Below are 72,089 nucleotides of genomic sequence, written 5' to 3' on the forward strand. Positions count from 1 at the left end.
ATGATAGACACTCTATGTCAGAATCCAACTGAAATTGTGTGGAGTCATATTCTGAAGATGGTTCAAATTTTTCTAATGTGTTCAGAATTTGACTATCTTCACTAATCTCAGAAATGGTAAAGACAGGTTGTATAGTATCTTCATCATCAACCCACTCATTATCTCCTATTTCTGTAATTGCTTTTGCTGGAGGATACAGATTGAACTTCTTTGTCGAATTACCATCAGAAATATACATATCCCCAGACCTACAACTTATGAAAGCATCAGTTGTGGCTAGCCAAGGTCTTCCTAAAATAAGAGGATGTCCTCCTAAATTACTCTTGGGAGTTAAAATCATGAAATCCACTGGATATTCCCAAGAATCTAAGGAGACTGGAATGTCTTCTAATACACCATCAGGCTTAATAATTGATCGATCTGCAAGTTGCAATAAAGTAGGTGTAAAAAGAAGATTAGGAAGTTTTAGCTGTTCCATAGTCTGCCTACTCATAATGTTAATAGCAGCCCCTAAATCAATCAAATTATTTGGTATTTCTACCCCATTGATATGTGTTTTGACAATTGGACTACCGGGATCTACATATTTCTGCATAGTAATTTTTCCCATCATGATGTTTGCAATTTTTCCTACCAGGTGGATCCTTCTGGTATCGCTTGGTTTCCTTCCTGGTCTTTTAAGGCTCAACTCCTTTATTGTTTTTGCTAGAATAGGAATTTCCTTAATGGCTTGTAACAAGGGAATCTTGATACAAACATTCTTCAATTCATCTAGGAAATTATAGTCAGGCAACCAAATTTGTTTTTCCACTCCTTTGTCAATTTGTAATCTTTCAGGAAAAGGAGGTGTGGATAGAGATGCAGGTTGCTCAACTATGGGAGTTGTGGGGGTTAATTTTTTTTCTTTTCCTGTTTGAGTGTTTGGGTTTTAAAGAGATGCTTCAGAACCCTTATTGGCTTCAAGAGACTCTTCCTCAAAAATGCTTTGCTTTTGAGCATTTATAGAAGGCTTATCTAGAACTCTACCTGATCTGAGTTGTACTTCATTGAGAGGAACAATCATATAGGTAGGAAATGGTTGACCTTCCAACATGTAAGCATTTTGAGGGTTTTTATTATTGGGGTTTGGCAATGGCTGAGAAGGAAGTTGATTTGACTTCTGTTGGAATGGAAGCAAGAGTTGAGAATTTGGATTTTGTTGAGAAGGTTGTTGTTGTTGTGGAAATGGCAATGATAGTTGTGGATTTTGGTTTGGAAGTTGTGGAGCTTGTTGGTTTTGAAAAGATGGAGGATATTGGTAAAATTGAGCAAATCTCCCATAAGGATTTTGCATACCTTGTACCCATGCTTGAAATGATTTTGAGGTTGGGACCAAGGTTGTTGCCAAGGATTCCAATTTGGTGGGGGTTGAAAATTCATAGAGTTGTTAAACCCTTGATTCTGTTGCCCCTGCCAAGGTCTCCTTGCAACAAAACAAAGAGATTCGAGTGTATTTGGATCTTCTTGAAAGACAACTTTGAGCCCAGGGATTGAAGGACAATCCTTGGTCTCATGATTCTCTGAGAAAATTACACATGTCTCTACAACATTTGCTTCCAAGGGACATTCCCTTAGAGCATGTTTCTTCCTACTCTTTGGGCAAAAGATGGCCAAAGCCTCAGCTTCTGCTTTCTGCTTGTTGTGAATCTTAAGAGTGTCTAGTTGTTCACTAAGATTCCCTAAGATGTCAGTTTTGAATTCATCAAGCATGTTGCCAATCTCAGCCCTACTTACTGATCCAGTTGCAGATTTGTTTGCTCTGAGGAGAGAAGGATCTCTAGGCCCTTTTTGAGTTTTATATTTCCCCCTTGAGAGATGGACACATAGTTCTGCTATATCATTGAGTGAAAATTGAGATATATCTCCCTTCCCCATCATGTTCAAAATGTCTATCCATTCATCTCTAATGGCTTTTAACAGAAGGGCTTTCAAGGTTTCCTCATCTAAGTTGTTCATTTTTGCTCTTTTCAGATTGTATTGAAATCTTTCAAGCAAATCCTCCAAATTTTCATCTTCTTTTTGCACCATTTTGAATACCTCATCCTTGTGGTTGGTGGGCATACAATAGTCCAGGTACCTATCCAAAAATGTTTGTTTCATATCATTCCAAGACCTAATGGATTGAGTGAGTAATCCCATGAACCACTTCAAGGCTGCTCCTTTCAATGTTGAAGGAAACAGTTTGAGTTTTTGAGAGTCTTCCAGATAATCATAAGTTCGACAAACGACTTCAAACTCAAATAGAAATGTTTCAGGGTCCTCATTCCTCATCCCATGGAAATTTGGGAGGACAGATGGTGAGATGTTTTTCATAGTGGCTCGGGAATCCTCATCGACTATAGGAAATCTGAATGAGTTATCTCCATCCCTATTTCCCCCAATGTTACCTCGACCTCCTCCATTGTTTCCTCCTCCTCCTCTACCTCTACCTCTACCAAATCCAGTTGATCCTTCCTCTGTCATGATAGTTCCCCTGGAGACTTCAGAGTTTTCTGGTTCCTCTACTAAGGGTGAACGAGAAGGAATTTCTCCCTCTTCTTCAGATGTTTCTACTTCAATTACAATTTGTCCTCCTATGGAAGGAAGAAAAGGGTCTCTTTCTTGTTCAGATTCGATGGATGGTGTGGGAGAGTCAACTATTGCCTCTTGAATTCCAGGAATCCTAGGGCTAGGAGTGTGAGTTGGAGATGATGGAGGTGTCTCTTGTCTATTCCTTGGAGTAGATGGACTTGTAAAAATCGAACTCTTGGCTCTAGCTAAAAACCTTCCCCTAGAATCTCTTGCTCTATGCATGTCATTTTTTAATTTTCCTTCAAGTCAAGGTAATAATTCTCTTTATGATCTTCCAGGTCACTCTAGGTGCAAGAAGAGAGCATACTCAATAAACTATTAAACCAATAACTTTCTCTTTTCTGATCCTCCAGATCACTCTAGGTGCAAGAGGAGAGCATACTTTGAGAGGTTATTAATTTTCCTTCCTTGAAATTTTCTTGTTTTTTTTTTAAGAATTGGCTACCTAATTTTCACTTCCCCGGCAACGGCGCCAAAATGTTTGGTCAATTTAGTGATGTCTAAATTGCAACTTTTAAATGTCAACCCGGGGCTCGTAAGCTGATGAAGTGAGGTGTACTATATGTACTTAGGTAACTGTTTCTTAATCTTTTGTCGTTTTTAACTTTTTAAGTTTGTTTTCAAATGTATCTTTCCTACTGTGATGTGATGGAAATGAAATAAAGCAAGTGAAATGTGTGTGATTGTGATGAGCTCTAAATGATTTCTCAAAACTTAAAAGTATTCTACAAGAAAGCTTGAACAACAACTGAAATAAAATCAACTCTTAAAGGAAAATGAAGGCATCAAATAAAAGACTAATGGCATCGGCCCAGTATCTCTGCTGCTGCAAGAAAATGAAAATGAAATCTATGTTAAATCTAACTAAAAGTAAAAATAACTATTTCACACTATTTCAACCCTTCAATTCAATCTTTTCTACGAAGAGATATCATGAAATGTTCAAGCAATGTGAAACTGAAGTAAAACTACATAAAAGAAAGACTAGTCACAAATACTTTAACTTCTTCTTAACCTATTGTCTTTTAACTGAATATATCATGTGAGAAACAGTTAAAAATAAGTCAAGCAATTGTGAGTTCTTGAGCAACTAAACCAAGCTGTGCTAAGTGATATTTTGGTCCTCAATAAAGATATTAGATTATGGAGAAAGAACCATCAATAGATGAACAACTTGATATCTAAAAACAAAAAGTAAATATGCAAATCAAAGAGATGACAGTAAGGAAATTAAAGCTGCAAAACAATGAAGGTCAGCAACATAGACAAGATGATCACAAATGTCACTAGTTGTGAAAAAGAAAAGAAAGAAACTGTCCCGGGCATGCCTAAGAAACCTGCATAACACACTGATCAGTCATGTAAAAGTGCAGAAATGTAAATCAGCAGAATTCAAAGTTTATATACAGCTATTATACATGATCAAAACACAGCAATCAAAGGCATCTGTACAACTATTATACATAAAATGAGAAAAAGAAATGCAAGAAATTAAAGAGTACTATACAGGCCTTCAGCAAGCAGGGGCCCTCTGCCTACTTCAGCCGGCTCAATGATCAGTTACACGCTCAAATGTAAAACAGTCTTCTCATATATTATGCATCAAAATATAAAGTACAGTGGGGAGTTCAAAATTACATATCAACGACTAACTACACAACGTTCAAAGACGCTTTAATTATAACAGAGGAAAGCAAACTAACTTAACGAAAACTAAGCTATTCAAGCAGCTGTGTAAAAACACGTAATCTTGCTGCGTCCTCGGATTTAGGCAACGGTCGTTGTGGGCATTCAATCTGCTGTTGGATTCATGTCTCCCACTGTCTTCGTGGCTGAGGAAGATGCCACCTGTTCTTCACGTGCTCTAAAACAGAACACGCAGAGCCGTGCCACCGCCAATGACTTCTGTTGACCGTATTTGCCTCCTCGTTGACTTCTGTTGACCCTTTAGGCAGGCCATCCTCCTTTTGGCCCTAGTTTGTCTTCCAAAACCCCAACGTCAAGCCTTTCTAGGCTTTCTTCCTTCAACATTGACCTTTTGTCGCCTTTTCCAACCTTCTTGATCCCCGATCTATCATCTTGACCCCTTTATCCCCAAGATTTGGCCTTACTTGGCCTAGTTTTAGCTTTCCTTAACCATTTTCTGCCCTAGTTTGACCGAAAACTCTAATATGGATTTTAAAGGATAAATACTTGGTGGTTTTGCAGGTTTAAGGTCTCAAAATTCGTATTTTTCAAGCAGAAATTTGATCCCAAATTTTCAACGAATTTCAACCACGGGATCTCCAAGGCCTTGGGCATAGGGTTTGACCTCTAAACCCTTGTTTTTATTTAGTTTTAAAACATTAGTCAAATCAATAATCTTCAAACCCTAAAATCACATTCTAAATGGTCAAACTTACTTAGAATTGTAAAATCAAAAATTTCACAAGTTTTGGCCACTTGGGCATCTTGAATTTGGCCTAGATCTAAATTTTTGCTTGCTAGAATTTTTTGTGTAAAATTTTCAATCAAGTCTGCAAAATTTTCTTAATCAAACACTTAAAGAGGGCAAAAAATTTCAATTTTTCAATTTTCAGCGAAATTTTACTATTTTTGGATTACAGATTGTCTTAAATATTGTTGGGTTGTTGATTTGTCACTATTGTACTGCTGTAATAAACATATCAGTTCTGAAATTTTTGAATCACATCCTCTAAATAGCTCCAAAATTTGTTTTTTTTTTCAAGTTTGATGAAATTTCACTATTTTTGGACATCTTGGGCATTGACTTGGGCTTCATTATCTTGGTGATTTTCAATTTATTTACTGTTGTTATAAATATTTCAGATCTGAAAAATTCGTTGAAAACATACCTTAAAGGCCCTAATACATCTGATTTCTCAGTTTACTTGGCAATTGGGCACATTTTGCAGCATTGAGTAAGCATAGGCATCATTGAAGTAACATTTATTTACTGCTGTCATAAATTGTTTACTATTGTCATATTAGTCACTTACTACTCATAAAAATGATCATTGGAACATAAAGTGCCTAAGTGTTTTCATATCTTATTACTTGTTCCTAGTATTTACATTGTTAAAGTGACTAACACTGCTTCACATCTCTTTGGCATTAAGTGCTAAGATCACGTATAATATTGTTTTACATATTTGGTAACTGTGATTGACATCTTGATTGATAAGTGGATAAGTTAATTCATTGGTTATTTGGCATATTGTGGAATATTGTTGAATATTGTATCTCTAAGCCACTGTCTTGTTTAAGGATTGTCATTTTAATATTTTTAAGTACTCTTGCAATAAGAAGATTCCCACTAAGTACTTAAATAACTCAAACAATCTTAAATCAAGACAAATCTCACTCATGATCTCTTGCATAAGCATACTAGATCTAGAGTGCACTAATAACTTACCTTGTAGCATAAGCTAGGTTGATAAAAACATAGGACAACCCTTATCACTTGGCTTGAGGGGCCTTGACAACTCTTCGGTGGTTAACACGGTGACCTTGCAGTCATAAGAGCCATAGTCTCTACAGCGCCAGAGGCATTGGGAGATAGGAGCACTACATAATGTATCGTTAATTAGGCCCTAGTTCGCTCCCTATTGGCCTCTTTTCCAAAACCTATTTTGGAGCCCAAGTTCAAAATAGTTAAGGGACGGTTACATCTAGATTAGGAATTTAACTAAAAATAACCAAGATATCTGCATCACACATAGGTCGTAGGTTTTCATATCATTCAAGTTAGTCAATCATATTAAGCAACAAATTTCCATCTGGTCATTTGGTTCCAATTTACTATAAGCAAGAATTTGTGACTCCATTAAGGCATTGGTATCCTACTTTAAAATCTATTCTAATTAATAGTGTTGCTCAAATTTAACATATTGGCTAGGCCACTCATTCGTGCCTCCCAAACAAGTTGGTTTCCAACTTGTTTTCCTTCATCTCATTCCATAAGGACTACCCCCCATAGCCCGATGTTGGGAGACAACTAGAATGAATTGGGTGGGGATCAGGTGACAACCCCTGTCCTGAGTGTTGTTACAATGCCTGTACAATCCAAACGACAACACGCCTCATGGTTCCTTATTACTTGATTCGCTTGATCAACCCACCCCATCACCATTTGCTTCAAATACTCTTGATCCCAATTTTCTGGTCCAAATGGTAATAAGGTATAAGGTGGTTACATCTTACAAGTAAAGGAGAAAAAGTATGAAGACACATTCTATATTTATTTTATTTTTCAAATTCCCCTATGTCCAGATGATGGTCCAACATTCTTAGTTGATCAAGAATGTTGTGATCCTAGTGATCATTCAAGTGAAATTCAAGTCCTTGATCACAATGAAGGCTTAGGCAACCATCATCGTGATGACAATGACTCCACTGACATACATGGTGATGAGTGCCCAAACACATCCATTGATTCCTTGATTTCTCAAACAAACTTGGATATGCAGGGTTTTGATTTGGAATTCTATATGATCATAGATAATTTCCTTGCCGAAATTTCTTCTTCTCACCCTCCTTTGTCCCTTGGTGCATGTAATGAAATAACTAATGGAGAAAATTTTCTATGCTCTTTGGATCCACCATTTGATGAGCCAAATTTCAAAGCGACACAAGGTGATGAGGTTGTGTGTGATGAAGAAGAAAGTAATTCAGTTATTGAGAATTTATTGTGTAATCTATTTGATGATGATGAAATGACCAATGAAAGTATTGATTCTAGAAGTTTCCATCTGAGTAATAATGACGTTGACCTGACCACACCTTCTAAATTTAATCATCCCATATATGGAAGTTCAAGGACTTGTTAGGAATCCAAGACACTTCAACTTCGATTGATGGTTATGCCAGGATCTCACGACCATGATGAGATCCCTGAACTAGGTCATATTAGAATTCTCGCATGATTATTTTCTCAACATTGTTTCATTGGATCTAAGCTCAATCCTAAAGGATTTTCAATGTTTCCAAGTTAATCTTCTTACTCGTCATGATAGATCTAATGATTCCTACAAATCCCTTGGTAATGAAATCATGTTTGGAATGCATATCCTTCACGGATGTACTTAGAATTGGTAAAACCTCTTGAATCAACACATATTTATCTCTAAATGATAAAGGATCTCATGTGCTAAGTGATATATTTTACTAGAATACTAACAACTGTCATCTCATTAATTATTTTCTCATTGGTCTGTCTGATTATAGTTGTTGGATTAAATCTATTGATTGCATCAAACCAAATTTTTTTATGATTCACGATCTCACCGTTTGGACAATTGTCAAGAAGTTAAGGCACTTTAATTTTTGTTGATGGTTATGTCAGGCCCTCACGATCTTGACAAAGTTCTTGAACAAGATCAATTTATCTCTTTCTCACAATATTCTTTTTGTAGGGCTAATGCACTGATTAATTCCTTATCTATACAATAGTTTCAATCTTTTCAAGATGGTTGTTTTTAGTATCAGGATCCAATCGTCGACTGATTGGAAGAGTCGTACCTCAAGAACTCTGTTGTTAATCATAAGTTCCAATATTATCTTGAACCTATGAACATATGGATGACCATGCATTTTGAAGCCCCTTTCATCGAAGAAGATTTATAGGTTGGGTAAAGCAATTCTTTATAGCACATTGTTTTTCTCGTAGATGAGACCTTCAGTTTCTTGTGCAAGTTGCTCAGGTAAACATCTTTCTTTGTGCACATTGTTTTGTAATGGTTCTAATATTTGGTATATTTCTGTTTACATGTTGGCAACAAATTTTGTGGTTTCATTGGAAATTTGATTTCACATAATCTCGACCTTCTAGATTAAATAGATTAGGATTTATATTTACTCGTGATTCTTTGCACGTCATTGCATTATTTGCATAACCTTTCCATACCTAAGTTGCATTTTTACTTTGTATTGCACCCTACATTCATCTCTATGCATTTTTCATTTTCCTTCTTGTTTGAGTTTTGTTCTCTTCATCCCCTTTACTGGTCTTTACATGTCATTTTGTTTTCTTTTGTATCTTTTCTCGTGTTTTGTTTTAATAAGACCATGTATGAAAGTTTCCTCATATGACTCTGAGATAATGTGGTAGAAATTTGAAAGGGAACTATGATGACTGACAATGCTTAGCTTACTTTCGATCTCCTTCTTTGTTTGGGTCTATAAAGCTTAAGAGTCCATGATGCTCTGACGGAAAATGCTACTAGTTCTAAATGGAGATCCCTTAGCAAATATAGGATGCCTGTATCCATTATAGGGCCTCCATCCCTTGAATTCGACATTTATATTGTTTGGTTTTAATGTGTCAACTCATGCAAGTAGATAAGGGAAAGGAAGAAAAATAAAGCAAGCAAATTAATTTCAGAGGTAATATATAAGAGTCTCTGAAAAACAATGAACAACCTCTCCTACTCGTAAAATAAGTCTAGATCCCTCTTTTACCTTTGGAAATATAAATGCCAATAAAATGAAAATATGCATAAATTAATAAAATAAATAAAGAGTGAAAGAAGAGAAAGGCTTCCTACGTAGAGAGGTGAAGCAAGCAACATCATTGGGGTATCGAACATTTTTGGCTTGAGGGGGTCTGACCTGGGTTCAACGTTGGTTAGCCAAACAAATCCCTACACTGTTGGCCCTTTCGGCATCAGCCCGTGGAGCGCGGACTGAAGTCTCACCCGAAGCAGTATGGGGGGATGCTGGAACCCAGTTTCTACATGCTTGAGATGGTTGTGATGTTGGTTTATCCCAAATATACCTGCTTGTGCGTAGGTTGCTTCACCCTCTATTTCCACCCTTCAGTACTTTCACGAAAGGATACAATTGGCTTCCGCGCAGCCCTAACCTGGGGCTGATATACTTTCGCACTGCTAGGGCAGCGAACTGTGATATTTCCCAAACCACGCTAAGTGTCTTACTTATCTTATTAGCCAATTTTACTTAGCTTCGAATAAACTGATGTTCTTACTTGCGTTCACTTAATCAACACAATTATATATATTCACGCATTACATAAGATTTATGAGTGAAATTCATACCCAACATAACAAATGTATAAATAGAAAATAAAGATGCAGAAATTATGGAATACTTCTCTTTATTGATAATTCTGGATGATTATAGACTCGACCCGCCCTACGCACTCAACTGCAGGGGTCCACGAACCTAGCTGCAGACTTCTAGGTCTCTGCGCACTCAGCTGCAGAGCCTCTACCTATGATATGACCCAAGACTTAGACATCTACTTCAAAGCTATCTCTCATACATCATATCTTCATTGCCTGATTTCTCTTTTTTAAACTACTTAGGCTTAGCTCTATTTATACAATCCCATGGTCCGCGGACCATGGGTAGATATTTTATAGCTAACAATACATTTCCAAAATAAGAGCGGACAACCCTATGACTCTTTAACATCTATGCACTCTGCGACCACAAAATGCGTAGTCTTTACACTTGGATTACAAAATTTGACCAAAATATGGGCTTTTAGCCCCAAAACTGCCCTTGGGGGATTCCGTGCCCAATAGGCCCCTAACACAAACATCGTGACTCGCCCTCGAGTCACTCTATAGGTGTAGAGATCTTATCACGAAGACCTCCTAGCTCTATTTGGATCACCGCAACTTCGGTAGCGCACTGAGCGGCTGCCTGCTGGACTTCTTCCACTCGCTGCACGGTGACTGTCACTGAACTGCTGCCCTAAATCTTCTGCTGAGTTTCCTGCAGTTGTGTGAGCTTTCCTTTAATGGAGGTTGTGATCGTATAAGCCTCATCTATCCATGGCTATAGGTGTTCTTTTAAGATGATTCTTTGTGCCGAGCGACATCCACCTGTTCCTTGCGCGCATTTACCTCCTGCATCCGTGCAAGCCTCTGCGTAAGGGAAACCGTCTGCGCGGTCCCTTTTACCTCGTCATACCTTTTTTGTAGCTCGTGTGCTTCTGTCTCCAGGCACTTTACATTCTAGTCCTCCTATAGGGTGGTTAGGACCTTGAATGACTGTTAAAAAAGATGCATGCAGTCTTCCACTGCACTCTCAACTACCACTATTTCCGTTGTAACAATAGTGGTACACTATTCCCTGAATTTTGACGGAGTTGAAGGATGAGCCTGCAACTGCAATTCTACGATCTGTAGGTTCAGCTCCAACTTAACCCAGGCCATCTTTGCTCAAGTGTCATGCACCCTTGTGGTCAACTTGTGGATGCGCACCTCTATCGATTCTTCTGCCTGGATGTCTAACTCCGGGACCATACGGCAGGCTTCCTCCACTACTTGCATTATTTGCTTATTATGCTCCACTGCCTCATTGCATTGCAAGCCTAACTGCTCGATGTTGATGCACTGCTCGCTCGTCGCCTGTAGAGCGTGACTCTCCCGGGCCCGAAGTTTCGTGGTGACTCCATCCTGCAAGAGGTAGAACCTCTCTCGAGGGAGCGCGGCCATATTCAATCCTACCCCTTTCAAACTGCTCACCATGGGCCGGTCGACCTCATTCTCTGTAGTAAGTGCTCCATCTGGTAGAACTATTGTGTTGGTTACCCTTGTGTGCAACATCGCCTCGACAGTTGAAGTGCCGATTGTGAGGCTGGTGGACACTATGCCAGCCTGTGGAGTGTGAACCTGCAACTCTTGTAGCTCTATCTAGAGAGCCCCCAATACCAACTGCTGCTGCTCTTCGAACTGTTGGAGGTTCTCGGCGGTGACATCCCTCACCGTTTCTTCGATATCGTGCAAATCCCCCTCAGTTAGGGTGATTAGGTCAAAGGATGTCTTTGATGCCTTGGTTTTCTTTCATGGAACTTCCTTCTCTCGCGGTCATAGATGCTTGAGTTGGGTGGATATTGCCTGTGGGTCCGCGCCACCTTGTTCTATTAGATCCTCTGTTTCTGCTTTAGTCCCAGGCAAAGGTCACTTCTGTCCTTCACACTCTTCTCCTCCTATCTTCTGTTGTTTGGGCAATTTTGCGGTGTCGCGTGCTGCTTGGGCCTTAGCCTCCGCTTCCTCTTTTCTGTGGTTCTCTGTCAGTTGTGCCATTCGGAGCTTTGTTTCTTCCTTCTTACGCCGCATGATGGACTTGTCCATTTCCATCATGGAGCTTGCTGGAGTGTGCAACTCTAGCGGCCAAAACTCGAGGAATGTGAAAATAACATCATTAGTCACCAAATATGGTAGGTTATGCCATGTCTTCGTGGGGTCCTTTTCCTCCTTAATAAAGACATAGTGGAAATCTGCCTTGAACTTTGCAAAGCTCTGCAAACTAGCGTATACTGTGGGCGACAATCATGGCTTGCGATTGATCCCCATCCAGATACTCATCTCCATTAAGATCCAAAAGATCTTGCTTTCTTTTATACACTGTGTGTCCTTGGTCACCCACAACGAAGTGTACTTCACTACCTCTGGAAGGTCTGGCGTGACCGAAGGGAATTGGCTATCTTTGGGCAGCTCCCATGCCACTAGTACGATCGACAATAGGAGCCACATGTAGTGAAATGTCTTGCCCTGCTCCTATGCCTCGCGATAGTTTGCAAGGAACTCGCCGCATAGATAATTCATCCAGTTGAACTAGACTCCTTCAGTGCATTGGGCCGCTAGTGCAATCATAGGTGCGGGCACCTGATCCGCGCAACACTTTCGCATCACCTTCTCTGTAAATATTTGTGTTGCAACCTTGACTGCAGGGTTGTTAATGCTAGATATGGCATATCCTCGCTTCTTCTAGTCCAACTTGAACTTCTTCTTCATCAATTCTGCGAGGGCCAACTCGCCACCTTTTCCTTCTGATATATTGGCTGGATCCTCCCCTGAGTAAGGCAACCGTGTGATTCGATGGATCAAGTGGTTTGTAACAATGTAAACTTTGAAATGGGAACTGATACTATTACCCGTTTCGGAGAGATAGCAAAAAAGTGACTTGATTTTGAAAAGGGGTGATGCAGAACGAACATGTTTTTTTTAGAGCATAGTTTTTAGAAGGAATGTCATGGGAAGGATAGTTTTATGTACATTATGTTTTACAATGGTAGTGATTTTCATGCTGATTTAAAAAAGTGAGTATTCTACATCACCCCCTTTTTCTAAAAGCCCTGCTTTTTGGCTTTAAATTTTCTAATGTATAAAATGTAAATAATTATTTTGTAAATTTGATAATTTTTGAAGTGGTCGTTTTCTTCACATTTTCTTGTTTTTTATTTTAATTTTAACTTTTTTTTTTTAGTAAGGTTTTTATTGTTTTGCATTTTTAAATTAGGAGGTAGATATTTAGAATTTTTGATATTCTACATATTTATACATCCTTAATTAATTTTTCAATCCACATGAAATAATTGTTTCTAAAAAACAATATTTTTTAACAATGGACATAAAAATAACCATTTTTAACATAAATATAACTATTTCAATCCACATGAAATAATTGTTTCTAAAAAACAATATTTTTTAACAATGGACATAAAAATAACCATTTTTAACATAAATATAACTAAAAACCTACATGTTTTGATAATTTTTTGCTAGAATTGAAATGTCAAAATCACAAGTTTTATACAATAATTTTAACTAAAAATGGTTAAATAATAGCTTTTTTTTTATGAATTTCATGTCAAAAAAATAATAATAATCACTTTTTTTTTTCAAAAAATAATGATTAACTTAAAAATCAATGCGAAAATCACATATTACAAATATTGAACGTATAACAACCCTAATTGAGTGTTTATTCTTCTCATAAAATGTCAAAGTCAAAACATTGCAAAGCTTGATTTACAAGCATAACTTAAATTTAATCAACAATGTCACATAATCCAAACTCTTCGTCCTCTAGAGTTTCATCATTGTTTTCTTCCACAATATTTACTGTTTCCTTTTGCTCATTTTCCTCTTCTAATGGGTCTTTGATGTCTGCGAATTTCCCAATGTATGTCTTTCCAAACATTCCATGTAATGGTGGTTGGGGTTCCTTTGCCTTTTTTTCCACACATGATTCACTAAAGTCCCCTTTCTTCAACCCAATTTCTTGCATTGCATCTGGAAGAAATTGAAGAGTATTAATTCTTTGCTGAATGAAGTTTCACTATATTGGATATTTTTCAATTGCAATGCAATTTCTTCATTTCTGAAGGCAACATGCTAGTGTTGTACCTAATTATCAAGAACAAAAGAAATAATGAACTAAATTAGTACAATGACATATTAATTAAAAAATAACATATTGAAATTCAATTCCATATAATAAAACTTACCTGTGCCAGAAAATAAATCCAGAACCTAATCTACTTCATTTGACTGCCGCAAAGACATGGCTAAATCGAGCTCCTAAATAACATTGAGTTACATTGTTTATGTGCTCAAATGACTCGATCGAGTGCTTAAAAAGGGCTCAATTGAGCAATCATTTTTTCCACCCAAAAGTGTCATCTCTTGGAGTGAAATCATATCATATGTAGCTAAAGGCTAGACAAAATATGTTTGAGACAAAGACATAAACAGTCATAATACCTACACATATCCCTTATACAGGGATTTAGAGCACCAGTCATTCAAATAATACAAATTAATATGTAATTCCATTTATTGATATTATCTTTTGGGATGTTTTTATAAAAAAAAAATTGAAAGATTGTTAATATCCTCTCCTCTTATTGTTGCATTTATCCATACTTTAGTGATTAATAACTTCATAAATGAAACTAGAAATTGGTGAAGATAAATTGTGAAAACCAAGACTTACCCATTATGATCACTAGTTAAAAACGGTAGCAAGATCTTTGCATCAAAGACGACACCACTGGGTAAGATTTTGACAAACCTTATTTAATGTAGTTGTTAGTCTATATAGAATATGATGCTTTTAGTTTTGATTTGTTAATATATTTGTTTTAAAAGAAAAAAATAAAAATAAATTTAGTACCAAAGATAACATTTTTAATACAATTAAACTCAATTTTTAATTTTTATTCAAAAACATTTTATTTAATTTTAATTCAAATCTTTATTTTTATGTAAAAATCTCATCTAATTTAATCTTGTTTTTCATTTTTATTTAGATTAACTAAATATTTCATTATCACAATATTATATATATATATATATAATTCCATTTATTGATATTATATTTTGGGATGTTTTTATAAATTTTTTTGAAAGGTTGTTAATATCCTCTCCTCTTATTGTTGCATTTATCCATACTTTAGTGATTAATAACTTCATAAATGAAACTAGAAATTGGTGAAGATAAATTGTGAAAACCAAGACTTACCCATTATAATCACTAGTTAAAAATGGTAGCAAGATCTTTGCATCAAAGAGGACACCACCGGGTAAGATTTTGACAAACCTTATTTAATGTAGTTGTTTGTCTACATAGAATATGATGCTTTCTGTTTTGATTTGTTAATATATTTGTTTGAAAAGAAAAAAATAAAGATAAATTTAGTACCAAAGATAACAATTTTTAATATAATTAAACTCAATTTTTAATTCTTATTTAAAAATATCTTATTTAATTTTAATTCAAATCTTAATTTTTATTTTAAAATCTCATCTAATTTAATCTTGTTTTTCATTTTTATTTAAATTAACTAAATATTTGACTAGATATTTTGAATGTTGGTGATTTTTCTTTTAGCCTTTCAAAATGATGAGTTCAATATATTATTCAATAGATATCACTTTCGACCCAGTCGACCTACAACAATAATTTCAACTATTAATTATTTCACAAACCCCTTGCCAACTATATGTCCAATGATTGACAATCTACCATAATAAAACATTACTCCCAATTAACATAAATATCCTTTCCTAATTATGCAGAGTTGTTGTAATACTATACTCTCACTGAATACATTCCTCTTTAGAAATAAATACATCAACTTGTTTAAAATCATCTACACTACGATTCCATGAAAAATCACATGCAATTGAGGGCTTACCCTTTAATCTCTTCCCCAAAATATATTCAGCCTTCGTACGATGTAGGTAGCTCTCGGCCGAAATGACTTTAACCATATAAAAAATCACATGCAATTGAGGGCTTACCCTTTAATCTCTTCCCCAAAACATATTCAGCCTTCGTACGATGTAGGTAGCTCTCGGCCGGAATGACTTTAACCATATAAATTGTGAAAGGTACTAATAAAATCAAGAACGGAGATAAATACCTCAGAAGAAATAACATTGCAAGATGTGAAATATTCGCATTACTATAATCAAACTTTGGATTCTAATCCGGCGAAAAGGGGAGTTGTAAGGAAAATTACTCTGACTACCAAGGACCACAGTGTAGGCCATCAACAAACACTGGACGAATAGAATAGAAAATTGAGTTATGCAAGTGTGAAATTCTGAATTCACATTACTTTTATTAATATTCAAGGATTGTTAAATGCATTAGAAAAATAACCAAATGCAATACAGCTTTATGACAGAGGCTGTAACAGAATAAAATAAATAAATAACCCAAAAAAAGGTCTATCAATTTGTCAGGCTCTGCAAAACAGATACTTCAATGGTATGTGTCTCTCTAAAAGAAAATCTGAAGAAATCAAGACTAAATTCATCTAAGGCTAACGATGCAATTTTTAAATTAATAAGGAGATGTAAGTTAACTTTTCCAAGCAGCAGTCAAAAAAGGTCCAGCCAAACCACACCCACAAAAATATCGCACAAAATAAGAACTGCTCAATAAGCATAAGGCATTTAACCAAGTTTCCAGTTTTCTTCTCGATGCATACACAAACAAAAGTTATGTACAGAAACATTGCAGAGAAATAATGATAACTGTGTAGAGTGCATGTATGACAGTAAGGCGTTGGCTTTCCGAAAAAAAGTTTGTTGTTGGCATAGGAAATATACATAATGTGTATGAAAACTTTCTTTACTTAATGATAATAACATATACACTGCCGAGGTGTATGTAAACCGATCACTGGAAAAGCATTCTAGTATATCATCCATGAGCAACAAACCCAATGCCAGGCAGAGACGTATTTATTCAACAAAAATAACAAAGGAATTGTCATCACACACTCGCTGTATGTGGTGGATCTAAAGCTGGGATTTAGAGTCACTCTCGAGAACCTTTCCCGGAGGCAATCAATACCACACATTCAGATCACGAAGAATAAATCCAGCACAAAATTATTGAAGATCTGCCAATAGATAACCAAAACATTCAACATCCAACTCATTGAAGGGATTAAGGATTTCCCCTCCTTATAAGATTCGTAGCAGATGGGGCGATTCTCAGAATCGCCGGGTGGTGGGGCAATTCTTAGAATCGCCGGGTGGTGGGCGATTCTCAGAATTGCCCGCCACCACCCAGGTGGTGGCGGAGCAATTGTGAGAATTTCCCCCACCACTTGGCGATTCTGAGAATCGCCCCATCTTCTACGAATGGTGATAGCTCGCATATCGAATGAAACTTCACATATCTAATGATAATTTCCGTTATAATTCACATAGTCGGTGTGATAACTCGGGAGATAACAGCTTCTTCTGTGGAAACTACAAGCCTCCCATTTGGGCGTAGTGCAGTACCATGGAAACTCCAATGCGTACTTGACCTGAACAACAATGATCATGTCAAATGACTGGAAATCAAAGATTAATATACCATTGGTTGAAAGGAGTACAAGTACAATCTTAAAATTTTGAATACATGAGAATTGTGGAGTAAATATGCACATTGAGCGTCAAAAATTGTCATTTTGAAAGAGAAGGAAGGAGGGCTTATGTGTTTGCCACTCTAAGTTGGGTCTTTCCCCAACTGCCCGTGCCGTTTCGAGGGCATACAATCGGCATCGGAGCAGGATGTCTTCCAAGTCTCATGCTTTGAATGTTCTGTTGGTTGTAGGTGGTTGCATTCTGATCGGTCTTCAGCCAATTCTGGTTTACATGTCTAAAGTTGATGGCAAGTTCAATTTTAGTCCTGTGAGTGTTAATTTCGGAGCAGGATGTCTTCCAAGTCTCGTGCTTTGAATGTTCTGTTGGTTGTAGGTGGTTGCATTCTGATCGGTCTTCAGCCAATTCTGGTTTACATGTCTAAAGTTGATGGCAAGTTTAATTTTAGTCCTGTGAGTGTTAATTTCCTCACAGAGGCAACAAAAGTTCTGTTTGCCATTATCATGCTCCTGTTCCAGGCCCGAAGACAAAAAGTAGGAGAGAAATCTTTTCTCTCTCCATCCACAATATTGCAGGCAGCTCGTTCAAATTACCTTCTTGCTGTGCCAACATTTTTGTATGCTATTAATAATTATCTGAATTTCATCATGCAACTTTATTTCAATCCAGCGACAGTGAAGATGTTAAGCAATTCCAAGGTTCTGGTTATTGCATTGCTGTTAAAATTCATCATGCGCCGGAAGTTCTCAGTAATGCAGTGGGAAGCACTGGCTCTTTTGCTAGTTGGGATCACTGTGAATTGACTTCGTTCATTACCAGAGGGTCCCACTAGGTTAGGTCTTCCAGTTGCAACTGGTGCATATCTGTGTACATTACTTTTTGGTACTGTCCCATCTTTGGCCTTGGTTTATAATGAATATGCCTTAAAGAGCCAGTTTGAGACAAGCATCTACCATCAGAACTTGTTTTTATATGGGTATGGGGCGTTCTTCAATTTTGTTGCAATCCTTGTAATGACCATCTTTAAAGGGGTAGATGGTTTGAATATTCTCCAGGGTCACTCGAGGGCAACAATTCTGTTAGTGTTTAATAATGCAGCATAGGGCATTCTTTCCTCCTTTTTTTTCAAATATGCTGATACAATCTTGAAGAAATATTCTTCAACTGTAGCAACAATCTTTACAGGCCTAGCTTCTGCTGCATTATTTGGCCATACATTAATCATTAACTTTATTTTGGGCATTTCCATAGTTTTCATTTCCATGCACCAGTTCTTTTCATCCCTTTCAAAGCCTAAAGAGCAGACAAACAATGGAACTGTTGAAATGATGGATGTTCAACCTAATCACAGGCCAAAGGAGTCATCTTTGATAAACGTGACAGCTGGAGCTACAGAGGATGAAAGTCATACTGTCATAGTATTGGAATGGCACATGAAAGAGAGCCACTTCTTCCCACTTAATCCTCAGGGTCAGGCAAACAATAGAATAGAAAGGATTTTTGACTCGTTATTTGGTACAGCATAGGTCAACCATTTCAATCAATCTGTAACAATAAGCAACTGTAATTTCTTATCCAGCTCCTCTGGTGTCTTCTTTATTTTCATATCTTTTGATATGCAACTCTAAAGCGGCAAGCAAAAAATTTCAAACGAGAAGCTTTAGATTGAGTTCTCTTGACGTGATGTACTGAAGCTTACATGATGCATGAGAAATGGTCATCATTGTCTCAAGTCTTCTATCAAACAGTGTAAGTAGTGGTGGCGGGGCGATTCTCAGAATCACCCCACCTCCCGGCGATTTTGAGAATCGCCCCATCTGCTACGATTTTCAGAATCGCCCCACCACCCGGCAATCCTGAGAATCGCCCCATCTGCTACGAATGGTGATAACTCGCATATCGAATGAAACTCTGCATATCTAATGATAATTGCCGTTATAATTCACTTGCTAGAATCGCCCCACCACCCGGCAATCCTGAGAATCGCCCCATCTGCTACGAATGGTGATAACTCGCATATCGAATGAAACTCTGCATATCTAATGATAATTGCCGTTATAATTCACATAGCAAGTGTGATAACTCGGGAGATAACGACTTCTTCTGTGGAAACTACAAGCCTCCCATCTGGGCGTACTGCAGTACCATGGAAACTTCAACGCGTACTTGACCTAAACAACAGTGATCATGTCAAATGACTGGAAATCAAAGATTAATATACCATTGGTTGAAAGGAGTACAAGTACAATCTTAAAATTTGGAATACATGAGAATTGTAAAGTAAATATGCACATTGAGCGTCAAAAATTGTCATTTTGAAAGAGAAGGAAGGAGGGCTTATGTGTTTGCCACTCCAAGTTGGGTCTTTCCCCAACTGCCCGTGCCGTTTCGAGGGCATATGATCGGCATCGGAGCAAGATGTCTTCCAAGTCTCGTGCTTTGAATGTTTTGTTGGTTGTAGGTGATTGCATTCTGATCGGTCTTCAGCCAATTCTGGTTTACATGTCTAAAGTTGATGGCAAGTTCAATTTTAGTCCTGTGAGTGTTAATTTCCTCACAGAGGCAGCAAAAGTTCTGTTTGCCATTATCATGCTCCTGTTCCAGGTCCGAAGTCAAAAAGTAGGAGAGAAATCTCTTCTCTCACCATCCACAATATTGCAGGCAGCTCGTTCAAATTACCTTCTTGCTGTGCCAATATTTTTGTATGCTATGAACCACACTTGTTGGTTCGAAACGCGTTGACAAATGGTATTCCATGTGATTTTTGCCGAAAAATCTCTCTAAATTATCTGAATTTCATCATGCAACTTTATTTCAATCCAGCGACAGTGAAGATGTTAAGCAATTCCAAGGTTTTGGTTATTGCATCGCTGTTAAAATTCATCATGTGACGGAATCTCAATAATGCAGTGGGAAGCATTGGCTCTTTAGCTGGTTGGGATCAATGTGAATCGACTTCGTTCATTACCAGAGGATCCCACTGGGTTAGGTCTTCTAGTTAAAACTGGTGCATATTTGTGTACATTAACTTTTGTTACAGTGCCATCTTTGGCCTCGGTTTATAATGAATATGCCTTAAAGAGCCAGTTTGAGACAAGCATCTACCCTCAGAACTTGTTTTTATACGGGTATGGGGCGTTCTTCAATTTTGTTGCAATCCTTGTAATGACCATCTTTAAAGGGGCAAATGGTTTGAATATTCTCCAGGGTCACTGGAGGGCAACAATGCTGTTAGTGTTTAATAATGCAGCACAGGGCATTCTTTCCTCCTTTTTTTTCAAATATGCTGATACAATCTTGAAGAAATATTCTTCAACTGTAGCAAAGATCTTTACAGGCCTAGCTTCTGCTGCATTATTTGGCCATACATTAACCATTAACTTTATTTTGGGTATTTCCATAGTTTGAATTTCCATGCACCAGTTCTTTTCATCCCTTTCAAAGCCTAAAGAGTAGACAAACAATGGAACTGTTGAAATGCTGGATGTTCAACCTAATCACAGGCCAAAGGAGTCATCTTTCATAAACATGACAGCTGGAGCTACAGAGGATGCAAGTCAGAGTATTGGAATGGCACATGAAAGAGAGCCACTTCTTCCCACTTAATCCTCAGGGTCAGGCAACCAATAGAATAGACATGATTTTTTGACTCGTTATTTGGTACATCATAGGTCAACCATTTCATTCAATCTGTAACAATAAGCAGCTGTAATTTCTTATCTAGCTCCTCTGGTGTCTTCTTTATTTTCATATCTTTTGATATGAAACTCTAAAGCGGCAAGCAAAAAATTTCAAACGAGAAGCTACCTACATTGAGTTCTCTTGACGTGGTGTACTGAAGCTTACAGGATGCATGAGAAATGGTCATCATTGTCTCAAGTCTTGTATCAAACAGTGTAAGTAGTGGTGGCGGGGCGGTTCTGAGAATTGCCCCATCTGCTACGATTTTCAGAATCGCCGGGTGGTGGGACCATTCTTAGAATCGCCCTGCCACGACCAGCCACCACCCGGCGATTCTGAGAATCGCCCCATTTGCTATGAATGGTGATAACTCGCATATCGAATGAAACTTCGCATATCTAATGATAATTGCCGTTATAATTCACATAGTCGGTGTGATAACTCGGGAGATAACGACTTCTTCTGTGGAAACTACGAGCCTCCCATCTGGGCGTACTGCAGTACCATGGAAACTCCAATGCGTACTTGACCTGAACAATATTGATCATGTCAAATGACTGGAAATCAAAGATTAATATACCATTGGTTGAAAGGAGTACAAGTACAATCTTAAAATTTTGAATACATGAGAATTGTGGAGTAAATATGCACATTGAGCGTCAAAAATTGTCATTTTGAAAGAGAAGGAAGGAGGGCTTATGTGTTTGCCACTCCAAGTTGGGTCTTTCCCCAACTACCCGTGCCGTTTTGAGGGCATATGATCGGCATCGGAGCAATATCTCTTCCAAGTCTCGTGCTTTGAATGTTCTGTTGGTTGTAGGTGATTGCATTTTGATCGGTCTTCAGCCAATTCTGGTTTACATGTCTAGAGTTGATGGAAAGTTCAATTTTAGTCCTATGAGTGTTAATTTCCTCACAGAGGCAGCAAAAGTTCTGTTTGCCATTATCATGTTCCTGTTTCAGGCCTGAAGACAAAAAGTAGGAGAGAAATCTCTTCTCTCTCCATCCACAATGTTGCAGGCAGCTCGTTCAAATTACCTTCTTGCTGTGCCAGCATTTTTGTATGCTATTAATAATTATCTGAATTTCATCATGCAACTTTATTTCAATCCAACGACAGTGAAGATGTTAAGAAATTCCAAGGTTCTGGTTATTGCATTGCTGTTAAAATTCATCATGCGCCGGAAGTTCTCAATAATGTAGTGGGAAGCACTGGCTCTTTTGTTGGTTGGGATCACTGTGAATCGACTTCGTTCATTACCAGAGGGTCCCACTGGGTTAGGTCTTCCAGTTGCAACTGGTGCATATCTGTGTACATTACTTTTTGTTACTGTGCCATCTTTGGCCTCAGTTTATAATGAATATGCCTTAAAGAGGCAGTTTGAGACAAGCATCTAGCTTCAAAACTTGTTTTTATATGGGTATGGGGCGTTCTTCAATTTTGTTGCAATCCTTGTAATGACCATCTTTAAAGGGGCAGATGGTTTGAATATTCTCCAGGGTCACTCGAGGGCAACAATGCTGTTAGTGTTTAATAATGCAGCAGAGGCATTCTTTCCTCCTTTTTTTTCAAATATGCTGATACAATCTTGAAGAAATATTCTTCAACTGTAGCAGCAATCTTTACAGGCCTAGCTTCTGCTGCATTATTTGGGCATACATTAACCATTAACTTTATTTTGGGCATTTCCATAGTTTTCATTTCCATGCACCAGTTCTTTTCATCCCTTTCAAAGCCTAAAGAGCAGACAAACAATGGAGCTATTGAAATGCTGGATGTTCAACCTAATCACAGGCCAAAGGAGTCATCTTTCATAAACATGACCGCTGGAGCTACAGAGTAATCAAGTCATAGTATTGGAATGGCACGTGAAAGAGAGCCACTTCTTCCCACTTAATCCTCAGGGTCAGGCAACCAATAGAATAGACAGGATTTTTTGACTCATTATTTGGTATAGCATAGGTCAACCATTTCATTCAATCTGTAACAATAAGCAGCTGTAATTTCTTATCCAGCTCCCCTGGTGTCTTCTTTATTTTCATATATTTTGATATGCAACTCTAAAGCGGCAAGCAAAAAATTTCAAACTAGAAGTTACCTACATTGAGTTCTCTTGACGTGGTGTAGTGAAGCTTACATGATGCATGAGAAATGGTCATAATTGTCTCAAGTCTTGTATCAAACAGTGTAAGTAGTTGTGGTGGGGCAGTGGCGGGGCGATGCTGAGAATTTCCCCACCACCGGCGATTCTGAAAATCGCGCCATCTGCTAAGATTTTTAGAATCGTTGGGTGGGACGATTCTCAGAATCAACCCGCCATCGGCCCTCCACCACCCAGCCACCACCTGGGTGGTGGCGGGGCGATTCTGAGAATCGCCACACCACCCGGCGATTCTGAGAATCACCCCATCTGCTACGAATGGTGATAACTCGCATATCGAATGAAACTTCGCATATCTAATGATAATTGCTGTTATAATTCACATATACGGTGTGATAACTCGGGAGATAACGACTTCTTCTGTGGAAACTACGAGCCTCCCATCTGGGCGTATTGCAGTACCATGGAAACTCCAATGCGTACTTGACCTGAACAACAGTGATCATGTCAAATGACTGGAAATCAAAGATTAATATACCATTGGTTGAAAGGAGTACAAGTACAATCTTAAATTTTTGAATACATGAGAATTGTGGAGTAAATATGCACATTGAGCGTAAAAATTATCATTTTGAAAGAGAAAGAAAGCGGGCTTATGTGTTTGCCACTCCAAGTTGGGTCTTTCCCCAACTGCCCATGCTGTTTCAAGGGCATACGATCGGCATCGGAGCAAGATGTCTTCCAAGTCTCGTGCTTTGAATGTTCTGTTGGTTGTAGGTGATTTCACTCTGATCGGTCTTCAGCCAATTCTGGTTTACATGTCTAAAGTTGATGGCAAGTTCAATTTTAGTCCTGTGAGTGTTAATTTCCTCACAGAGGCAGCAAAAGTTATGTTTTCCATTATCATGCTCCTGTTCCAGGCCCGAAGACAAAAAGTTGGAGAGAAATCTCTTCTCTCTCCATCCACAATATTGCAAGCAGCTCGTTCAATATACCTTCTTGCTGTGCCAACATTTTTGTGTGTATTAATAATTATCTGAATTTCATCATGCAACTTTATTTCAATCCAGCGACAGTGAAGATGTTAAGCAATTCCAAGGTTCTGGCTATTGCATTGCTGTTAAAATTCGTCATGCGCCGGAAGTTCTCAATAATGCAGTGGGAAGCACTGGTTCTTTTGCTGGTTGGGATCACTGTGAATCGACTTCGTTCATTACCAGAGGGTCCCACTGGGTTAGGTCTTCCAGTTGCAACTGGTGCATATCTGTGTACATTACTTTTTGTTACTGTGCCATCTTTGGCCTCGGTTTATAATGAATATGCCTTAAAGAGCCAGTTTGAGACAAGCATCTACCTTCAGAACTTGTTTTTATATGGGTATGGGGTGTTCTTCAATTTTGTTGCAATCCTTGTAATGACCATCTTTAAAGGGGCAGATGGTTTGAATATTCTCCAGGGTCACTCGAGGGCAACAATGCTATTAGTGTTTAATAATGTAGCACAGGGCATTCTTTCCTCCTTTTTTTTCAAATATGCTGATACAATCTTGAAGAAATATTCTTCAACTGTAGCAACAATCTTTACATGCCTAGCTTCTGCTGCATTATTTGGCCATACATTAACCATTAACTTTATTTTGGGCATTTCCATAGTTTTCATTTCCATGCACCAGTTCTTTTCATCCCTTTCAAAGCCTAAAGAGCAGATAAACAATGGAACTGTTGAAATGTTGGATGTTCAACCTAATCACAGGCCAAAGGAGTCATCTTTCATAAACATGACCGTTGGAGCTACAGAGGATACAAGTCATAGTATTGGAATGGCACATGAAAGAGAGCCACTTCTTCCCACTTAATCCTCAGGGTCAGGCAACCAATAGAATAGACAGGAATTTTTTGACTCGTTATTTTGTACATCATAGGTCAACCATTTCATTCAATCTGTAACAATAAGCAGCTGTAATTTCTTATCCAGCTCCTCTGGCGTCTTCTTTATTTTCATATCTTTTGATATGCAACTCTAAAGCGGCAAGCAAAAAATTTCAAACGAGAAGCTACCTACATTGAGTTCTCTTGACGTGGTGTAGTGAAGCTTACATGATGCATGAGAAATGGTCATCATTGTCTCAAGTCTTGTATCAAACAGTGTAAGTAGTGGTGGTGGGGGGGCGATAGTGGTGGTGGTGGGGCGGTGGGGTAGTGGTGGTGGGGCGGTGGGGAGAATCATCCCATATGCTACGAATGGTGATAACTGGCATATCAAATGAAACTTCGCATATCTAATGATAATTGCCGTTATAATTCACATAGCCGGTGTGATAACTTGGGAGATAACGGCTTCTTCTGTGGAAACTACGAGCCTCCCATCTGGGGGTACTGCAGTACCACGGATACTGCAACGCGTACTTGACCTGAACAATAGTGATCATGTCAAATGACTGGAAATCAAAGATTAATATACCATTGGTTGAAAGGAGTACAAGTATAATCTTAAAATTTTGAATACATGAGAATTGTGGAGTAAATATGCACATTGAGCGTCAAAAATTGTCATTTTGAAAGAAAAGGAAGGAGGGCTTATGTGTTTGCCACTCCAAGTTGGGTCTTTCCCCAACTGCCCCTGCCGTTTCGAGGGCATACGATCGGCATCAGAGCAAGATGTCTTCCAAGTCTCGTGCTTTGAATGTTTTGTTGGTTGTAGGTGATTGTATTCTGATAGGTCTTCAGCCAATTCTGGTTTACATGTCTAAAGTTGATGACAAGTTCAATTTTAGTCCTGTGAGTGTTAATTTCCTCACAGAGGCAGCAAAATTTATGTTTGCCATTATCATGCTATTGTTCCAGGCCCGAAGACAAAAAGTAGGAGAGAAATCTCCTCTCTCCATCCACAATATTGCAGACAACTCGTTCAAATTACCTTCTTGCTAATTATCTGAATTTCATCATGCAACTTTATTTCAATCCAGCGACAGTGAAGATGATAAGAAATTCCAAGGTTCTGGTTATTTCATTGTTGTTAATATTCATCATGCGACGGAAGTTCTCAATAATGCAGTGGGAAGCACTGGCTCTTTTGCTGGTTGGGATCACTGTGAATCGACTTCGTTCATTACCAGAGCGACCCACTGGAACTGGTGCATATCTGTGTACGTTACTTTTTGTTATTGTGCCATCTTTGGTCTCGGTTTATAATGAATATGCCTTAAAGAGCCAGTTTGAGACAAGCATCTACCTTCAGAACTTGTTTTTATATGGGTATGGGGCGTTCTTCAATTTTGTTGCAATCCTTGTAATGACCATCTTTAAAGGGGCAGATGGTTTGAATACTCTCCAGGGTCACTCGAGGGCAACAATGCTGTAAGTGTTTAATAATGCAGCACAGAGCATTCTTTCCTCCTTTCTTTCAAATATGCTGATACAATCTTGAAGAAATATTCTTCAACTGTAGCAACAATCTTTACAGGCCTAGCTTCTGCTGCATTATTTGGCCATACATTAACCATTAACTTTATTTTGGGCATTTCCATAGTTTTCATTTCCATGCACCAGTTCTTTTCATCCCTTTCAAAGCCGAAAGAGCAGACAAATAATGAAACTGTTGAAATGTTGGATGTTCAACCTAATCACAGGCCAAAGGAGTCATATTTCATAAACATGACAGTTGGAGCTACAGAGGATGCAAGTCATAGTATTGGAATGGCACATGAAAGAGAGCCACTTCTTCCCACTTAATCCTCAGGGTCAGGCAACCAATAGAATAGACAAGATTTTTTGACTTGTTATTTGGTACAGCATAGGTCAACCGTTTCATTCAATCTGTAACAATAAGCAGCTGTAATTTCTTATCCAGCTCCTCTAGTGTCTTCTTTATTTTCATATCTTTTGATATGCAACTCTAAAGCGGCAAGCAAAAAATTTCAAACGAGAAGCTACCTACATTGAGTTCTCTTGACGTGGTGTACTGAAGCTTACATGATGCATGAGAAATGGTCATCACTGTCTCAAGTCTTGTATCAAATAGTGTAGGTCATAGCATCATGACTAATGACTAGAAATCAAAGATTAATATACCATTGGTTGAAACGAGTACAACTACAATCTTAAAATTTTGAATACATGAGAACTGTGGAGTAAATATGCACATTGAGTGCCAAAAATAATTTAAGTACAAGCAAGATCTATCATGAAGGATTGAATACATATAAACAAATAGAAGAACTTGGAATTGATACATTACAATGAAGTCTCATGTCACAGTCACCAAATTGTAGCTCTTAAAATTGTCAACACAACTAGTGTTGTTTTGTCCCATGTGATTTTGCCATGTTATTGGTGAAATGTAATTATGAAATTTCAAAAATTGGAAAATGCAAAATGTGTGGAAGCCCAAGGGTCACACATGGAATGTGAAGAGTGACTAGGAAGTTCAAAAGTCATATGGGAGGTCAAGAGTCACATGGGAGGTGAATGGTCACCACATATGTTATAAATAAACCCTCATAACTCAAGCAAATGAATTTTCACCTTGGATTCTCTAGCTTGGCATAGGAGAGAAGATCATTCTTTGGAGGATCATGTGGTGGCTTAATGTTCCACTATTGGGGCTACTATTGCATCATTGTAATTGTGTACTTGGAACTTTCACTTAATGTCTTGAAGGTCTTAGAGCTGGTGTACTTTCATCCATGTATCATGGATGTTGTAAGATTATTCTTTTAATTTTTATGGTATATGTTTGTGTTCATAAATACTAAAGAAAATGAACTATTTCGTTGGCTTTGGTATATATCTTGTTGAATGTGTGTTGTTACTTTATTTCATGATTGTTTTTACTTTGAACTATTTTCTAGGTTATTTAATGATTCTTCCTATGCTCATGTGTGTCCTTATTAGGATAGTACTAATACTTTTCTTGTAAAGGCTCACTCTCTCTTTCCCAATCCATGAAAGTGATTTATATGCATTACAATTGGTGTTTCACAAGGTTAACTCACTTTCTTATCACAAAGTTATGTGCATACTCTCTTGTGTTGATAATTTCAGACAAGGTAAATATTTAAGATCGATAGAATGGTGGATGGAGTGAGTCCCAGATGGGGCTCCTATCCCAAATAATGTGAGTTCTATTTGGGACTTCATACCAGGGAGAATGTTGACAGAGTTCCAACACTGTCAACAAAAATTATAACTTAAAGTGAATTTCATTGACCAGAGGGGTTGAGAGCTCATGAGATATATCTGATGTTGAATACATTGTGTTTTACTCATTACTACTAGGTTCAAGGCATTCCTTTCAAATGGATGTTTTTACATATGACAACTACATGCCAAGGCTACTCACTGATGAAAAATTTTCATTAGATCATGTATGTGGGGGTCCCCTTTCTGCACATATACATATGCCTTGTCCTATACGAACTGGTATGGATTCTCATGATCAATGGGGTAACTCGGTTACTTGTGTGGCCAAAGTTCTATAATCTGGCATCTCTTGTTGTTTGTGTCATAGATGGGATGAGCTCTAAAAAGAAAATAACTAAAGTCTAATTTTCATTTGTCAATGTTAAGGAATGTATCAATATATTTAGGTTCTTTTTGCCCTTGATCTTCTTCGAGAATAGACCTATTTACTAAATCATTTTCTTCCAAGTCAATAGTAGGTGGATCATGAAGATTAGTTTCTTGGAAAAGGAGGTTGCTTGTGGAACTAGTCATTTCATCTAGAGGAAGGTGGGTGGGTTTTGGAGTCATGATGTTATTAAGTCTCTCTTGACATCCTTGTTCCTTACTTATTTGTTGATTCATGTTGGAAGGATAATGCTATTCTTATTCTTTTCTTTTTGCCTCATAGTTTTTATCCTCTTCATATGTGCAAGTAAAAGTGTCCTCTTTTAATTTCACTATTTTATCCTCCTTAATGAGGTGGGGCTCTTCACCACCGTTCTCTTGTTGAAGTGATAAACTCAACTCTATAATAAGATTTTCTTTATAATTTAATTCTTTTAGTCTTTCTTTGTCATGATGTGGTTCTTCCAAGTTCTCTTCATTGATTTATTCATTCTAGGAATGGAAATAGACAGTTTCATGATTTCCTTTTCTAACAATGTTCTCCTTTTTATTTTTTTTACACATTTGTTGGATCATTTTCCAATTAATTATCCATGCATCCTCGTTCTCTACATCATGTAATAATGGTTTAGGAGAGGGGTGAGAAGGTTGAGTGTCTTCATGGAAGCATTATTCTATCATTTGCAAACAAGGCTCACCATATTGTGCTTTGACATTTTTTTGTCAAGAAATTGTTGTCGCTATGACAAAAAACCTCCAAAATTTTGCTTACACTTGAATTTTGGAGCCTCCTTGTGATCTTATGATATGTCGTTCCATGTTGATTATAGGCACTTCATGGTCAGTTGATGTTTTCCGAGATTCTAACTGTCAAAACCACTTTCTTACACAAGATTAGCTTTCGATGCATTCGCAAGCACACCTCTTTCTTGCAAGACTTAGTAGTCAATGTTTACCTCCATAGACAAGAATTGTGTAGTCCTAGAAAAAAATTTCTTGTGCAACCTCTCGAAATAAAGCATACACAATCACTAATAACAATGATTGTTTGGTCCTTGGTAATAGGCATTGTGAAACTCATAGACCCTGTGCAACACTTATCGATAGTTCTTTCATAGTGATAGGGATAGTGCACTAAGAAATCAATGGCGACATTCAATGCACAACATTATTTGACAATCTCTCTCACTCTTAGTGGTAATTGTATCATCATTCTAGTGAGTCTTCTCAACTGTCATTTTTTCACACCTTTTTCTTTCACAAGTGTTGTTTTCACTTTTGCGGCTGTCATTTTTTCTTTCTTTTTCTTTCACAAGTGCCACTTTTTCTTTCTCTTCGCTTTAGCATGTGTCACTTTCACTTTCTTTAGATTTTTCAAGTGTCGTTTTCACTTACTCTTATTGACTCTTTTAACTGTTTGTACTCTTGCATGTGTTGCACCTTAACACATTACTAGAGGAAATTACAACACACTCTTCTACATTAGTTGATCATATATATTATAAAAATATGCACTAGAAACTCTCCCACAACTTAGCGAACTCTGCATTTGCAGTCGACACTTGTGTTGTAACTTGTATTTTAAGTGTCGCAAAGCTACTTTTTAGCTCTTGCACTTAGAAATAAGTCTCTTTGCTGCCATTTCAAGGTGTGCATGTGGAATTTGAGTACGATGCATTATATTGGTTTGTGTTTGATGGTATGCATGTGTGTGATTCGGGTTTGGAACTTGTTTACATCATATTTTCTCCCTTGTTCCATTGATCCAACACTTGGCCAATTTTGGAGTTCATCCCTGTCCTCACATATTGCGCAACTCACCAACATGCTTAATATTCTAGGCAAGTAATGAGTAATCTGCACACTCCTAAGTCTCAGTGATGAAATCGTTATCTCTCATACTTGTGCACTCTGCTCATCTTAAGGGAAACACCTGTTGATAAATGTGACTATGCTCGGTCTTCATAATTGTTATTGTACTTACATCATTATATTTTTATTGTAAAAGCAAAAAGAAGTAGAAAATATAATTTTGAAAGCATGGGTTTCATGATCTATTTTATTCTTGACAATAATGTCAAGCACGTTATTCATTCTTTAAAGTTTATTGAGTCAATATATTCCTTTTCCTATGTCTAAGACCCTTAAGGGCATATTTTATCAAGAAAAAAATATTAAATTTGATTTTAAAGTGTTATTATTGGATTCCCAACACCAAGTTGGCCCCATTAATGAAGTTGACCTAGAAGAGGACCATTCAACCCTTGAAGAAGGTATATGTTGGCTTAGTGGGGCCTGACCCAGGTTCAGAAGTGATTTAGCCAAGCAAATCCCGGTACTACTAGCCCTTTCGGCAACAGTCCGCAGAGCACGGACTAAGGTCTCACCCGAAGTGGTATGGGAGGGTGCTAGAACCAGGTTTCTGCACCCTGGGGATGTCTAATATGAGGTGATTAGTACGCGGTCGAACCTTCACACTTACTGCGCTACGCGCACCTGTGGGTGCCTTGCGCCCTGCAATACTGTCTTCACGCGGTTCTAGCCGTAGCGTGAACTGTGCTATTTACCCAAGTCTTCCTTAATTAGGCTCTGTTAGCTGATTACTTAGATTATTTTCATTTAAGAGCATTCATACAAGTATTTACCGATTGCGCGCAGTAATTAAACAGAGCAAAAATAACGCATAACATCAAAATACAGATTCAAGACCGGATGCACAGAATAAAATTCTTTTTATTAACATTCAATCCCAAGTACAGACCTGACTCCGCCCTGCACACTCAGCTGCAGGGGTCTGCGCACTCAGCTGCGGACTCTTCTAGGCCTCTGCATACTCAACTACAGAGCCTCTTCCTACTACTATGACCCAATACAATTTAGATCCAACTCTAACCTCGAACCATGCCTTCGCTATTCTATTTTCCCTTCATTACATAGCTTTACACTTAGAGCCTCAGTCTATTTATATTTTAGGCCAACACAACTTTACATTAAATTATAATATTTTAGGGCAGACAACCCTATGACTCATCCTAGACTTTGTGCTTCGCGCCCACAATTTGCGGAGTCTTACAATATACTTGTCCAAACTTGGGCTTTGAGCCCTAAAAACATGCTGCGGGGGATCCCATGCCCAACAGGCCCCCAACATAATCATCGTGACTCATCTTGAGTCACTGTGTTGGTGCGACGATCTTGGCATGGAGACCCTCCAACTGTGCCTATGTTGTGCGAAGGTCCGCAGCGCACTGTTCTGTCGTCTATTGGATCTACTCTACTCTTTTTGCTAATGCTCACTGTCAGGAGCAAATCCCTGACTTACGGCATGCATCACCTTCATCTTTGCGAGCTTTCCTTTAATATCAGTAGTGATGAGGGAGGCCTCATCAATCCAATGTTGGATGCACGCTTTAAGTACTGCCTCTTTCTGTTACGCGACATCCACCTGTTCCTTTAATGCCTTCGCTTGCTGTAGCTTCGCCAGCCATTGGGTCAGGACAACTGTCTACGCCATTCCGCACACACTATCATACCGCACATGAAGCTCTCATGCCTCTATTTCCAGTCACTGTATGGTGGGGTCCTCCTGTAAGGAATTGAGGACTGCAAAGGATTCTTCCAACATAGTAGTATAGGTCTGCACTACCTGTCCTATTTCCCCTAGCCCTTTTTGGATAGCGCCAGCACGCTGTTCCCTAACTTTCGGGGGCGTGGATGACTGCGCCTTTAATCACAGTTTGGCAATATGAAGGTTGAGGTCCAGCTGTATCCTTGTTGCTTCCTCCTTTGCCTTGTGGAATCCACTGGCCAATTTGTGAATTCGCACTCCTACTGGTAGATCTGCTGCAATTTCTAGCTCTGGAACGTGACGACATGCTTCCTCTACCATTTGCTCCAGTTGTTGATTCTGCGCCAGTACTTCATCACATTGTAGACTAAGTTGCTCGATGTTGATTCTCTATTCGCTGAGCATCTATATTGCGCGTCCTTCCCTAGCATGGAGTTCTGCTGTCACTCCATCCTGTAGCTGGTATAATGTATCTCACAGAAGGGCAGCCAAGTTTAGGGCAAGTCCCATGATCTGGTCCACCATGCCTCTGTCCTCCGTGCTTTCTGCTGTTAATTCTCCTTCCAGTAGAACGATGGTGTTAGCCATTTTCGCCCACAGCAACTACTCCGTTGTCGATATACCTGCGGCCTCGTAGGAAGCTACCATTCCCTCCTATGGCAGCTGCACCTAAAGTTCCTGTAGTTGGGCCCTGAGGGCCCCCAACACATTCTGCTGCTCCATCATCGCTTCTAGATCGCTTCCTTGGTGACTTCACAAACTATGTCGCCGATGTCGTAGAGGTCACCCTGTGTCAGTGTAATAGGTTAACTATCTAGTTTGGAAGCCTTGGTCTTCTTCTGTGGGCTTGCTCATTTCGTACCATGTGGCTGTTTCAGTTGTGTAGATGTTGTGCTTGGGTCCATGCCTTCCACTGTGTCCTCTGTTCCCTGTCCCGTGGTCAAGTCTGAGCCTCCTTCCTCCTGCATCATGGTGGCCCCTGTTGCCTGTGTTGTTGCTGCTTTTTCACCAACTTTGGTCTGCTTTGCGGTGGCCTTCACTGCTTCGCGGAAGGCCCTTACCTCTATGACCAACTAATCATTGCACTTCTGTTGAGCCAATAGCTTGGTGGCATCCTTTTGTTTTTGTACCATTGTCTTACCACGTTCTGCCAGATCCGAGGCACGCCACTCGGGAGGCCATGAGTCGAGCACGGTGAAAATGACATCATCAATTGTGTTGAAAGGAAGTTTGGTCCAATTTTGTGCCGGATCCTTACGCGCCTTAATATACACATTGTGCATATCCGCGTTGAAGTCTGAAAAGCTTCACAGACTGTTGTACATGGTGGGGGATAGGCATGACCTTCTGTTAATCCACATCCGGATGCTCACCTCCATGAGCACCCAGAAGATCTTGGTCTCGCGGATCCGTGTGGCATCCTTCGTAGCCTAGAGTGACACATATTTTGTGGCCTTTGGCAAGTCCTATTCAAGAGGAGGGAACTGACTGTCCTTAGGTAGTTCCCCTGACACCAGTAAGATGGACAAGAGCAACCACACGTAGTGGAAGGTCTTGCCCTGCTCTTGGACTTCCTTGCAGTTGGTGAGGAATTATTCACAGAGGAAGGCGGCCCAGTTGAATTGGACCCCCTTCGCGCATTGTTCAGCCAGCGCAATGACTGGCATTGGTACCTCGTTGCTGCGACATTTTCTCATCACCTTCCCGGCCAGCAACTGGGTGGCTATGTGCACCCCTTTGTCTGGAATGCTACTAATTACGTAGCCTCTCTGCTTCTTTTCCAACTTGTATTTCTTCTTCATGGCCTCTCTGAACATCAAATCTCCACTTTTTCCAGCTATTTCTGTTGGGTCCCTTCCCTTATAGGGAAGCCACAAAATCATGTGAATAAGCTCCACCGTGATGGGAATAGACTCCTCCAGCCATAGGTAGCCATCGTGTACCAAGCAAAGCAACTGCCTGATGACAAAGATCGTAATCGGTGCGTGATGAAAATGTGGAATCCATAGTAGGTGGAGTAGCCCAACCTTCTCCACACTGTGTAGCCATTTCTGCGGTTCTAGCATTGTAACAAACCCCTCCTTGCTTTGTTTCATGAGGTTCTCAGTCTGTAAATGTGGGGAATTTTCTCTGTCTCCGAGGTCCCAATCTTCAAATTTCATCGTGGGAACATGGCCTAGGACTGAGCCTTCAAATTGAATTCCATCTGGGAGGAGCGGGGTTTGGAGGGCACTCTTAGTGACATCGAAATCCTTAGGTACTTTTGCCTTCCCTTTCCATGGAGGGACACACTCATGCAGTTTTGCAGCAGTTCACACTGGTTGGATGTCTTCTTCCATTTCTTCATCCACCTCTATCTTCTCTATGAAAGCCTGGAGGTCCTCCTCGTCATCATATGTCTCAAGATTAATAGTCTTGCCCTTGTCTTCCATAGAAAGTTTACCAAACCGTGGATTTCGCGGGGACATGCAGACTGGTCCCATTGCCTGTGTATCCGTCTTGGGCCTCGGTGTCCGGGGCAATTTTCGAATTTCTGGTGCATCCCCCACTTACACCGTAGGGCTCTGCGTGGCTTCCTCGACAGTACTTTCGAAAAAACCCACACCTCTCCTGGTAGTTGTCATCTCATTTGAGTTATCTATAGTTGTTCGCGACTTTGGGGGCTCAAACACCGCTTGGCGTTGAACACTCTGTGCTCTTTGTAATAGCTCAAATCTCAAACAACTAAGTGTTGTCTCATGGCCAACCTTGGTAGTTTTATAACATCTTTCAAATTTGAATTTGACCGTTCCCCCCATTTATGAGTCATTAATGCATTCTTGGTAGCAGATCATCCCAAATCTAGCTCTAACCTTGTGTCTTAATTTCCCGCTGCCTGCTCCTCTTTGTCTTAAATTGGACATCTTGTCATGAACAGTGACACCAACGGTCACTTCCCAGCCTACCTGCATGGCAGCACAACCCCCACTGCGTGGGCGTGATCTTTGTGATATGCCAATCCTGTGTGCAACCTCCTTAACGCATAGCTCCCTCACATACTCTTTTATTGTCCTGTGCTCTCTTTCAACTGCTTGGAGCGCTGAGACTGGGCTTCCTACGACTAGTTAGGTGGTCGCACCACCTGTGCGAGACTTAAATTCACCTTCCAGCCTAGTTCGCGAGCACTCCTTAATTACCCTTGCTACAATCAACGCCGCATGTTCTTCCTTATGCGGTAAGTTCCCCTGGTTACTTTGTTTGGTAAGGTGCGGTCGCAGCCATGGTAGCAGGATCACAAATTCTTAGCAAGAATCTTCTAGTGCAGTAGTATGGTTGTTTCTTATCTTGTCTTGTCATTCTTATTTTATTGACAAGACATGCTTGTGCGATTTCGTTTTCTAGTTTTTTGTTCTCCGCGTCCATTAACATGATTTTCTTTCTCATTCGTACCCGATCTTCTTCGAGTTCATGAAGCGTAACGTTCCCTCTCCAAATGGCTCCCTGAATCTGCATATGTTCACCCTTGTGTAGTTGCATAATTCCTTCATCCTGGTCCTTGCATACTATCCCAAATGTGGGAGCTATCCCGTGAGGATTCCTTTCCTCCAAAATTTTGATCTCGATTCTGCTCCTTAGTTTCGAAATCATCTCCGCGCTTAAGTTTCTTCACATGGTCCTATAGGCCCATTGAATCACTGGTACGCACAGGTCCCAATTAGTTCTTCACGCTTGGTGTACCCTGTTCAGAACTCCGCATACTTTATTGAATGCCTCCACATGGAACATTTGTGTTGCGTGTCGCCTTTCCTGCTGTTGTGTCCTTGATGAGCCCCAAAAATGGGTAACTTATTGGGCTCATTTTGCCTATTGTTCTCCATTAATCCACCATTCTTCATAGTTTATGCATGCTTTTGAGTATATTTATGTTGATTGAACGAATGAGGATAGTCACTTGACCATGAAGACTAATACGTGATTATTGCAGATTTTTGGACAGATTATTGTAGAACCCTTGCAGACTTCCTGTAGAAGCTCACGAAAGCGGTTTTTTGAGATTTAAACACTGTGAAACTCTCTGGAAGGGTGCTAGGTACCCCTTAGGTCCTCTTCTCACCTTCCCAACCTCCTGCAAGCATTTCCTTTCACCGATCAACCTCTGCACAGAAAAAATAGTCAAAGCACATGCATATTAACTCTGCGAAATTACTCAAAAATGAAAAAAGATGTTTTCTTCATATTTCTCTTTAGAAGTAGCTTAGTCACATGCATTTTACCTTTCTAGAAGTCAATGGCATCCATTTCTGTAGCTTTCATCCTTTTACTTGCACCAGTAGGGTTAGTCGGTAAAACTAGGGTTTGCTAGGGTTTGCATTTCCTTTCAGCTTTCATCTTCTTTCTGCAAGTAGATTAGCCTCTTTTGGGTTAGCTTTCGTCCATCACAGTTAAAATTTTCTTCTAAGAACTCATAGAAGTTGGCTTAAGCTCCTAGCGAACTTGTGCCAGCTGATCAAGTGACAGCCGCGGAAAGAGCTAGTACTTGTGCATATAGCACCGTCACTTCCAAGTTTGTTACGAACTACCGGGTTGATAAAAGTAAAGAAGGGATCCCTAGGAGTTGCAGCATTATTGCTGCAATACTGGAGCCCACCATTCTTTTTGGTGCCGTTGCCAGGGAAGTGTCAGAGTATTAGTGATTTATGCTTTTCTTCTATTTTCTACTACAGCCTTCTGCTAAGTAGCTTATTTCAACAAGCGTAGAGTAGATTGTTTCATTTCCATTCTGCAATTTCATTTCCGCAAAAGTAGATTAGACATTTCCTGCTTTCATAGATTAGCATTTCAATTCCGCAATTTCATTTCTGCAAGCGTAGATTAGCATTTCAATTCCGCAATTTCAATTCTGCAAGCATAGACTAGCATTTCATTCCTGCAATTTCATTTCAGCAAAATAGATTAGTCCATTCCTGCTTTCATTTCAATTCCGCATTTTCATTTCAGCAAGATAGTTAGGTGCAATTCAATCTATTTCAGTTTTTTAGGTACAAGCAGAAAAAACAAAAGCAACCAAAAATATTTCATTTCATGCCTCGTAGGAATAGAGACAATACCAGAAAATTTTTACCCAACACCCCCACCACATCACTGAGCCACCTTTCTCTCTTCTTTGGTGGCAGTGACCCAGAAGAACCTATAGGTGAACCTCCTGAAATATACGAAGATCCTATAACAGAAGAAGAGCGAGAAAACACTCCTCTTGAAACCATGGCTGAACACAGAAACAGTATAGGAGATGGGGAGAGAATAGAAGGTGCCTTTCCCATCCGGGAGACTAACGGGAACATGAAAATGAAAAACATAAGTCCCTCAACCTTACCTCACTTCCATGGATTGACCATTGAAGACCCTGATACCTTCCTGTTTGAGTTTGCTGTCCTTTGTCGAACTTATGACTATGCAGAGGACGAGCAAAAGTTGAAACTCTTTCCTTCTACCCTCAAGGATGCAGCACTACGCTGGTTCATGGGGTTACCTGGAAACAGTATCACAACTTGGGCTTAGATGTAGCAAGCCTTTAACAAAAAATACCGGGACTACTGTAGGTCAAAAGAAACAAAGTGGGAGATCTTTCGAATGACCATGGGAAGTGATGAGTCTTTAGAAGACTACGAGGAAAGGTTCCAACTTAGTTATAAACGGGCCAGGTGTAGACTTGACCCTAAATCTCTGAAGCTGGTTCTGCTCCGAGGGGTCCTTGAAGACCTTCTTGATACCCTCCATTTGCTAGATGGAGGATACATCTACCAACTACCTTATGAGGACATAAAGGCTGTGTTTAGAAACCACTCTAGGGTAGCCCGGAAAAGAGGTAGGGGGAATCCACTCTCAGCTTGTACCAACTTCTCCAAGCACGAGTTTGCTAATCAGATGGAAGACCTCAAAAGTGAGATGAGACAGACCATTGCCATGCAACTGGATACTTTTCAAATCCAACAGAAGAAAGAGGAAGCTGAGAGGGCTTTGGCCATTTTTTGTCCCAGATGTACAAGGAAGCATCCTAAGAACGAGTGTCCATTGCACTCAGTGGGTATGTTTCGTTTGTGAGGAAGACCACCCCACGAACCAGTGCCCAACCTTACTCAGATTTAAAGCCATGTACCAAGGGATTGAGGCAGCCACTGAACCACTCTACTTCCTCAACCAAAGGAGGCCGCATGGATCCATACCTTACCAGCAGGGGATGCAAGGGACATCCCAAGCTTATTACAGCCCCAACTAATCCCCTCATATACCTTCTTGGGGCCCCCCCGCTCATCCTCCATGGTCTGCATCTCCTCCATGGTCTTATCCATCTCAATACCATACTAAACCTGCTGCTCATTCGTTTCACTCACATGTCCAGCCACAACCTCAGTGGAATGCACCTCAACCGGGGTGGAGGTCCCATTACAACTCTCCTCCTGCCATTCTGCCTCCACCACTGGCTCAACCACAACCATTACCTCCTGCTCCTGCTCAACTGAACGTGAACCCCAATAACAGACAGGCCTAGTAGGTATACACTGGAGATACAACATGCCCTACCTATGCTGTGGAGATTTAGGAGATCAACCTACGATCTAGAAAGGTCCTTCCAGAGCACCAACCTCCTCCCCCGGAGGATGAGGAAGAGAAACATGAAAGTGAACCCAAAGCCATTCCACCTTTTCCTGAGCGACTAAAAGTAACCATGCAACCAAACCCAGAGGAGACTTTAACTTCTAGGAGAACTTAAACAATTGTGTGTGAAGATACCACTTTTCCAGGCCATCAAAGATGTACCAATATACAACAAATTGATCAAGGAGAAGTGTTTGAGGCATCCCAAGCAGGTGCAAGAGAGATGCCCCGACTATCAATGTCAGAGGACAACTGTTGGATCTAATGTTGGGGCAAGTAATCTATCCAAAATATTTGGACCTTGGGAGTCCTGTAGTTGATGTCCACATCAATGGCACCATAATCCCCCACACCTTGATTGATCTAGGGGCTACCATTAATGTGATGACCAGGGACACTATGCTTAAACTTAACCTTCAGAGTTCCTTAAGAAAGACCTCGACAATATTGCAGTTAGCAAATTGCTCCACCGTGACTCCTGAAGGGATTGTGGAAGATGTCCTGGTCTCTATTGACTCTTGGGAGTACCCTGCGGAATTCTTGGTCCTTCATCCAAAGGAAAAAATCACTGGATACCCCCTCATTTTGGGAATGCCTTGGCTAGCTACTGCGGATGCTTACATCAGTTGTCGAGCTGGGAGCATGACCATCAAGAACATACCTATGTCCAAACAGCTAGTCCTATACCCTCCTGCCCAACCTCTGTTAGAACATGACTTACCACTTTGGTTGGAGGAGGGAGATGAGGGTGAAGTCTACTCTACATCATTATGCACAGTAGAGGCCGCCAGGGGGGGTCCTCTGACTGAGGATAACTTGATTGAGAATTGGATTCAAAGTCCACCTCTCGATGCACTGTCATTAGAGGAGTTAGTGGAAGGTACCCAAGCCAGCACTCTAATGGACCTCTGTGTGGCTGATCCGAACTCACCTAGAGTTAAGAATGTGGAATTTAGCCTTGAAAGAACCTTAAAGATCAACTCCTTCTTATCTCCTTCCCAGGAGAAGGAGCTGCATAGCTTATTGAGCCACCATTAGGATGCTTTCACTTGGAGCTATAAGGAGATGAAAGGAGTCCACCCTTCAGTCTGTACCCATCACATTTACATCAAAGAGGATTGCAAACTAGTTAGGTAGCCTCAGAGGAGAATGAATCCAACCCTTAAAGACATTGTCAAAGAAGAATTTCAAAAATTGTTGGATGCAGGATTCATTTACCCCATCTCTGACAGCGAGTGGGTCTCACCTCTAGTGCTTGTGCCCAAGAAAAATGGGAAGTGGATAATTTGTGTGGATTACTGAGAACTTAACAAAGCCACCAAGAAGGACCATTTCCCTCTGCCTTTCATAGATCAAGTGTTGGATGGACTGGAAGGGAAGAAGTTCTTCTCTTTCCTAGATGGGTTCAGTGGGTATAATCAAATCCAAATCAGCCCGGAAGACCAAGATAAGACCACCTTCACTTGTCCATGGGGTACCTTTGCCTACCGGGTCCTTTCCTTTGGGCTATGCAATGCTCCTGCCACTTTCCAGAGAGAAATATTGAGCATATCTGCTGAGCTAGTTCATGATTCGGTGGAGATCTATATGGATGACTTTACTCCTTATGGGTCTAACTTCAAAGAAGCATTGTCTAACTTGGGAAAAGTTTTAACCAAGTGTATTGAGATGAACCTGTCCCTCAATCCTGAAAAATGTGAATTCCTGATGACTGAAGGGACCGTGCTAGGTCATACCATTTCTCAGCAAGGATTATAGGTGGGTCCTAACAAAATTTCTATCATCCAAAAGGTTCCACCTCCTCAAAAGGTGAGAGATATTCAGAGTTTTCTAGGCTTAGCAGGATATTATAGAAGATTCATTAAAGATTTCAGTAAGGTAGCCTCGCCATTGTTTGGCTTCTTAGGGAAAGATGTTGATTTTAAATGGACTAATGACTGTCAAAGGGCTCTGGATGAGTTGAAAGATAAGCTGGTGTCCGCCCCGATCTCGAGAGGTCCAAATTGGGCCCTACCTTTCCACATCCACACCGATGCCTCAAACAAAGCCATAGGAGCAGCCTTAGGACAAGTTGAGGAGAAACTGCCATATGCCATCTACTTTGTCAGCAAAAACCCGTCCAAGGCAGAAATGAACTATACCGCAACCGAAAAAGAATTCCTGGCTGTATTCCATTCCGTAAACAAGTTCAGACACTACATCACTGGTTATCAAACATTCGTACACACTGATCATGCTACGATTAGGTATTTAATGAATAAGCTTGATGTCAATTCTCGTATCATTAGATGGTTACTTTTGTTGCAGCAATTTGATTTGACCATTGTTGACAAGCCAGGTAAGGAAAATGTTGTTGCTGACTTTCTATCTAGATTGGATTTGCCTGCAGGTGAAGAAGGAACATTGGATGACCAAATGCTAGATGAACACCTGTTTGCTATTTCAGTACTCTCTCCATGGTTTGCTGATATAGCAAATTACTTGGTCTTAGCACAGTTCCCTCCACACCTATCCTCAAGAGAGAAGAGAAAAATTGTGAGGAAAAGTGCCCCATTCACTTGGATTGGGGGCAACCTATTTAAACTTGGCCCAGACCAGATCTTGAGGCGTTGTGTCAGGGAGGAGGAAGTTTTGTACATCCTCCTAACCTGTCACGATCGGCCCTATGGAGGCCACTTTGCAGCAAAAAGGATTGCCTTCAAAATTCTACAAGCAGGCTACTATTGGCCCACTCTTCATCAAGATGTCAGAAGATACATTAGCCAATGTGACCGATGCCAAAGGATGGGGAAACTGACTCCAAGGGATGAAATTACCCTCCAAGCTCAAGTGACATCCGAGCCATTTGAGAAGTGGGGCATGGATTTTGTGGGTCCTATCAACCCTCCTTCAAGGCAAAGGTTTTACATCATTGTGTGCGCAGACTATTTGACAAAGTGGGCAGAAACAAAGGCAATCAAGGCAGCGACAGAAGAAAAAGTGGCTGAGTTCTTAAGGGAAAATGTCTTCTACAAATTTGGCTACCCAAGAGAATTAGTCACCGACCAAGGAAGTCAATTCACCTCTAACATGATTGAAGACCTGCTCGCTCATCACAAGATCAAGCACAAAACTTCCACCTCTTATCATCCGCAAGCAAAGGGGCAGGTGGAAGTTACTAATAGAGCGTTGGATTTTAACTAAGGTGGTGAGCAACAACAGGAAGGATTGGGTAGATCGCTTGGTCGAGGCTACCTGGGCCTACAACACCACTTGAAAAACTACAACAGGCTTCACACCTTATGAGTTGGTCTACGGGAAGAAGGCTCTGCTGTCCATAAAATTCGAGTACAACACATTGAGTGTGGCAGCTCAGCTAGACCTAGATCTCAACCATGCACAACGGGAAAGATTACTGCAGCTGAATGGATTAGATGAACAAAGAATGCAGGCCCTCCTCCACTCAGAAGTGGTTCAACTCCAGAGAAAGATATGGCATGACCGACACCTTAATGAAAAGCAATTCCAGCCAGGAGATTGGGCACTGTTGTATGACTCGAGATACAAGGATTTCAAAGGGAAATTGAGGACAAGATGGTTAGGACCATATACAGTGGAGAAATGCAACGACAATGGTTCAGTCCTTATCAGGACCATTGATGAAGAAGCCATCCCCATGCTCGTTAATGGGCATCGATTGAAAATCTACAGGAAACCCTTTTCGAGGTAGGAGTTCATTGAAACTTTGGACAAATCAGTGATGGTAGTGGAGCAGGGCCCTGTCTCTACTCCACCAACACCTTGAGCATAAAAAAAAAAAACAGAGAAATGGAATAAAAAGATCCTTGGGTGGAAACCTCTTAGAGGCGCCCAGGGCAGACAGTGAGGGTGAAAATCTCATGGAGGTGCCCCAACTATCTCTCCAAAAAAAAAAAGGAAAAACGGAAAAAAGAAAAAGAAAAAAAACAGGCCTAATCTTTGTGGAATAATTGTAGGTTGCAGGGAACATATTGTAGATTAAGAAGGTCGCGCAAAATAAGGATAGGGGTCCGCACCAGGCTACAGGACACCCTCACAGACATTTCCCTCCATGACCACTCGCCTCTCCCAAGATTTGATCACATTCGGTGGTAGATCTCACCTTCTACAGGAAGTTCTACCTTTTCTACAGGAAGTCTATGTCTTCTACAGGAAACATCCTGTAGAACCTTCAGGCAAGCCAAAATCAATCTTGGAGGGGAATCTAAAGGTTGGAATTCGTTTGTTAAGCCTACAACCACACCTGTGTCCACCCATCACCGTATGTCACCCTGTTCCATCTCTTTGCACCTCCGTCACCTACCTGGTTATGTGTTCTTACACAGTCATCCAAGAAACCCTATTTTCCTTAGATTTCCAGCAAGAATTCTTAGTGACAAATCAAACAACAATGTCTCGCTCACCCTACCTGTCAAATCCCCTCCAGAATCTTCATCAACTGAATCCCTTGCCAGTCATATAACCTTGCTTGTTTAGCCTGCATCCCAGGAGGAGAAGCAGCTACAGGAATCCTATAACAGCCGATCCCTCTGGGAAACGTGCTCTGGAGACAGGGACAGCTGAAACCAAAAAAGGGAACGTGAAACAGGCTCCGCTTGGATGTGAAAACATCCTCGGCAGCCGAACCAGATAGATCCTGTACATGCAGCATTATTAATCGAAGGACTGGGTTCTAAAACCTGTGCATACAACATCAGCAAAGGAAGGAATGGATTCTAACACTCGTGCATGAGTAGCAGCAAGCAAAGGAATGGTCCCAAGGCCCGAAGTCTGCATAATGCGTCCATGGCCATGCATGTAAGTGTCTAACCTCATTTCGTCAATTGCATAAACTATATTTCAAAAGTTGCATGCCTATGAGAATGGTTGGAATTGAATGGGATCGGTGGCCAGTCAACTGGCCACCTTCAGCCAATTACAACGCTTTGTGGGATCCGAACAAGCTCAACTGTGTTCAAATTTGTCGACGAGACGTGAAACTAATACGTGTGCAGTGTCCAGTCGGGGAAAATCGTCGGGACTAGCAGTGGTGGCAACAGTTAATGGCAGAGGGGAGGTGATGGCGGTTAGAGGCATGTAGAGAAATGATGGTCGTGACGTTGGATCAACGGTTCAGTTCGGCCACCTCATCCCCTCGCCACGAATTGTGCCATAGATTAAAAGATGCTCGGTTGAAGGCTCTCACCACCCGCTGATTCATTTGCATTTGCAAAGTCCTCCGCCGAAGTACTCGTCCTCCGTTCCAAAATCTATTAACCCATCATCCTCCACCAAGTTTTTCGGCCTGTTTCAAAAATATCCCGCGTACTGGGCTCGTTTAGAGGCACAGTGACATCCTATAGAAGCTGGCAAATAATTCTACAGGAAGGAGTTCTACAGGAAGTACGACACAACTTTCTAGAGCAGGGAAGCCTGGAATTTTCCACGTCGAATTTGGAGTTCTGAGAGAGGTAGGCTCGAAAACACCCTTCCATGCATGGTATGTTTCAAAAAGGTGGTGAATTGAATTGTCTTGAATTGGGGAGTCCGAGAAAAGTCCACCTGTGAGTTAGCGATAGTAGTTTCCTGTGTATTTGCATAGAATTTCTCAGTCGGTTCTGTGTCAAAATTCTCCTCCACAGTTCCTGTTTAAAAAAATTCTCCTCTAGGAAAGATATGCAACTGTGAGGACTAGCCTGTGTATAATTTTTTTTTGAATTTGCATGTTTGTATGTACGCTGGGAAAAATTGAGTGCTATACTCTGTTTGTGGAAACCCAATTTCTCCCTCCATAATCGGGCAGCCGAGTTCTGGGCAGCAACAGCCGTAGAACCAGGGATTTTGTACTAATTAATAGTTGAAATCCCTTCTCACAGTTCAGGGGAGAAATCCATACACGGCATTCCCCTTTCAAATCAAAGAATAAAACAGAGCATTCTCACCATGCCAGGGGGGTTTATCAGGAAAGAACCCTCGGATCCCAGTAAGCTGCATGAGCATCCTGAGGTGGTGGACCTCTTCACCCGCGCCAATTGGATGTCCTTTTGTGACAAACTTCAGGGTTATGATGATGAGATAATGGAGGAATTCTTAATGTCCCTAAAAACTGAATCAAAGACATAGGCCACAGTGAATTTTAGGGGATTGACCCTGGAAGTTACCCCTGAGCTTATCAGTCATGTTACTGGACTCCCATTAGGGCTCCCGTGGAGCAAAGAAGAAAGGGGATTGGGCCAGGCAGCCAAGAAAGCATTCTTCCTGCCCGAGGAACATCCTGTAGAAGACAAGAACGGGGTTTGGAGAACCAGCTTACCTCCTCTTTGGAGCGAGGTCAGTCTCCAAATCATGAAATACATTACTTGTGAAGGGAGGTTCAACATTGTCTACGGCTATCATTTCAGGTTGCTAAGTGAACTAAGACATGGACTGGATTTACCTCCAGAAAAGAAGTTAAGCATCCCCTATTTTCTTCTGCAGTCATTAAGTGAATGTGCCACAAAATTGAATGAAGGGACACCAGATCAGTTAGCCCATCATGGGCTCATCAAACTTTTGGTAGAAGATTCCCTCCACACCTACACTGTCCCCCTCTCTTGGGAGATTTTCTGAAACATGTCCCGAGATGATGATATTAAAATTCTGGCCGAGGAGCTCACCTTATCCGGCAGTGAAGAAGGGGAACACACTGAAGCAGGACAGAAAACCAGTGGTAAAGAAACACAGGGAAACTAAGCATAAGCAGGACAGAAAGAGACACGAGAAAAGGGCCAAATTGCTGAGGCCAAAACAGTGAGAGGAACAACAGCACAAACGCCCAGGGAAAAATGATTGCAGGATAAAGCAGAGAGGGCTGAAAAAGTCCAACTAAAGGGTGTCATGGCAAAGGCAACCACACAGAAACAAAAACAAAAGACACCCCCAACTAAACAGACAGAAACAGTTGACACCCAGATTTCTACAAGAAGCAGGGAAAAGGAGCGGCAAGAGGAGAAATCACCCGAGATATTGGATAGGGAGGCAGCAACTATGCTTGCTGCCTTAAGTACATCCCCAAAACAAAAAGGGAAGCAAAAAAGGGAAACATCTATGTACTTTAAAGCAAGAAGGAGCACACAGATAAAAGTGGGCAGGCCCAAAACACAGTCCAAAGAGCCAATTATCATTGAGGAAGCCACAACTAAACAAAAGGAGGAATCTCCTCCAAAGATAGCCATCACATATGAACAAGGAAGCCTGAAAACATCCACCTGGAGAGAAAGGATTGAAATGATGGACTCAAAAACAGCTCTACAGGAAGCTGGGCTGGTTCTACAGGAAACCCTAGGTAAGCTAAAGGAGACCGAGAAAATGGAGGATAAGGCCGCTAAACCACTATAGGAAGAAGAAAAGGCTAAGAAGATATTGGAACCAAGACCTTAGCCTAGCTTGGGTTCGTAATATAACCTGTTAGAGGCCATTCGCAGTGCCACTTTTCTTTGCACTGGAGGAAGAGAGAGTGAGGACTCACACTTGGATGAGGATCACCAAATCCAAGGGTGTGGCAGATATAGGTCCCTTGGAAGAGCAACTCAAGGACTCAAGAAAGGAATTGGCTATGGTAAAGCATGTGGAAGGCAGCTAGCGGGCCAAGCTACAAGAAGCGAACGAGCTGTTAAAACAACAGCTGCAGCTACAGGGACACTATAAGGAAGATAGGCCCCACACCTTGGGAGAACAACAACAACAGGGAAATCCTCCAACAGACAAAGAAACCTTTGGTGAATAGCAGAGAAAGGATGGGTTGCAGGCTGAGGTTGAGGCACTAACAAAGCAACTGCAGGAAAAAGAATTGCAGACAGCAGAGGAGATACAGTCTCTAAGGCAGTAGATACAAGAAAAGGAAGCCCAACTGGCTTGCATGGCTACTTGGGAAATAGAGGCCATGCAGTGTAGGTAGCCTGCCCAGTCATACGCCTTGTACCTTAAGGATCAATGGTTGCAGTTCCAGATTAACACCTTGGCCCAAAGGGGCACCATGCCATTCCAAAATTACCATCAATTCATGGCTCTATGTGACAGTAGCTCATCAGAAGACAAGGCCAAATTATCAAAGTTTTATTTACACAACTTGGCCCTTCCAAACATGAATTCGTGGGACCCCAACACTGTGGTAGGAGATATGAAACTTATGTCCATGGCCTCTTGGTTGAGTCATGAGGAAAAGAGGGTAGCAAAGGTCCGAAATATGATGAACAGGGAACTCAGTGAGCCACTAATGACGAGAGTAGAGCCGGAGGATCCCTTAGCATTGATAAATGCCCACCAGCACTTGGCCAACAACTCTCAGGCCCTACCAAATTATATTGAATAGCAAGCTCAAGCCATTGCCCACTTCGAGGATATGGAAAGACTGTTGGGAGATAACTGTGTGCATGCTTGCACAAGGAGGTGGAACACATTGTCCCACAACCTGAAAATAAGAGAATATACTCCCCAACGAGGATGAGGGAGGCCTTGGCAAGGGTACCCCTCCACAAATAGTCCATGCAGAATCTCTAGGCCAACTGGATCGGCCTAAAGTTTAGTCCTCCCTTGCTTTTAGGACTGCTGGAAGGAGTCAAAGAAGAAGAGGAACACAAGCAGTGGGAGGAAGTGGAAAGGAAAGCAGGATTCCATGACTGTGAAGAAGACATTACCTCAGAGGCCTGTGATGTGAGAGAGGTGGTCAAAGCAATCAAGGATGATGAGCTGGACTAATTTCTCAGAGGATGAGTAACCCATTTAGCAGGGGGGTGATGATGAGCCCCAAAAATGGGTAATTTATTGGGCTCATTTTTCCTATTGTTCTCCATTAATCCACCATTCTTCATAGTTTATGCATGCTTTTGAGTATATTTATGTTGATTGAATGAATGAGGATAGTCACTTGACCATGAAGACTAATACGTGTTTATTGCAGATTTTTGGACAACTTTTTGGACTAAGGTCAAGCAATTATGAGCCATTTGACAACTGAATGCAAGGGGAAAAAGCTGAGGATTCATAGGGAGGGTGCCTCCTACACTAAATGGCCTCTTCCTTGAGTTCTCCACCATCAGCTCGGAGTTCAACAACCCACCAACGTTGATTCCCAGGGGCAGCCGAGCAGCTTTTATGAAGTGATGGAGTACTAGCAGTTTTGGGTAGCCAAGCCCCTCAAATCAAGGAGGACTGTTGGAGGTACTCGTGGTGCATAAATAGGAAGGCTTCCAGCCTTCGTAGGTTACTTTTTGAACAGTTGTATTTGGCACTATAGGGCTGCTAGTTTCACAGCTCATTTTTGTAGCATCTGCTGTACAACTTTCTTGTGACATGGTTATTTTTGAATAATGGAAGGCAGTCTCATTTGGCATCAGTTCTGAGTTTTCTTAGGAGCTTATAGCTCTTGGGGTTGGGCCCAACCCAAGTGCCAAGGCCTCCTTTGTGTACTATTATATGTGTTTGATGTCTTTAGCAAATAATTTCTGTTAAGTAGATTAACATCTTGCTTGGTTACTTAGGTCATGATTGATGTTTAAAAAGGTTTTTTTTATGTTCAGATTGGTTTGGTAGGTTGATAACAGAGAAGATCTTCAGAAAAAGGCTATCAAGCACCCCTGATCTCACCTCTCCCTTCGTGGGACCATGAGCTGAGACCGAGGTGTCCTTGCCGCCACCAAAAACACTGTCTTTGCTTCATCATGCAATTGTTAGTGTTAGGTTCTCATTCGTGAAATTCGATACCAGTTATGGTTACATGCTTAGGTTCATGATTACTTGGTTTGCATAGCTATTTCACATGATTTCATTGCAATAAACTTCTGTTCATTTTCTTTGTTGATATTTAGGTCAGATTAGGTTAAAGTAGCTAGGTCTTTGGTTTTCTAAGTCTTTGTTTGATCAATTTGGAAAATAACTTGCAAAGCACCTATGATACCTCTTCCCCTACCCTTACCCCATCAATGCAACCCGCTTCATCCTCTAACTCAGATTCTTGCCTTTCATTTGCCACATTTTATCACTTTACCCTAGTTCCTACATTCTTGTGCAACATTGCTTCTCCTATCTTCGAACCAATCCAACCGCCTTAACCACTCCTCAACCTCATTCACCAAGTCCTAGACCTCTTCACACCCTCATCTAACCTCCATGCCCACTTTCCCACCATTTTTCCTCCATCAACCCTCCAAAATCCTCTTTTCGGAACATCCTGTAGAACCCCTGCAGACTTCCTGTAGAAGCTCACGAAAGCAGTTTCTTGAGATCCAAACGCTGTGAAACTCTCTGGAAGGGTGCTAGGGACCCCTTAGGCCCTCTTATCACCTTCCCAACCTCCTGCAAGCATTTTCTTTCTCCGATCAACCTCTGCACAGAAAAAATACTCAAAGCACATGCATAATAACTCCGCGAAATTACTCAAAAATGAAAAAAGATGTTTTCTTCATATTTCTCTTCAGAAGTAGCTTAGTCACATGCATTTTACCTTTCTAGAAGTCAATGGCAACCATTTCTGTAGCTTTCATCCTTTTACTTGCACCAGTAGGGTTAGTTGGTAAAACTAGGGTTTGCTAGGGTTTGCATTTCCTTTCAGCTTTCATCTTCTTTCTGTAAGTAGATTAGCATCTTTTGAGTTAGCTTTCATCCATCATAGTTAAGAGATTCTTCTAAGAACTCAGAGAAGTTGGCTTAAGCTCCTAGCGAACTTGTGCCAGCTGATCAAGTGACAGCTGTAGCAAGAGCTAGTACTTGTGCATATAGCACCGTCGCTTCCAAGTTTGTTACGAACTACCGGGTTGATAAAAGTAAAGAAGGGAGCCCTAGGAGTTGTAGCATTATTGCTGCAATACTGGAGCCCACCATTCCTGTTACACTTTCTGATCCTGAGTTTGGGGTGTGCTTGTGTGGGCTGCACCGATCCTGAGTTTGGGGTGTGCTTGTGTGGGCTGCACTGCACATGTCTGTACCCATCAAGACAGGTGGGCGCGCAAGTTTCTCCATCCCTGCTGATCGACTCTTATTCGAAGCTGGGGGCTTCCAAACTATAGGCGCATCATCCTTTTACATCCGTGTCAGTCCTCAAAATTTCCTTGGTGTGTACCCCACCATCGTGCGGGCGTTGCATGCAGTTCCCACTTCAATGTGTCGAACCGCTGATGTTCCGGTACTACGCTTTCAAATTTCCTCAGGAATTCATCCATCACTGTCAATCCATCATATGTCGACAGCTCTCTTACCTCTGTTGTCACGCAATGTAGTGATCTAACCATCATGTTACAATTCAGCATCGTCACTTCGTGTAACTGATTCTGCCATCACTCTACTTCTTCATCTGAATCTGAAGTGCAGGAGATTTCAGGCTCCCATGAAATCCTCCCATTTGCAGTTGGATTTACCCAATCCTAGTCTCGTGCAATTATCTTGTAAATACAATTTAGATCATCGTCGCTATCATCGTCGTGCACTGGTTCAATGTAGCGTGCTCCTTTGGCTAGGTCCAGTGGGACTACTACGCATAATGACTTTTTCTTGAAGATCATTTTGCTCTTCTTCATGTTGATGACTCCGTTCATATCGGTGGCCCAGTCTTTTCCTAACAGTGCGGGATAGGGATTGCTATCATCGACAATCTCTATTACTTCAAAATCCGCCTACGTGCTCGTGGCTTCAATATCAACTGTTACCCCTTGCAAACTTCCCATGGGCAAAATATTTTGTTGGTTCGCCATCCGTAATTGAATAAGGGACCATTGTAACGTGAGCCTACCCATGCGTTCCCATGTCTGCTTCGGTAATACATTCATGTCCGAACCTAGATCTAGAATTACCCGATCCATTTCATACTCACTAATCTGTGCAGTCAACCTCATTTCCCTTCCAGTGTGCAATGCATGCTTCCCCAATTTCCGAATTACGCACGGTTCTCCTGACCCGGTGCACCTGGTGATCAGTTCTTGTAGTCCTTTAACTGCCTTGTTGTCATGCAACAGTTTCATGCATGTCTCCAGAAAGGTAGTGAGCATTGAAGGATCCATTCCTGGCTTTGGTTGATCCTTACTCCCTAAAGTAGAGGCCTTTGCGAAGCTATTCTTAGCTTCCATAAATGTCTCCTTTACGCGTTCTATGTCAAACTCAAGTTCCTTTGCAGGAGCCTTGCAAACCCACATACTTTCCTCTAGCTGCTTCCACGCATCCTCTCCTATAGTTGTACCGCTTTTGAGCATCATGTTTACATTCGAGTCCTCTTCGCGTGGCTCAAACCTCATCATTTGTATATTTTGAGTCAAGGGAGGCTGGAATACCCCTTTTTCACTTATGCTTGTGATGAACGTATGATAGTCTATTGTCTCATGATAAAACTGAGCACAATACAAACAGGATATCCTTGTCGGGTTGGTACAATCGCGAGCATAGTGCCCTAGTCCTCTGCAATTGTGACAAATTAATTATCCACGACCCCTTCCTAGTCCCATTCCACCTAGTCCTTGACCTCGCCCTTGAAATCCAGTGCGCGCCATCCCCACATCTAGGTTGAGGGCTCACGTTTTTGTCTGCATCCTATAGGCAGGGGTTTGATCCATCATCAACTCATAACTGTGGCAAGTGCGCTCATCGTGGCCTATCGACCTGCAAAAATTACAAAGAAATTGCTGGGGTGTCTATGTATACTTCTACAACAAGTGACAATTATCTGTCATGTGTTTCCCTTCTATCTGACAGATCGTGCACCATAAATTGGGTGCCGCACTTGGCCCTGCCTGCACTTCTAGGCTCAATGGCATTGGCCCTCCTCCTTCCAAGTAGTTCGCGAACACTGGACAATGATCCTTGTCATGGCCCTGGCCTTTGCATTTTATGCACCATACTTCCTCGCATGCCTCTGGCTGCGGTGCCCTATCCTGCTTTAAACTTTGCATTTCCAAACACTAATTTTGTAGTTGTGCATGGATTTGTTGAACTCCCAACCTAGGGTCTTGTATCAGGGTCTCATGTAATCTCATTGCCATTTCCAACGCTTCGGCCTGGGTAGAAAGTTTTTGCTGTGACAAAGCCATCCATAAGTGCAGTGTCAGAGATGCTACAAACCATGCGTGATGTTGTCCATCTGTCAACGTCATGTTGGCTTCGCGGATCGTACTCTTCAGCCGTTGATCCAGATCCCACGGGGTCTCACCCGAGACCCTCATGATCTCTATAAACCTGATGATTGATTGTGTTTCTAAGTTTGGCCTGCTAAATTCCCTGTTCAGTGCATTATGGATCTCTGCTATCTCTGTGTTTGGGTGGTCGTTAGAGTGCGTTATATACCATGTTAATGCTCAATCTTACAGCACGCTCACTAATGTAGCCTTCTTAATATTGTTGTCTATGACACATTGTGCTTCCCATACTACTCTTACCACGAACCAAAATTGGTCCAGATATTCATTCCCTACTCCTATGAATATTGGTAGTTTGATCGCTCTCGCCATACTGAACTGTGGAGGTGGTGGAGGTGGAGTGGGTGGCGATGGAGGTGAGGGAGGTGAAGTGGGTGGCAGTGTGGGTGGAGGTGGTAACCATAGAATGTAATGTCTTATCAAACTGACCGCGCTTCTTGGAGAGACCTTCGCAAACTCTTCCTCGCTCTCTCGTGAGGGTGAAATTAAGGGACTGTTTTCTAATTCTTCACTACTTTTGTAGATTTTTCCGCTCTGCATAGTCCTAAACATTAATGTATTCACATGACCCTTTTTTCACACAATAACATCTTAATCCAAGTATTCAAAGATTTAATATACTTACCTCATGGTCCTTTGAGAAAGCATCACTCTGCCTTGCTGTAGCTCACGGTTGTGTCCACTGCAAACTCAGTGATAAATCCCCTTATTATTCAGTCGAGCCAATTTTCCACAGCTCGTGCGATCTTATCTTCTGATGCTTCTAGTATGCACACTAATTCCAGAGTCCACACTATCAATTTGTCAAGCCTACACCTTCCCTGGCTGTTGGCTAACTTCACGATCCACTCATACAGCTCAGAAGGAAAGGATGCAAAGAAAATCTCGTGGATTTCTGTATACACGTAGTGCTTCAACCACATTTCCTTGGATACTTATGGAGTTTCGTTTTCTTGTGTCACAAACTCGTGAATCTTCTTGTCCAACCACTCTTCAATTTCCTTCTTTGTTGGGTTCCAGTGGCACGACATCAAACATCCCTTATGCAGATCCCAGTCCCGGCAATGAAACCCTTTGTTGGTTTAGTGGGCCTGACCTAGGTTCAGAAGTGATTTAGCCAATAAAATCCTAGTATTACTGACCCTTTCGGAAATAGTTCGTGGAGCGCAGATTGAGGTCTCACTCGAAGTAGTATGGGAGGGTGCTAGAACCAAGTTTCTACACCCTGGGGATGTTTGATATGAGGTGATTAGTACACGGTCCAACCTTCGCACTCACTGCGCTACACGCACCTGCGGGCACCCTGCGCCTTGCAATACTGTCTTTGCACGGTTCTAGCCATAGCATGAGACGTGCTATTTACCCAAGTCTTCCTTAGTTAGGCTCTGTTAGCTGATTACTTAGATTATTTTCATATAAGAGCATTCATACAAGTATTTATCAATTTTGCGTAGTAATTAAACATAGTAAAAGTAACGCATAACATCAAAATACAGTCCATGACTAGATGCACATAATAAAATTCTTTTTATTAACTTTCAATCCCAAGTACAGACCCGACTCCACCTTGCGCACTTAGCTGTAGCAGTCTCTGCACTTAGCTGTAAACTCTTCTAGGCCTCTGCGCACTCAGCTACAGAGCCTCTTCCTACTACTATGACCCAATACACTTTAGATCCAACGCTAACCTTGAACCATGCCTTCGCTATTCTATTTTCCCTTCATTACCTAGCATTACACTTAGAGCCTCACTCAATTTATACAATCCCATGGTCCACGGATCATGGGTAGGCCGACACAACTTTACATTAAATTACAATATTTTAGGGCGGACAACCCTATGACTCATCCTAGACTTCGCGCTCAGCACCCGCAATTCTCGGAGTCTTACCATATACTTGACCAAACTTAGGCTTTGAGCCCCAAAAACATGCTTCGAGGGATCCCATGCCCAATAGTATAAATAGGAAGAGAGTTTGACCTATCTGGCATCCATTCACAAGAAAGTTTGATTTACACCAAAATCAGAAGAAAAGGACAAGCAAAGGCAAGAAGAAAGAAAGAGAATCCAAGCGAAAAATAAAAATACTATTTTGACCTAATTTGGCTCACACAATTATAGGGTTTACGTTGTTTCTACAGACCGATATTGTAGGGTGAGAGTTACAAGAATGAAGTCATAGGCGAGACCTTGGAAGTTGTAGAAGAAAGACATTTTCACCTTTGTTAACTTGGATATACCTTGACTCTTTTGGAGGAGATACTTTGGACGGTTGAATTGGTGCTTGGTGGAAGTTCTTGGTCTTTTTTTGGGGCCTTGAATGTATCATTTTTTACTTCGTTCTATATAGAGAAGAGTTTGACTAGGTTTGCCCCTAGGAGAGGGGTTTTACCTTGGCTAACAGCCCATATCTTGTGTCTTTTTTTCTTGTGATATTCATACATTTTTGAATTGATAATTGCTTGATGAAAGAAGAAATAATAAAGAATTAAAGGTCGACACATAATCACAAGTAAATATCAATAAAAGGAATCAAAACCCTAATTTATATCCACATTTATTTCTCAACATGGTATCAGAGCTAAGGTTAAGGAAGAACTCTTTGAAGATCACCTCATTGGCTATCTCTTTGAAGACTCCCTTGAAGCATTCCTTGAAACAATTATATACAATGGCTAACTATATGAATCAAGGCATCAATACTATTGGAAGCCTCTTGATATCTACCAAATATTGTGTGATAAAGTTCATCTCAAGACGATTTAAGGGCTTCATGGATAAATGGTTATTTTCCACTCTCACAGGTACTTTTGATGATGAAGATGTATGGATAATTGACAGTGGACCCTCAATACACATGACAAGAGAATGGGGTCAACTATAAACTATTTCAAAGAGAAACACCTCTCATTCAGTGGATCTTGGAGATAAAAATAACTATTCGGTCAAGGGTGTTAGGTATACATATTTGAAGCTATAAGGTGGTGGAAATATTCATATCAACAACATACTCTTCATTCGAGGTTTGAAGAAAAATTTACTTTCTATTTCTTGTTTAGAAGATAAAGGAGATAGATTTCTTTCATAGATGGGAAGGTTATTGTTTGGGGAAAGGATTCTAGCATTGATAAAACTAAGGTTATTGGGATTCGTGAGGGGAGGTTGTATAGGATACTAAAAACTCTTCCTCAAATTCTTATACACTTGGATATTAGCCCTTTTGAGATTTGGCATAGAAGGTATGGTCACATTCGCTATAAAATATTTCCCTCTCTAAGTAAGATGGTAAAATTCATCCCTAATTTGAAAGAATACCATGAAGAAGTATACAAAGGATGTGCTTTAGGAAAAAATGTGAAGAATATTTTACAAATACCAGGTCTGAAGAAATATTAGATGTCATTAATTTTGATGTACGTGGACCAATGGCAAAACAAATATCTTGGAGGTAATCAATATTATGTGACATTCCTTGATGATCATTTAAGAAGAACATCGATTTATCTCCTCAAATATAAGGATGAAGTTTTTGAAAAATTCCAAGAATTCAAGGCATAAGTGGAGATATGATAGAAAGGAAGATAAAGACTCTAAGATCCAACAATGGTGGAGAATAAACCTTCAAGGAACTTATACATTTTTGCAAGGAAGTTGGTATTAAGAGAGAGATCATAGTTCCCTATAATCTTCAAAAAAATGGAGTGGCTGAAAGAAAGAATAGAACAATTGAAGAGTGTGTTAGAGCCATGGTCCATGATCAAGATATTCCTAAATTCTTATAGGGAGAATCAACAATGACAATAGTATACATCCAAAATAGAATCCCTCATAGAATTCTTGAAAATATGACTATGGAAGAAATATTTTCAGGAAGGAAGCTTATTGTGGATCATCTTCGAATATTTTGATATCTTGTTTACATTCACATTACAAAAGACATGAGGAAGAAGTTGGACTCCATTGGCATGAAAGGAATCTTTTTTGGATATAAATTTTCATCTAAGGCCTACAAAGTCTATATTAAGGAATGTTTTCATATTGAAGTAAGTAAAGATGTCATTTTTGATGAAGACATCGCATACAATAGATCGAAGGACATTCATTTTGACTCTAATGACAAATAGGTACCCCTCTTTGAAGAAGAAGAAGATCATGACAACAATGAAGTACCTACAATCAATCACGACGATGAAGGACCAAGTGAAATTATTCAACAAATTATCATTCCAAAAAAAATTCAAAAACGCCAACATGGCCAAGAACAACTTTACAAGAAGTTCAAGGTCATGTAGCAACAAAAAAGACCTTCAGAGAAAGTAAAAGACCCAAAATATATTTTGGGTATGAAACATATATGACAAATCTGATTGAAGTAGAACAATCCACCTATGAACAAGCCATTGAAGATGTAGGATTGAATAAAGAGTTGGAGGAAGAATACCAATATATTATGAAGGATGGCATTTGGGAATTTTTTCATAGACCGATTGACAAATCAATTGTCACTTCCAAATGGATTTATAAAATCAAACACACAGTAGGTGGGAGAATTTATAAATAGAAGGAAAGACTTTTAGCTAGAGGCTTCTCTCAAAAGGAAAGGATTGACTATGAAGAAACTTTTTCTCCTACCTGTAGATACACTATTATTAGATCTTTGTTTTCTTTAGCTTCCACTATGGAATGGAATATCCATCAAATGGATGCCAAAAAAACATTCTTGAATGGGAATATAGACAAAAAAGTATATATTGAGAAAGCTCAAGGATTTGAGATCCCTTGCAGAGAAACTCATGTTTTAGATTGAAGAAGGCATTATATGGCTTGAAACATGCTCCTAGTTCTTGGTATACAAGAATTGAAGCCTATTTATTAAGAATTGTATTTGTCAAGAGTTCTACATATCCAAATATCTACATCAAGGTTGTCAATAATGAACCTGTCATTATACTATTATATGTGGATGAATTACTTATTACAGGTGTAGAACATCAAATTCAAGAGTGTAAGAAGATGTTGATAGTTGAGTTAGAAATGAAGGACCTTGGGCTTATGCATTATTATTTGGGCTTGGAAGTTTGACAGAAACTAGGCGAAATATACCCTGGTCAAGGAAAATATGTGATCAATATCTTGCAAAAGTCTGGCATGATGGATAGTAAGTCCATAACAACTCCCATGAACACAAATTTGAAGAAGTTGAAGGTTTCAAATTCTAGTCTTGTTGATCCCACAAGCTATCATCAGTTGGTTGGCTCCCTAGTTTACATGGTAAATGCTAGACCTGTCATATGTTATGAAATAAATGTCCACCATCAGTTTTAGTTGGAGCCACAACATGATCATTGGGTAGCTTCCAAACATAACTTGAGATACCTACGTTGAACAATTCATCACTGCCTAAAACATGATGGCATTTAGATTCTATTATTAGGATTTATAGACTCTGATTGGTGTGATAGTGAGACAAATGGAAGTACTATCGATGGTGGCTTCATTTTGGGATTTTCTATAATCTCATGGATGAGTTGAAAACAAGATTTTGTTGCATTGAGTAGTGATGTAGCTGAATATATTTCAACTGGTGAGGTTGGAAAATAAGTGTATGGCTTAGAAAACTTCTTAAAAATCTATTTGGAGGACCTGTGGATCCCATCGTGATATTTTGTGACAACCATAGTAACATAAGGTTGACTAAGGATCATGTGTTTCATGCTAAAACACATCACATTAATAATAATTACCATTATATTAGAAGTTTGGTAGAAGATGTAGTCATAAAGCTACAATATATCTTGATAGATGAATAGGTAGCCAATATTTTGACGAAATCTCTTCCCAACAAGAATCTTGAGTATTTGAGAAGCAAGATTGGATTAGTTGATACCTCCTATTTGATTGAGAGAGAGATAAGGTGATTTTATGTACCTTAATATAAATAATCCCGTATGATGGTACTTAGGGTTGGTATCTTGATAGGTAGGCTAGATGATACCTAGATCCCTGGTTGAGTTGGTGTTTTGGCAAGTAGCGTAGATGACACCTGGATCCTTGTTGAGTTAGTGTCTTGATAGGTAGCCTAGATGACACCTAGATCCTTGTCAAGTTGTTTTCTTGGAGGGTATCCTAGATGACACATGTATCCTTGTTGAGTTGATGTCTTGGGAGGTAACCTAGATGAATCTTGGATGCTTGTTGAGTTCATGTCTTGGCAAGTAGCCTAGATGACACCTGGATTCTTGTTGAGATGGTGTCTTGGCAGGTAGCCTAGATGGCACTTGGATCCCTATTGAGTTGGTACCTTGGCAGGTAGCTTAGATGGTAGCTAGATCCCTTGATGGTTTGATACCTTGACAATTAGCCTAGATGGTAGCAAGATATCTTGCATTGTGTATGTTGGTTATGATGCTCTTCTTAGAACATTTCAACTTGAGGTCATCTTTGTACCATTTGTACAATTATGAATACCTCCCTAATTAAGAGGGAGTTTTGAAAAATGTAACTATGCTCGGTCTTCATAATTTTTATTGTACTTACATAATTATATTATTGTAAAAGCAAAAAGAAAGAGAAAATATAATTTTGAAAGCATGGGTTTCATGCTCTATTTTATTCTTGAAAATTAGGCCAAGCATGTTCTTCATGATTTAGGGTTTATTAAGTCAATTTATTACTTGTCATATGTATAAGACCCTTATGGACATATGTTGGGTCCCTATAATACTAGTGATTACCCCATTACTATTGTAGTTATACCCCTTATTAATATTGTTGTGCCCCTATTACCCCCATATTGTTACTACTGTGCCCCATAGAATCCCTCTATTATTATTTTTGTGGCTTTATATTATTATTGTTAGGTCGGCTGGATTATATTGTGACTCCTTAAACTCCTATATATAGAAAGGAGGTTTTGTCATTTGAATCATCGAAGAATTGTTCATTTATGTAATGTAAAGGAGGTTGCCCCCTCGAAGAGGCTGAATTCTAAGGCGTTGATCTATCTTTTCTATCTTTTCTTGAGCTGGTTTCATAACATTTGGTATCAGAGCTTTGGATTCTAGGGTTTCGCTGCTCCAAACAGGTCATCGTGGCATTTTCGCTACAACTTTTTTTTCTGTGAAGTTTCAAAAGTTGCAAAAAAAACCCATTTGAGAAGACATCACGCTGAACCTTGGGTCTGAATTTCAGAGCTTTTGGCACTATTTTTGCGGAGTTATGATCTGAGGAAGTTGGTCTTTTTGCAGACTCCTGAATTACATTCCAAACAGGTGACCTGGGGAAAATCGTCATAACTTTCTCTCTGGGGATCAGATTGAAATTTCGTAAGAAGGTACAAAAACAGGACGAATTTTAGTTTCTTGTGTGCATTTTTTAGATCCATAGGTCGAAACAGTGACTCGTGGCACGTCGTACAAGTTCGATCTACTGAACTAGTCTATAATCAAGTCACTGTGGGAGATTTCGCATAACTCTTCCTTGGAGAGTCCAATTTGGGTCAGACTTGTGGCATTGGAAAGAGGACACAGAATTCTACTACAGCTCAAAAATTCAGAACTAGATGATTGGAAGGTATAGAGATACATCAGAGGAAATATCGAGCTCCTACAAAGTGAAAAAAGGTGTGTAGATTTTCTTAAATTTTTGCTTAAGCTTGGTTTGAAAATTTATTTTGAAGGAATTCAAAGGGCATAGTAGATCATTATTATCGGTAACTGATGCCCCGAAAGAAAATGCAAACACCTAGTAAGGAACCTGAAAGCTCTAGCATGACTCATGAAGAAGAGGAAGAAATGCAACATGATATATCAAAATTACAAGACCAAGTGCAACAACTTTCCCTTACACAAAAAGGAACAGAATCTAAGATGGATGGTTTAAAGAAATGTGTAGAAGCTAATATGGACTGTTTAGAGAAAGGCGTAGAAGCTAAGATGATTGACGTGGAAGCTAAGATGGATGATTTGAAGACAGATTTGAAGACAAACATGGACGAATTGAAGATAAATATGAATAAGTTGCTACAAGAAATGGGCACTAAGGGTGAAAGGGTACTAAAGAAACTCATGATGAGAATAAAAAAAATGTTAATCATGATTCCATAGACGCTAATTTTGGATCGAAGACTCACCATATTCCAAAAATCGATATGAGGAAGTTTGATGGCAAGGATCCTGCCACATGGATATTACAGATGGAGCAATTCTTCGATCTCAATAATGTGAAAAACACACAAAAGGTACATATGGAAACTTTATATTTGGAACCAAATCAGTTTGTATGGTATCAATGGCTTTGCTCTCGTAAACAATTTATCACGTGGGCAATTTTTACGGAAGAATTGATAGCACATTATGAGGATACAAAAAGCAACACCTTTTTTAGCCAATTGATAAGTCTCAAACAAAAGGGTTCAATAATGGAGCACATTGAGGAGTTCCAAAAATTGAACATAAGGGTAAAATATATTCCAGAGGAGCATAGGATTGATGTGTTCATAGGGTCTTTAAAGGATAATATCCAACATGATGTTCGCCTTTGGGAACCTGATTCATTAGAGAAGGCATTCAGGTTAGCAAGAAAAATGGAAAGCAAAATTATGGCAACCAGGAAGCATACCACTCACAACTATAAAGACGGAAGTGTTGTTGCCCCTAGTCTTCCACAACCTATAAGGTTGACACCACAACAATTGGAAGAAAAAAGAGAAAAAGGGCTTTGTTACAGTTGTGATAGCAAATACACTAAAGGTCATAAGTGTGCTAAGAAGAAATTATTCTACATAGATTGTGAAGAGGAAGAAGAAAAGGAGCAAGAAAGGTCAAAAGAAGAGGATATACTCTAGGAACAAAGCCTAGATGAAGAACAAATAAATCCGACCATATCTTGTAATGCATTGGCGGGAATTACCACTCCTCAAACCATCAAGATAGAAGGACAAATCAAGAAGAAAAAGGTAATAGTTTTGATTGATTCAGGAAGAACCCACAATTTTATTCATTGTAAGGTAGCAAAAGAATTGAATTGCTTCCTATATCCAGCACCAGAGTGTCAAGTGATGATTGCAAATGGAGGAACAATAAATTACTCTGGAAAGTGCCATAATATCAAGCTATCCATGGGAGAATATGTATTGACTAGCCCAATGCTTTTTATTCCAATGGGAGGTGCTGATGTTGTACTAGGAGTCTAATGGCTACAATTCCTGGGTACAATAGCCTTTAATTTTCAAGAACTTTTCATGAAATTATCTGCGGAAGGAAAGGAAGTTGAATTAAGGGGTATTGTAGGGAAACCAGGAAAGATAATCAGCTCTAATGGTATGACAAAGCTTCTTAAAAAGGAGCAAAGAGGTGTAATTGCACAATTATGCTCGCTAGATGTTTCCACATCGGAATCATCTATTTCTCCAGATCTCCAAAAAGTCTTGGACAATCATTCCAAGGTATTTGAGACTCCCAAAGGTCTCCCACCTATGCGTGATCATGATCATGCTATTCATCTGATTCCAGGAAGTGTTCCTCCAAACATCAGGCTGTACAGATATCCCTATGTCCAAAAGAGTGAAATTGAACGTATGGTTGCAGAAATGCTCGAGGCTGGTATAATTCAACCGAGTCAAAGTTCTTTCTCTGCTCCAGTAGTATTGGTGCACAAGAAGGATGGATCATGGCGCATGTGTCCAGATTATAGGGAACTCAACAAGCTCACTATTAAAGATAAGTTCCCCATTCCTGTCATTGATGAATTACTGGATGAGTTGCATGGATCAATTTACTTTACCAAGTTGGATCTTCGTTCAGGATATCATCAAATCAGAATGAAGATTGAAGACATTTCGAAAACAACATTTAGAACTCATGAGGGTCATTGTGAATTTTTGGTCATGCCTTTTGGCCTTACCAATGCACCTTCAACATTTCAAGGTTTGATGAATTCAATTTTCAAACCATTCCTTAGAAAATTTGTGTTAGTATTTTTTGATGATATACTAATCTACAACAAGTCTTGGAAGGATCATGTTGAACATGTTGATAGGGTGCTACAACTATTGAAAGAGAAACAATTATATGAAAAAAGATCCAAATGTTTCTTTGGAGTCCAGGAAGTGGAATATTTGGGTCATATTGTATCTCATGAAGGAGTTAAGGTAGACCCTAGAAAAATTAAATCCATTAAGGAATGGAAAATCCCCACATCCATAAAGCATCTGCGAGGATTTCCCGGGTTGACAGGGTATTATCGCAAGTTTGTTAAGAATTATGGGAGAATAGCAGCACCTCTAACAACATTATTGAAGAAAGATGCATTTTCATCGACTCCGGAAGCAACAAAGGCCTTTGAACATCTTAAAGAGGCAATGTGCCAAGCACCGATCTTAGCTACACCGGACTTCATGAAAACCTTTATTGTGGAATGTGATGCTTCAGGAAATGGAATTGGTGCTGTTCTAATGCAAGATGAAAGATCGATTGCTTTTGAAAGTTGTCCAATCAAGGGAAAGTTTTTAAGCAAAGCTATTTATGAAAAGGAAATGTTGGCAATACTACATGCACTTAAGAAATGGCGACCCTACCTAATGGGAATACACTTCAAGGTAAAAACGGATCATGATAGCCTTAAATACTTTTTAGAACAAAGATTATCCTCTGAAGAGCAACAAAAGTGGGTCACAAAGATGTTGGGTTATGACTTTGAAATCATCTACAAAAAAGGGAAGCAAAATGTGGTGGCAGATGCACTCTCAAGAAAGGATGAGGATGTGGAAGCATTGTTGTGCGCCATTTCTATTATCCAACCAGATTGGATAAACGAAGCAAGGGAGGAATGGAAGAATGACGAATAAGTGTGGGCACTTATTCAAAAGTTACAACAAGATTCCAGTACGTCTGATACATTTAGCTGGCAAAATGATTCGTTATGGTACAAAGATTGCTTATACCTTTGTAAGAATTCCCAGCTAAAACAAAAGATTCTTATGGAATTGCACACTTCTCCCTTAGGAGGGCACTCAGGATTTTTAAAAACTTACCATAGGGTTAAGAAGGAATTTTTTTGGGATGGCCTTAAATCAGATATTCAAAAGTTTGTGGCGGAATGTTTGGTTTTCCAACAAAATAAAGTTGAAACAATTAAGACACCAGGTCTATTACAACGTTTATCCATTCCAAGCCAACGTTGGGAGGAGGTTTCAATGGATTTTATCACAGGTTTACCCAAGTCTGAGGGAAAGAGTGTCATCATGGTGGTAGTTGACAGACTTACCAAGTATGCTCACTTTTGTGCATTATCACATCCATTTAAAGCCAGTACAGTTTCTACTGCATTTATGGAAACAATTCAAAAGCTACATGGAAACCCAAAGATTATTGTAAGTGACAGAGATCCCATTTTCACTGGAACTTTTTGGATAGAATTATTTTCTTGTCTTGGTACTCAGTTAGCTCATAGCTCATCTTATCATCCTCAATCTGATGGGCAAACTGAGATAGTAAACAAATGTTTGGAAGGATATATTCGTTGCTTTGTATCTGATAAAAAGACACAATGGGTCAAATGGTTGCCTCTGGCTGAATGGTGGTATAACACTTCCTTCCATACATCAACAAAAATGTCCCCATTTATGGCACTTTATGGGTATCAACCACCATCCATCACATCATATTTAAGAGAAAATTCTAAGGTTCAGGTAGTGGAACATCACATCGAACATCAACAACAAGTCCTCCAACTCTTAAAGGATAACCTTGTGTTGGCACAGAATAGAATGAAACAACAGGTAGATCAACATCGCAGTGAAAGAAGTTTTGATGTAGGTGATTGGGTATTCCTACAACTACAACCATATAAGCATATGTCCCTCAAGCAAGCTAAGAAGGATAATAAATTATCACCAAAGTATTATGGTCTGTACAAGGTGTTGCAAAAGATTGGTACTATGGCATACAAATTGGAGCTTCCTGCAGCTTCTCGATTGCACCCAGTTTTCCATGTTTCATGTTTAAAGAAGGTTATAGGTGACAACCTCCCAGTTCAAACAATATTGCTAGAACTTGACGAGGAAAGAAAAATTATATTGGAACCGGAAGCAGTCACAGAGACAAGAACTCGACAACTACGAAATCGTTCAATTTCAGAGTATCTTATCAAGTGGAAGAACTTATCCACTGTAGATTCCACATGGGAGGATGAGAATTTTATGCAGAAGTATCCAAAACTACTCAAGCGTTGAGGACAACACTTTTTTGAAGGAGAGGGGCATGTTGGGTCCCTATAATACTAGTGATTACCCCATTACTATTGTAGTTATACCCCTTATTAATATTGTTGTGTCCCTATTACCCCCATATTGTTACTACTGTGCCCCATAGAATCCATCTATTATTATTTTTGTGGCTTTATATTATTATTGTTAGGTCGGCTGGATTATATTGTGACTCCTTAGACTCCTATATATAGAAAGGAGGTTTTGTCATTTGAATCATCGAAGAATTTTTCATTTATGTAATGTAAAGGAGGTTGACCCCTCGAAGGGGCTGAATTCTAAGGCGTTGATCTATCTTTTCTATCTTTTCTTGAGCTGGTTTCATAACAACATATTGTATTAAGAAAGAAATACTAAATTTGATTTTAAAGTTTCATTTTTGGACTCCTAACACCAAGTCGACCTTGCTAGTGAAGTCAACCTAGTAGAGGCCCATTCAACCCTTGAAGTGTTGAAGAATGTAACAAGTGTCGGTCTTCATAATTTTACTAGAGTCATAATGAATTGTATTTATCAAAAGAATGAAAAATAAATTTATTATTAGATAAAATGACTTATTAAAGCATGGGTTTCATGCTTGGGTCAATTGGTTTTAGATCAAAGCCTCCATTGAAGGCTTCTAGGGTTTATGTCAAGTGTCCTTGTCCATGTGATAATGTAAATAACCCTTCTTGGGATTTATTTGTCAAAGAAGAAATTTATTTTATTGTATAACAGGTCAATTAGGCCTCCTCCGCCAAGTTTTCCTCAAACTAGACAAGTTGGCCTAAACTGGTTAACAAAATCACTATATAAAGGCAACAACTCAACCTCATTTATATCCCACTCATAACAAGTTTGATATGCAATTTCCAAGGCCAGAAAAAAGTGTGAATTCCAAGGAAGAAGATGAAGAAGAATAACGAAGGAGAAGGAGGCATTTCACAAGCATAAGAAGTCGAAATTCCCTCTCTCTATTTTTTCACACGTGTGAAGCTACTGGTAGGGGCGAAATTTTGTAGCTACTGGGAAGGCCTAAATTATGAAGTTGCTAGTGAAGCTAGGGCCAAAATTTTGGGGTTGATGCTAGGTTAAAGCTTATGGATAAGAAGAGACTATTGAAGTGAGCAAAATCATATTGGAAGGCTGACTTGGTGGAGGAGGAAGGTATGTTGGTATAGGGTCTTGGTCTATCTCATTTGAAGTAATGAAGGAAGAGTTCTTGATTCGTTTTTCCCCTATATAGGGGTTTTTCCTTGGCTGAGTGCCTACATTTGGTTTCCCTGATCTTTGTGTTTTGGTTTTGGTAATTACTTGATGAACTAAGATAAAAAGGAACATAGGAAAGCTAAAAAGAATTCAAAGATATCACAAGTAATTATCAACTAGAGAAAATCTTTCTTCCTTTTCGATTTTCTGACATGGTATCAGAGCTAAGGTAAAGAAGGAAGAAAAAGGTAGGTTAAAGATCTATTGAGGAAAACTAGATCAAGGAAAGTTCACGAGGATCATATATATTGAAAAGTATACTATCTACAAGAACTATGTCAAACTCAATGAAGGGAGGAAACAAACTAGAACTAACCTCCAACTATAGGGCCTGGAAAAAGAAAATAGACCTCATTCTCGAAAAGAAAAATGTTTTAGATCTCATTCTAGGGAAAATCAAGAAGCCTACAGATGAATAAAGTGAAGTAGAAAAATCAAAGTTTATAGAAATAAAAATATTGAATATGAACCTTATAGTGGATGGATTTAAGGATAACATAATTCCATACATATCCAACATAAAATTCTGCTCAAGAAATGTGTGAGGCTCTCTCCAAGTTACGCAACAATCAAGAACATTGGTCAAATAGCAAGCCTTAAGAATGAACTAAGAACGGTTAAGATGACAAATGATAATATCGTTTCAACATATTTTATAAGGATATATAGAATTAGGTATGAACTCCATGCAATAGATGAAGTTGTACCAGAGAAGGAGCTCATAATTACTGCCCTTCTAGGACTACCAAAATCTTGGAGTGCCTTTGCATTAGGACTCAGAAATTGGAAGGATACTCCAATATTGGAACAAATGTGGAATGCATGTAGTCAAGATTCTAGAATATCGTTAGTAAATAACAAGGAGGAAGAAGAAAAAACCTTGAATGCCTATTCCGCTCACCACAAGAAGAAGGGAACCTTCAAGAAGTTCAAGGTACCAAAGAAGAAAGTGGACCTATCCAAGATTGAATGTTACAACTGCCACAAAATGGGTCACTACAAAATCCATTGTCTAGAGAATCCAAGAAATAAGAAGAGAGAGAGGGAACATGTGAATGTTGCTAATGAAGGTCCACCTAAGAAGAACAAGACCGAATAATTAGAAGTCAAGGACTTATACTACTAAGTCCTCTCTCTCTCACATAGTCCTCTTAGTCTTTTATTTATGTTTTGAATTATTTTCCTTTATGTTTTCATTTCTATAGTTTATAGGTCTAACATGTCTTGTTAGAACATTTTTCATTTTGATAAGGTTGTAGGTATCCCTCAAAAGGATTAGGTTAAGAGGGAGCCTACACCATTTTACCAAAAGAATCTTGCTAATTACTCAAGGGTTATGGTGGAGACTTCAAAGGATAGAACTGAAGCATGAAAGAATTTATATTGAATCCCATCAAGATTTTATTTCCTTCAAGGTTTGTTAAGGAACAACTCAAAGGTATGCCTCAAACTATAATTTTTTTTATAAAGTTATCTTCATATAAAAGGTATGATCATTCTTCTTTGAAAATTTTGTTTACATTACTAAAATCACTATGTCTAGGGTTTTGAATCTCAAAGATTCTTGTTTGGGTGATTAATCATTAGATTGAAACTACCCTCATTATATTATCAATCTTGTGAAACCCTAGAAATGTTCACTATAAAACCCTAACCTAAGGGTATGTCGATGCTATTTATGAAACTTTAGTCTACTTAGGGTTATTGCTAATATATAGAAAACTTAGGGTTATTGATAAAATCGAGAAAACCTATTCATTTTATATTTAAGGGTTTTGGTATTGTTATGAATAAGCTTCCGACTAGTCCCTTAGGGTTTTCTATTAATATATATGTTTTATCCTAGATACGTAGGGTTTGGTAAATTAGGGTTTATAAGAAAAACCCCTGTAATGACTACAGTAAGATCCTAGGAATGAAATCCTAGGTGTGCGTTATTATGTTTGATCAAAACCCTAGCTCAATGAAAATTTTTGTATATATAAATTTGATGTATTTATGTTTGTGTATTAGTTTCAAACTTCACTTAGTAGATATTGTTAGATGATAGTATGAAATCCTAGATATATTCGAGTATGCTAACTTAATTGTTGATACTCATGTTTTGATTTGTAAAATCTAGGGTTTATAACAAAACCTTGGTAGAGATTCTAGGAGGTAATGATATTGTTTTCAATTGTTGATATGAATTTGTTTTGATGATAAAATCTAGGGTTTGCAACAAACCTTAGTAGAGTTTGTCATACAATTATGAAAGTAATATTGAAGCCCTAGATTTATAATACTATGATTTGATTGTAATTTGATTAAGTTGTTGATATCTAAAGCTTTGTGTCTCGATGATAAAGTCTATGCATTGAAGTTTAGTATGTCTCTTATTGATTATGAACCTAACTAGGCTTAGGTTTTTGATGTCTAAAGTATTTGATAGTTTTGATGCTTCCATTATATTAACATGGGTTTGATACTATTAACTTCATGCTTCTATATATGTATTTGGTTATACTTGCTATTAAAGTTTTGTAGGTACACAATCTTCAAGATAATGAAGATGTCTATATGAGCATGATGAAGAAATCTATAAGGATTATGATGATCAAGATGACCTTGATACCATAAGAAGGAATGGAGCCATGGAAGACTCTTTGATGTTATAGAAAAGGAAGTAGTTGATCTCCTTATGTTGAGAAAGATCCTGGATAAAAGAAAGGGTATTTCTCCCCAGTTAATAGGGAGGTCATATTATCATGGTCATGACATATTGAAGAAGAAATTAGAGAATGTACTACAATGTATAGAGGATGCCGTGATGTTGTTGAAGAAATGACAGGAGAAAAGATTCTGACAAGTTGCATTTGAATAACTTGATATAAGTGGCATCAAGATGATTAAGGACCCCAAAGGTTTGCGTTTACCTGTATATTTATATTTGATAATTTATTTATAATTGAGGTTTGTGTTTTTACAGATAAAACCTCTCCATAAGAAGGATGAACACTCTAGAAGCATGCTTGAACAGATGGATATATCTAGTTTTTAGGGAGATGAAGCATCTAATAGAATATGATTGGGAGGATATTTGGTCGTACTATGTGTTTTGATGTCTAGATCCTGAAGAGGGAGAGTGGGGTTGGTCTTGCGTCTCTGACGTTGAATATGCACATAGATGTTGATTTTGGGTAGCATTGGATGTGCTTTAGCCATGAAAATTGGTGGAGAGGCTAAGGCACATGAGATATCCATGACCCAGAAATGGTTTGGGCAAATTCTAACTAGTTTGGGAGATATTAAAATAATGAATATTTTTAATGGAGTTCCTATGTCTAAACTTACGAAAAATAAAATATTAATGGGTATTAATATAAAACTGGGTTAGAAGGCTCCAAAAGTCATGGATCAAGCCAAATCTAATCTTAGTCATTGATTAGAGATTTAATCTTAGTCGTTGATGGACCAACAAGAAAAGTATAAGAGGAGGCTTGAGGGTCAGTTGGAGAAGACACCAAGAGAGATCAAGAATTCGATTTTCTGGGGCAGGGTTTGCTAAGGAAATCGAGTGAGTGATCTGAGTTGCAGCTGAGGGGTAGTGACTACATAGTAGAGAGACAGAGTAAGTACCAAGAGGATCAGCGCAAGGCCGGGAGAGGTTGATGCAGAGCCAGCTAGAGGCCACACAAAGGCAACCAGGAGCTGCGCAAAGCCAGAGAGGCCAGCATGTGAGACACAAAGGGTCTAGGGGCTAACGCAGAGGCTCTAGAAGCTGATGCAAAGGCCAGAGAGGTTGACATAGGGCCTAGAGGTAGTGTTGGATTATTTCATTGGATAGACTGGGAGTTGGAGAGCCGGATAGGGTGACACAGTCCTTATCAGAGTGATGGAGAGCAGTAGAAGCTGCATTGTCTCTATGGGATCATTCATCCGGTGATTTAGCCAGAATATCTATCTCCAACTGAGAGGTACCACTGTTGAGGGCATTCTCTATTGGGTGAGCCATTTCTAGCACCCAGGTTGTATTCTGAAACTGCATAATAATAAAAACCTCTGAATAGCTACACTGGTTTTCCCACATTGGGTTTTTTTGGGGAAATTAATCCAAAAACAACGGTGTCACTTGTGTGCTTGTTTACTTTCAGTCGATGATCTGTATGTGTTAATACTGTACTTGTATTTATTTTTAGTATTTACATGGTAAATAACTTGTTAAGTAATTGAACATGTAGGAAGAAATAAATCAGATAGTACATGAAAAATTTCTAACAAGTTGAACTTAGAAATTCCAACATGGTATCAAAGTGTGGTTGCAGATCACAGGATAGCTGAAGGCATCAGTCGAGTAGAGTAGTAGAAGCAGAAACAATTGTCCTGTGTGATAGAGGTTGTTCCTAGCAAAAAGAAAAAAGGAAGGGGTGACACATAGGGCCTGCGTCATCAGTTCGAGCCAAGAGGAGGATCAACACAAAGGAAGAGAGGAGTAGACCTAACCTACGTAGTGCCCGGTCATCTTTCTCAGTTAGGAAGGATCAACTCTATGGCCAGGATGTGCAGATTTTGTCAATGCTCGGATTGCGCAGAGCTTAGAGGCTCAGTCCTTCAAGTTGTTGGGGTATAGGAGGTTGCAGATAATTTGTGGAGCGAATTTGGTGGGGTAATGTGGTCAGAGAAATACCTAACAGGGAAAGACCAAGGAGGAGGTATCTCCAGAAAGGAAATCGAGACTTAGAGGGAGTCGAACCGAGGAATTCTAGGAGGGAAGTAAAGAGGCTCAGAGGAGTTGGAAGAAGAGCAACATAATGGCTGTGAATGGACTAAGAGATCAGGATAGGTTGGACAGAGCATCCAACTTCGTGGTTTGGAAGGCTAGGATATTTTCCATTCTAGATAGATATCACATCAAGGACTTAGCCTTGAAAACAATAGTGATCCCAATTGACCCAGCTGAAAATGAGAAGTACACGGAGGCAATGGCCAGGGAAAAGTGCATCATTCTTGATGGGGTCAAGGATCATGTGGTGCTACATATTGTCGAGAAGGACATGGAAAATGAGATGTGGGATGCCCTGAATAAATTGTACCAGCATACTTCTGTGCAGAGGAAGATGTTAATTGAAAATGAGTTGTAGTCATACCAGATGTATAAGGGAGAGCAGATAGATTTCTTCTTCTATGGATTGAAGGAGATCCGTGACCAGCTAACTTCCATAGGGGCCATGCCAGATCAGGAATGGATGATGAGGACCGCATTGAACACAATCTCAGAGTATTGGGAGGTATTTATCTAGAGCATACTGGATAGGTCAAGCCTTCCAGATTGGGAGGAACTGTGGGCGACTCTTTGTCAAGAAGAGATCAGATGGATGACTTAGGCGTGAAGTAGCAGAAAAGGGGTTAGAATCAAGACAGAGGAAGAAGAAGATGCGGCTCTCACATCTGCAGGAAAATAGGAGAAGAGAAAGAAGAAGAAATCTCCAAGGTCAAGTGCTTCCATTGTGGGGAACTGGGTCACTATGTGAACCAATTTCTGAGGAAGAAGAGTAAGGGAGAGACTTCTGACCCGAAGGCAGTGCTAGCGAAGGCGGAGAAAGAAGTTGAGGAGGACGACAACTGTGCCATGAGTGCTCATGCGCTACTTGAGAGGAAGTGGGGTGACATCAAGCTATAGTCTGATAGAATATAGGCAATGAGGGGCAGGATCCTTGAGGTACCCAAGCTCTTGGATTATACCTTGCTACAGGAGCCCCAAGGAGGAGTACTAGGACTGGCATATGTTGGTAGAGACGGATGCAGATGAAGTGACAGAGAGTGCTACAGTGCAAGAGTGCCGAGATAGTAGGCTGCAACAATACGAGAAGCACGGGAGTGTTGCACCAGTGTAGGATGGCACGGAGATGTGTGCAACAATATTAAATGCATGGAGTTGTTGCAGCAATGCAGAGGTCAGTAGAGGGAGCACTTGTTAGCGACGGAGGGAGATTCAACATCGGGAGAGTCTCTAGCCTGATAGGGATGTCATAGTTGGTTGGATCAATTACTTCCTTCTCAGTAACTCGGTTGTAGTGTCACAGTTAGCAATGGCAATGCTATGGGCAACACGATGCAGTGTGAGGAGAAAGGGATGCAGTGCTGGGTATATGGACCAGCAGCAGCACAAATGGAGAAGGAGCTGCTGTACGGATGCAACAGTGGTAGTGGCAGGGTCATGGGTAGCAATACATGATGCAGCAGTGTAGAGGATGTTGGGTGGGGAGTCTTAGCATCAGCATAGGGACTGATGCTGGATGATCAGGGTGATACTCAGTAAGGACTATTACTAGAGCACAATCCTCACTAAGAGGGAGTGTTGATCTGGGGTAGCATCGGATGTGCTCTAGCCATGAAAATTGGTGGAGAGGCTAAAGCACATGAGATATCCAAGACCCAAAAATGGTTTGGGCAGATTCTAACCAGTTTGGGAGATATTAAAATAATTAATATTTTTAATGGAGTTCCTAAGTCTAAACTTAGGAAAAATAAAATATTAATGGGTATTAATATAAAACTTGGTTAGAAGGGTCAAAAAGTCATGGATCAAGCCAAATCTAATCTTAGCCATTGATTAGATATTTAATCTCGATCGTT

At 39.8% G+C, this 72,089-nt stretch overlaps 5 pseudogenes; all 5 read left to right on the forward strand.

Annotated features, from left to right (window-relative positions):
- Positions 1-16,865: 16,865 nt before the first annotated feature.
- Positions 16,866-18,717, forward strand: LOC149200919 (CMP-sialic acid transporter 5 pseudogene; annotated as a pseudogene).
- Positions 18,718-19,297: 580 nt separating this feature from the next.
- LOC149200920 (CMP-sialic acid transporter 5-like) lies at positions 19,298-20,868 on the forward strand (annotated as a pseudogene).
- Positions 20,869-21,337: 469 nt separating this feature from the next.
- LOC149200921 (CMP-sialic acid transporter 5-like) lies at positions 21,338-22,834 on the forward strand (annotated as a pseudogene).
- Positions 22,835-23,397: 563 nt separating this feature from the next.
- LOC149200922 (CMP-sialic acid transporter 5 pseudogene) lies at positions 23,398-24,893 on the forward strand (annotated as a pseudogene).
- Positions 24,894-25,148: 255 nt separating this feature from the next.
- On the forward strand, positions 25,149-26,769 carry LOC149200923 (CMP-sialic acid transporter 5-like; annotated as a pseudogene).
- Positions 26,770-72,089: the final 45,320 nt, after the last annotated feature.

The sequence above is a fragment of the Pinus tabuliformis genome, chromosome 2_1 (assembly GCF_031772625.1).
Source record: "Pinus tabuliformis cultivar Carrire ecotype Pingquan chromosome 2_1, CPIR1, whole genome shotgun sequence".
NCBI lineage: Eukaryota > Viridiplantae > Streptophyta > Pinopsida > Pinales > Pinaceae > Pinus > Pinus tabuliformis.